At 39.6% G+C, this 72,089-nt stretch overlaps 2 protein-coding genes and 2 pseudogenes across 2 annotated transcripts; 1 reads left to right on the top strand and 3 right to left on the bottom strand.

The window, feature by feature from the left end:
• Nucleotides 1-171: 171 nt before the first annotated feature.
• On the bottom strand, nt 172-590 carry LOC109211416 (annotated as a pseudogene).
• Nucleotides 591-7,956: 7,366 nt separating this feature from the next.
• On the top strand, nt 7,957-9,819 carry LOC109211411. Its single transcript, XM_019374950.1, has 2 exons — nt 7,957-8,619; nt 8,854-9,819. Exons 1-2 carry the CDS (start codon nt 7,957-7,959, stop codon nt 9,817-9,819), a joined length of 1,629 nt encoding a protein of 542 aa, XP_019230495.1.
• A 5,835-nt stretch (nt 9,820-15,654) lies between these two features.
• Nucleotides 15,655-19,863, bottom strand: LOC109211412 (annotated as a pseudogene).
• Nucleotides 19,864-23,370: 3,507 nt separating this feature from the next.
• LOC109211413 lies at nt 23,371-36,844 on the bottom strand. The gene is made up of 10 exons (XM_019374951.1): nt 36,280-36,844; nt 35,514-36,207; nt 35,079-35,375; nt 34,087-34,396; nt 29,244-29,349; nt 28,536-28,797; nt 27,902-27,965; nt 26,987-27,538; nt 23,881-24,188; nt 23,371-23,455 (listed from the first exon to the last, which is right to left on the bottom strand). Exons 1-10 carry the CDS (start codon nt 36,842-36,844, stop codon nt 23,371-23,373), a joined length of 3,243 nt encoding a protein of 1,080 aa, XP_019230496.1.
• Between the last annotated feature and the right edge of the window lie 35,245 nt (nt 36,845-72,089).

Genomic DNA, 72,089 nt, shown 5'->3' on the forward strand with positions numbered 1-72,089 from the left:
TGCAATAGATGAAAACCCATGAATGAACCGACGGTAATAACCCGCCAAACCAGGAAAACTACGAATCTCTGTGGCTGAGGACGGTCTGGGCACCGCCTCTATCTTCTTTGGATCAACCTGAATACCCTCGCTGGACACCACGTGCCCCAAGAAAGCCGCTGAACTGAGCCAAAACTCACATTTGGAGAACTTTGCATAAAGCTTCTCCTCCCTTAATCTCTGCAACACCACTCTCAAATGCTCTGCGTGCTCCTCCTGACTACGCGGTTATACCAGAATATCATCAATGGAAACAATAACGAACGACTCGAGATAAGACCGGAACACGGTGTTCATCAAATGCATGAATGCTGATGGGGCACTTGTCAGCCCAAAAGACATCACAAGGAACTCATAATGACTATATCGGTTCCTGAAGGCTATCTTAAGAATATCTGAGTCCCTGATCTTCAGCTGGTAATACCCTGAATGGAGATCATCTTGGAGAACACCCTCGCTCCCTGAAGTTGGTCGAACAAATCATCAATGCGAGGCAGGGGATACTTGTTCTTAATTGTGACCTTGTTCAACTGCCTGTAATCAATGCACATCATCATGGTGCCATCCTTCTTCTTCACAAATAGAACAGGTGCACCCCACGGCGAAACACTAGGACGAATGAACCCCTTATCGAGGAGCTCCTAAAGCTGCTCCTTCAACTCCGCTAGTGCCTACGATACGGTAGAATAGAAATAGGCTGAGTGCCCGGCACCAGATCAATACCAAAATCGATATCCCTATCCGGTGGCATGCCCGATAGGTCTGCAGGAAACACATCGAGAAAATCCCTCACGATTGGAACATAATCAATGTTGGGAGTCTCTGCACTGACATCCCTCACAAATGTTAAGTATGAAAGACAACCTTTCCCAACCATACGCTGAGCCTTCAAGAATGAGAATACCCTGCTGGGAACATAATCAGACAAACCTCACCACTCAATCCGTGGCACACCCGGCATAGCTAACGTCAATGTCTTGGCATGACAGTCCAAAATAGCCCGACATGGAGATAACCAATCCATGCCCACTATCACATCGAAGTCTACCATACATAACAACAGAAGATCCACTTGAGTCTCCAGACCCCCAATAGACACAACGCACGACCGATATACATGGTCTACCACATTAGTATCGCCCACCGGAGTAGAGACATGAACAAAGAAACGAGAGACTCGCAGGGTGTATCCAGATAATGGGCAAAATAAGATGACACATAAGAGAAAGTAGAGCCAGGATCAAATAACACAGAGGCATCTCTGTGGAAGACTGGGACAATACCTATAATCACCGCATTTGAAGCAACCGCATCAGGTCTAGCTGGGAGTGTATAGAAACGGGCCTGACCACCACCAGATCGACCTTCCCCTCTTGGGCGACCCCTAGATGACTGTCCTCCACCCCTAGCTGGCTGGGTGGATGGTGAAGTAACTGGTGCCGAAGTCGATGGCTGACTCCTCTACTGAGATGAACCCCCAAGGAGACGAGGACACTGCCTCCACATATGTCCCAACTTTCCACACTCATAACAACTCCCTGGTGCCGGAGACGGGGACTGAAGGGGACCTTTAGCACTAGAATGACTAGCAGACGCACCTGGCATAGAAGAGTCCTGAACTAATGGAGCACGGGACGAACCCTGGGCTGGAAGGGCACTGAGTGAGGAATGACCCTGCTGAGAACTGTGAGAACCATGGCCCGATGATTCCCTACGATAACCTAGGTGAGCTGACTGAGCATGCCTGAATGGGCGGCCTCTGCCGTGCTGAAACTGACCTCTCGAAGGAGCACCCCCAAAACTACCAGATCCTCGAAGCCTCTTGGCCTCCCTCTCCTCTCACTCCTGGCGATGAACTGACTCAATCTTATGAGCGATATCAACAACCTCCTCAAACGTAGCACCTGAAACTCTCTCCCTGGTCATGAGAATCCGAAGCTGATACGTGAGGCCATTAATGAACCTCCTGATTCTCTCTCTATCCATAGCAACCAACCAAATAGCATGACGAACTAACTCGGAGAACCTCATCTCGTACTGTGTCACAATCATGTTTCCCTATCGCAACCGCTCGAACTGCCTACGCAGCTCCTCCCTGTGGGATTATGGCACATACTTCTCCAAAAAGAGAGCGAAGAACTGCTGCCAGGTAAGGGGCGTCGCACCAACAGGCCTACGCCTCTCATATGCCTCCCACCAAGTGAAGGCAGCTCCAGTAAACTGAAAAGTCGTGAATGCGACCCCTCTGGTCTCCAGAATACACGCGGTGCGAAGAATCCTCTGACATCTGTCCAAGAAACCCTAGGCATCCTCGCCCTCTGCACCACTGAAAGTCAGAGGCTGGAGTCTGCCAAACCTCTCCAATTTGCACTTCTCGTCCTCTGGCATAATCGGAGCTACATAACCCTGAGCAGCTGCCATCGACTGAACTAGCAGTGCCTTCGGTGTCTGCAATCCCTGGAAAACCTGCTCGGATGTGCGGGCGGCGGCAGTCTGAGTGCCTCCCCCGGCCTGAGAAGTGGCTGCGGCAGTAAAAACTACGACCGCCTGAGCAAGACTCGTGCACATGGTCAAGATCTGGGCCAAGGTCTCCTGAAGACCTAGAATCACAATGGGCACAGCTGGTGCCTGAGCTGGTGCTGCTGGAGCGTCCACACTGGGACCTGATCCTTAACTGGGGCGGCTGGTGGATATGCAGGTGCTGCCCTAGCTGCTATGCGGGCCACACCTCTGCCCATACCACGGCCTCGACCGCATCCTTGGCCTGTAGTGGCCCCAGCTAGTGGTACTGGTGGTCATCCATCCTGGCCGGTCGCTCGATTCCTCACTATTTGTGAGAGAATAGAATAACAGAAGTTTAGTACTCGGATCAACAGATTCGCACGACAAGAATTTCAAGAATATGATGTTTTCCTAAAGGTTTTGCAGCCTCCCGAGGATATATACGGACGTCTCCTTACCGATCCGCGAGACTCTACTAAACCTGCTCATGACTCGTGAGACCTATGTAACCTAGTCTCTGATACCAACTTGTCTCGACCCCAAACCAGAACCGATCGTGATGACGCCTCTCGTGAACCAAGGCCAGCCGATACAAACCCCAAATCAATTAACAGTTATAATAATTCATAATCAAGTCATTAATAAATGATAAATCCCAAAATAGAGTGAAACAAAGCAAATGCGGAAGCAACACAGCCCGACATCGGGGAGTCACCAGTCATGAGCATCTAACATCCGTCTAAGAGTATGAAAAGACTACACAGTCTAATACAAAGCTAGAACAAGTGAAAAAAAGTAGGAAGGAGAAGCACTGGGCTGCGGACACCGAGCAGCTACCTAGTCAACTTTGAACAAGCCTGCTGGAAAGCAAATCAGCCCTCACTAGCGTGACCCGAGACTCCTGAATCTGCACACAGGGTGCAGGAAATAATGTGAGTACGACCACTCAGTAAGTAATAAAAGTAAAGGCAGCTGAGTAGTAAGAAAACACGTATAACACAGCATAATTCTACCACAAAACAGTATATATTCAGAACAATGCAATATAGTAGTAAAACTCTTAAAACACATCTCAGTTTAGTAAAGCCATTTTAAAAAACTTTTCAGCAGTTTCAAATGAGTGAATGAAAACATGGATAAAAGATAGAAACACAAATCAGCCCCTCGGGCAAGATACCAACAGAACCAACCCCTCGGGCTATCTCACAATCACTCATATCAGCCCCTCGGGCAATAACATGGTACAACATCAGCCCCTCGGGTTATATCACATCACAAACTGGGTACTCGCGCTTATTGGGGGTGTACAGACTCTGGGAGGGGGCCCATACGGCCCAAGCGCAATAACAAGCCATCTCGTGGCATAACCAAACAGGCTCTCTGCCTCATATCGAGCCACCTTGTGGCGTAACAACTCAGGCCCTCGGCCTCATAATCATGAATCAGTATAATACTGCTGCGGTGCGCAGCCCGATCCTATAGTATCCTCACAACATAGGCCCTCAGCCTTACTCAGTCAGAATCTCACAAGCCACACGGGCAACAGTAAAATATGATGCTCAGCCCAAAATATCATTTAAAATATAAAAAATGAGTAAAGATGGCTGAGTTGTGAAAACACTAGAATATAGCATGACTGAGTACAAATACGAAGTCAAAACAGTGAGGAATAGTAGTAAAATTCCCTAAGGGTCCAAACAGTTGGCACGAGGCCCAATATGGCATTCATCCAAAAACATTATGATATCAAACAGTTTTCAATCAATACGCAGTTAAACAGTCATACGGGACGAACTAAGTCAGAATGCCCAACGGTGAAAGAACCCACGCTCGTCATCTAGCGTGTGCGTCACCTCAAACTAGCACAACGATGTGATATACGGGGTTTCATACCCTCAGGACAGCATTTACAATCATTACTTACCTCTATCCGGTCCAAAATCTAGCCCGCGATGCCTTTGCCTCTCGAATCGGCCTTAACACGCGTCGAATCTATCCAAAATCAGAATCATGACGTCAAAATATGCTAAGGGAACGAAGCCCATGTGACAATAATCAAATTACAACATGAATCCCGAAATTAACCAGACCCGACCCCCAGGCTGAAGTCTTGGAATCTGACAATATTAACATTAATGGAATCCTTATCTTCCCACGAGTTCATGCATATCAAATTTACCAAAATCCAACCACAAATGACCCCTCTAATCCCAAATTCTAGGTCTCCAATTTCAAGCCCTAGTTTCTTCAATATTTACCCACAAATTTCCATAAATCTCAAGCCTAATCAATGAAATAACACCATAGGAACGAGTTTTATGTTCAAAAATCTTACCTCAATGAAGTTCCCTCTTCAAAATCCCCCAAAAAGCTCCAAAAAATGATTTAAAATGGTGAAGAAAGGCTGAAAGTCGCGAAGGAGGGTTTATTTACTTTCTAGCCCAGGAATACCGCACCTACGGCCTCAAACACGCACCTGCGTGACCGTACCTGCGGTCCATGGGTCGCACCTGCGGAATTCACTTATCCGCCCAAAACCGCATCTACGGTCAAATACCCGCACCTGCGCCATCACAGATGCACTCAGGTCTCCGCATCTGCGGCTCCTGCCTTTCACGTCCTTGGCCACATCTGCGGTCCTTTCTACGCATCTGTGTCATTGCACCTGCGTCCCTAATCCGCAGGTGCGGAAACAACAAGAGGAGAAAAGTTCTGCAACTTCTCCACAACTCCAAACTCTCCATCAACCATCTGAATCCATCCCGAGGCCCTCGGGACCTCAACCAAACATGCCAACATATCCCATAACCTCATTTGAACTTTTTCAACCCTTGGAATGCTCAAGACAACATCAAAACACTAAAATTGCATCGGATTCAAGCCTAAAATTCCAAAAACTTCCAAATTCCGCTTTCGATCAAAAAGTCTATCAAACCTCGTCTGAATGACCTGAAATTTTGCGCACACATCCCAAATGACACAACGGACCTACTGCAACTCCCGGAATTTCATTTCGACCCCAATATAAAAATCTCACCTATCAACCGGAAAAACGCCAAAAATCCATTTTTGCCAATTCAAGCCTAAAGCTACTCCGGACCTCCAAACACATCCGATCACAATCCGAAGTCCCAAATCACCTCCTGAAGCTATCCGAATCATCAGAATTTACATCCAAGCCCTTTTTCACATAAGTCAACATCCGGTTGACTTTTCCAACTTAAGCTTACTCAAAAGAGACTAAGTGTCTCAAACCTTACTAAGACCTCTCCAAATTCGAGCCAACCAACCCGATAGCACATAATACAGCTAAACAAGACAATAAGAAGCAGAAATGGGGAAACAGAGTGGTAACATATGAAATGACCGGCCGAGTCGTTATAGTAATAGCAGAAATCTACAAATACAATGGCTTGATTGATTTGCGATGATTGCGTCGGTAAAATCTCTAAAGAAATATACGCGATCCTGAAAATCCCGCGTCTAAATAAAGAAAACTACAACTGTAAGGATTCTATTTTAAACAAATGTATATATTTTGTAGGTAAAAGTTTTTAAGGTCGGGTAAATTACTAAACATGGACATTTTTTGGTAATAATGTTTGAAAAAGTGTATAGGAACGAAAAAATCCCAAAAAAAAATTGACAAGTGAGCGGGCCGAAGCCCAAAAGATAAGTTTGAGACACAATATATATAAGGGATCTTTACACAAATAGTCGGCCGTATTAATTGTTTACTTTTTCTAGTCATGTACATAGATTATTGATTGTACATAATTGTATACGTATAATATATAAATTATGCATATACTATATATTCACCGGCTATTTTTTAGTTTAAGTGGTAGGTAGACGGCTAATTGGGTTAATACTTCTATATACAATGGTTTGAAGAATTGGGAACGCACTTAAAGTGCTCGTGCCGTAGGGCCATATACCAGATGCAATTAACTCTTTTAGAACTATCCTACAGGGAGCAAAGAAGTGGAAAAGATTGACCAATACTTTGCCAAGCCATATCCTACATTGGCAAAGGACGAAGGACACTTGAAAATCGAAACAAGCTGAAGTTTCTTTTATTGCAAGAATAGTGAAAGGATTTAATTAGAAGACACAAGGTGATACTTTGTATCATACGTTGATAAAATGGGTCTTTGGTAGTGTTCGACCAAAAAGTGTTAAACCTTTTATTGAAGTAATGAAATAAGAAGATTTGAGGCAAATCCTAGCCAAAGATAATATTGAGAGTTAAGATAGTTAAGTGAGGGCATTTTAGTCAATACACACACACACGTGAGAGGCATGTGTAGGTTGGTTATTTTGTTAAATGCTGTTCAAGTCTTGTAATAGAGATTAATAGAAAATGAAATGAAAGTCGTCTTCTTCTTCTTCTTCTTCTCTGAATTCTCTAGATTCTAGGGTTTAATCTTGCATGCAATTCCAATTCTATCATGGTATCAGAGCAGGTTATTGCAATCAAGTTGAAATTTTGCAAGATCTGAACATCGAGCACTGATTAGAAGCTTCGATTTCATCAGTCATGGCGGAAATAGGAAATCTCCCAATTGATCACAATCATCCTCTGTTTTTAGCAGCTACAGATACACCTGGAGTTGCTTTGCACGATATCAAGCTCACTGGACCATAAAATTATGGTTTGTGGAGTAGATCGATGCGGATGGCACTTTTGGTGAAGAACAAACTAGGTTTCATAGAAGGAACTTGCTTGAAAAGCTCTTACGAAGGAGAATTGGCGAATCAATGGGAAAGATGTAACGTGGTTGTTCTTTCATGGATAGGACGTACAGTATCTGCAGAATTGCAGCCGAGCATCGTTTATGCTTCAAATGCAAAAACAATATGGAAGGAGTTCAAGGAGAGGTTTGATAAATCTAATCTCACTCATTTTTACCTTTTATGGATACAAATTGGATCATTAAAGCAAGGTACTGATTCTGTAACATCTTATTATACGAAAATGAAAGACCTCTGGGATGAAATTGACTTGTTAGTTCCAGGGCCTGGTTGTGATTGTGAAGAACTAGGCCTTTCATTGAACAATTTAAGAATTTGCGTTTGTTACAGTTCCTAGTTGGGCTTAATGAAATTTATAGTCAGGTGAGAAGTCAGATATTGCTTAAGACGCCAGTATTAACTGTAAACCACGCCTATGCTTTGGTCATTCAAGAGGAAAGCCAGTGTGAACTAAGTGTGCTTGAGATAAATAGGGAACCTTTAACTATGATGGCAAGATAGAATCAAGGGTATAAGGGTAAGAAGATTGGGATTGTTTGTGAACACTGTGGGTATAAAGGACACCTCAAGGAAAACTGCTACAAAATTATAGGATATCCTCCTGACTTCAAGAGCAAGAAGAAATAACAAGGACAAGGAAATAGAACTTATGCTAACATGATGGCAGCAGAAACTACAAACTCATCTCAAGGCCAACAGATGGGACAACTATTCACTGAGGGTCAATACAAACAGATATTGGAGCTTTTAAACAAAACACCTGCAGGTGATTGTTATACACTAATGGCAGGTATAACCACATTGTTGTCTGATGCATCTTTATGTGAATGGGTAGTAGACACAGGAGCATCTCACCATATCACATGTCATAAAGAAATTTTATCTAACATAGAGAACATTGAGCAACACGGGAATCATAAAGTGCAGGTTCCAACGGGTAGCAAATGTATAATAACACACAAAGGAAATACTCCAATTCTACAGGGATATGAACTAAAGGATGTGTTATATGTTCCAGATTTTAAGTTCAACCTACTGTCAGTTTCCAAACTGACCAAGGAGCTGCTGTGTTGTGCTCTATTCTTCCCTGATTTTTGTGTATTTCAGGGCCTTTACAATGGGAAGGTGATGGGAATTGGTAGAGAGAACTGTGGACTTTATATTCTAAAATGGAGAGACAAGCCAATAGCAGCATTGGTCACCAAGGACACTGATGAGTGCAGTCTTTCGCATATGAGATTGAGACATCTATCAATAATGTCAATGAAGCATATTTCTGCCTTGAAAAATAAAGTAGTGCATAGTTTACAGCATAAATGTGAAGTATGTCCTTTAGCTAAGCAAAGTAGATTGAAATTTCCTCTCAGTAGCAGTAAGACTGAGTGTATTTTTCAGCTTATTCATCTTGATGTTTGGGGTCCTCACAAACCTACATATGATAGGAAACATTATTTTCTTACAATTATGAATGACTTTAGTATATATACCTAGGTGTGCTTGTTGCAGTCTAAATGTAAAGTTGTAACAGTCTTGAAAGACTTTTTTACAATGGTAAAGACTCAGTTTGATATGAATGTGAAAGTGTTAAGATCTAATAATGGAAGAGAATTTTTTAATTCTAGCTGTAGTGCACTATTAGCTTCCTTAGGCATTGTGCATCAAAGCAGTTGTCCATACACACCCCAACAGAATGGGGTGGTGGAAAGAAAGCACAAACATATACTTGAAATGGCTAGAGCATTGCAGTTTCAGAGTTCTGTTCCTAGTAGATTTTGGGGAGATCGCATCAAGACAGTTGTTTACCTCATCAACAGGTGGCCTACATCCATACTGCAAGGAAAATCTCCTTATGAAGTTTTGTATAATAAAATACCTATTATTGATCACTTAAAGGTGTTTGGATGCTTATGTTTCTCTAGCAACCTACCAAAAGGAGACAAGTTTGCAAAGAGAGCAAGAAAATCAGTACTCATAGGTTACTCAAAAGTTCAAAAGGGATATAGGTTGTTTGACTTAGAAACTAAAACTATCTTTGTAAGTAGGGATGTTAGCTTTAGAGAACATATTTTCCCTTTTAAGGAAAATGTAATCATTCCACAAGATCCATTTCCCACACAAGCTTCTATACCACCATATCCTGATTCCTCATTGCCTATATCCACAGACCCTCACATTCCACCTACATACAATATTCCAGCCACAAAGAACACCAATACACCTACTACAGAAGTCCTACACCTTGATCACACAGATCCAAACACAGAAACAACAGAGGTTGAGCATGATGAGCAAGATACCTACACTGACTTAGTTCGAAACACTGAGTCAGAGATGAATGTTACTCCTGACAATAGCACACCTGTGATTAGAAGTGATCAAGAGCCTAGGAAGACTACTAGGACATCTAAACCTCTAGTTTGGTTGAAAGACTACCAAACTACTCAGAAGTTCTCTGGGCAATGCTTATATCCATTGACTCACACCCTTACTTATGCTAATCTCACAGCAGGTTATCAAGCATAGTTGCAGGTTTTTTCAGCTGAAGTTGAACCTACTACTTTTCAGCAGGATTCCACTGATAGTAGATGGGTTACAGCTATGCAACAGGAGATCCAAGCTCTTGAAGATAATCATACTTGTGAGATAGTGGACTTACCGGCAAGGAAGCAAGCTATTGGTTCCAAGTGGGTGTACAAGATCAAATACAAGGCTAATGGAGAGGTAGAAAGATACAAGGCAAGGCTGGTTGCTAAGGACTATTATCAAAAGGAAGGGCTGGACTACCATGACACATTCTCACCTGTAGCAAAGATGGTTACAGTCAGGACCATTATCAGCATAGTAGCTGCCAACGGTTGGCCTTTATCTCAAATGGATGTTAGTAATGCTTTCTTACAAGGGGATCTCTATGAAGAAGTTTATATGCAGTTTCCTCAAGGATTTCATAAACAGGGGGAGTTGAAAGTGTGCAGGCTTATGAAATTCCTCTATGATCTTAAACAAGCATCTAGTCAGTGGAACATAAAGCTCACTGCTGCACTTGTTCAGAGTGGTTACAAACAAAAGTCCTTTTGATCATTCCTTATTCACAAAGCAGCAAGGAGGAGAGATAGTCATTATACTGGTGTATGTAGATGATTTGATGATTACTGGGAGCTCTTCCAACTTAGTCAATGATGTCAAGAAACTTCTACACTGTAAGTTCAAAGTTAAGGACTTAGGCAAGCTGGGATACTTTCTGGGAATTGAAGTATCAAGGTCAAAGAAAGGAATATTGCTCAATCAAAGGAAGTATGCTTTGGAACTAATTTCAGAAGTAGGCTTAAGTGATGCAAAACCAGTTGCAACTCCTATAGAGTTGAATCAAAAATTAACAACTGTGGAGTATGATACATGTGTTGGGAAGACAGGAGATTTGGAGCTGAAAGATAATTCAGCTTATCAAAGATTGATAGGAAGGTTGCTATACTTGACAATCACCAGACCTGATATAAGTTTTGCAGTGCAGACTTTGAGCCAGTTCATGCAAAGGCCCAAATAGCCACATATGGAGGCAGCATTGAGAATAGCGAGATATGTCAAAGGGGCACCAGGCATGGGATTGCTGATGGAAGCATGACCTATTGATCATCTAGTTGCTTACTGTGATTCAGACTGGCCATCATGCCTTAATACAAGAAAATCTGTGACAGGATATGTTGTTAAATTAGGTAACTCTTTGATATCATGGAAATCAAAGAAGCAACCTACAGTAAGCAGGAGTTCAGCAGAAGCTGAATACAGAAGTATGGCTGCTGCAACTTCTGAGATCACATGGTTAACAGGATTGCTGGAGGACTTGGAGTTATAGTGTCTAGACCTGTTACATTGTTCCGTGACAATAAGGCTGCAATACAAATAGCTGGGAATCCAATATTCCATGAGCGGACAAAGCACATAGAGATTGATTGCCACTTTGTCAGAGAGAAAATCAAGATAGGGCTTGTTACTCCATGTCATGTTTCTTCCTCCTTACAACTAGCAGATCTTCTAACAAAAGGACTCACTGCAGCACATCATTTCTGCCTAGTGTCCAGGCTTGGCGTGTTAGATATATTCCACCCTCCAGCTTGAGGGGGAGTATTGAGAGTTAAGATAGTTAAGTGAGGACATTTTAGTCAATACACACACACGTGAGAGGCATGCGTAGGTCGGTTATTTTGTTAAATACTGTTCAAGTCTTGTAATAGAGATTAACAGAAAATGAAATAAAAGTCTTCTTCCTTCTTCATCTTCTTCTTCTCTAAATTCTCTAGATTCTAGGGTTTAATCTTGCATGCAATTCTATCAGATAATTTATCTTAGATAGGGATAAGAGTAAGTAGGCATAAGTGAACATAAATTTTGATCACAACAATGATTAGATCTCGTTGAATCAAAGAAGGATGATGATTTCGATGATATTAAAATTTAACGGAGAATACATAGATAAAACGGGTCACTGTTCTTGAACAAGGTTGACCCCCCATACATTTGACACAATGCAATCTAGTGATGGATAATGAGGATCTGAGCTTCCTTTCTTCTGTCTCCTTGAACAAGAACTGAGATGAATTACCTCTCCTTCTCTCTCAAGATATGTCTACTTGTGTATCTGAGGTTTTTTGCCCGCCCCCTTTAGCTACTCTCTCTCATGCTATTTATACAAAAACACTTTCTTTTTCCAACGGTCCTTAACCGGAATACTTAAGTTCTAGGAATATTCATAGGATATTCCTCTAGAAATGTCTAAGGGTTGAGCTAGCCGTTCAGGCTAAATGGAGTGTCCGACCTCGACCGCAGGCGAGTCACTTGTTAGTATATCGCTTCTCCTACGTGACCTCGGCTCGGTTAGCTCTTGATCATCCTCCCTTAAATGAGATCTTCAGTTCAGATTTCGATCTATACAGGTAGATTTTGAAACAAGACTACTACATTCTCATTTAGTAGCCAACGAGGAATAATGTGGTACAGTGACGTGATGAAGAATTAAGATATTTACGTGCTGAGATCTTGAATTGTTGAACACACGTAGATACTAGAAGGACGCGTTTGCGCTATAGATCGAGGTAAGTTAAGATTTACTCTCCTAATAGGGGATTTCGTTAATCCATGTGGTCCATGCAGCAGCGAAGTCAGGAATTTACTCAAGGGTGTTTAAATTTGAAAAAAGTGAAAAAAATTCTCCGAAAATGAATGTTCAATATATGTTATATACCTCTATATATAGTGTAATTTTCCAACGAAGGGTGGTCAGTTGACCATCCTTTATAACATGTAGCTTCGCCCATGGCTCCATGTATCCGATGAAATTCCTAAGTTATGTCTTCTTGCATTCTGGTAACCCAGTTTACTCCATTCTCATTCAACATGAATTTATATGTGACAGAATTACATACTTATGTGTATTATCACTTGTTATGTGTCTTTCTTTGTGATATTTACATTCAGTTTCGTCATTCATTCATGCATTAATGTGATCACATTTAGGAGGGAGAGCTAGCCGACCTCCCCTCGCGTGAGTGCCATGATGCCAGTGTTAACTACCCCACGCTTGTAGGGGCTATTGTTTGTTGGGGAGATAGGTCGACACTGTGTTTCCAGATTTCACGTACACAGGGCCACTATGTGTAACTATTTTTCAAAACATGTTATTTTTTAAAAGATAATTCACTTTCCGCTTAAGTTATTTTCAAGTCCCGTTTCAGTTTAGTTCATACTTTTAGTTTTCAGCTCACTTACCAGTTTACAGATTTTTTAACGATTTACATGATATCCGGCAAAACCATTTCATGTTATATTCTTATTTTGTTTTCTAGAAGGTCTCGCTCCGCCTTTTTAGAAGGTAGCCTATAAGACTTACTGGGTATCCTTTGGTGGAACTTAACCCGTTTGGGCTTGGCACGTCGTGTGGCAAGTCTTGATATTGCTAGTGACGAGACACGTGGTTAGAGACAGACTATGTAGATTTAGTTGGGGACCCCTGATGATTTTTCCCAGCAATGGTCGAATTACTTCAGCTTATTTCCTTGTCATATCATGTATTCTTGGGAAATGCCCCATAGTTTATGTTTTAGATTGAAATCTTTAGAGGCTCATGACTTAGTCCAGTGGGTTATAGTTCATGGTTCATGTACATTAATAAGAATCAGCTAACTCAGTTTACAAATTATCATTTTAATTAGCTTATTTTAATTATTTTAGTTTCATTGTACTTAATAGTATTTATGATATTTACATCTAACACAGACTTGTTAAGGGTTGGCTCGACGGTCAGCTAGGAATGAGTGGTAATCACGTCCACCCCAGTTTAAGGGCGTGACATAACAAGAGAAGTAAATACTTAATTAATGTTTTCGTAAAAAGAGTGACGGAACGAAAGGAGTAACTTTTAGTTTGAAACCAAAGAGCTGATTTCAACAGCTACACCACGATATTCTACTAGAACATGATAAATAGCTCAAGCACGAAACCTCCTACGTGATCACGTATTTTCATGAAACCACTCATCGTTAGTACGGAGGATGTAAAGAATTATGAGATAGAAGAATCAAATAATACTTGGCATTTAGACATGCATAACTTGAAATTCTCAATTTATTGCTTGTAATTTGAGGATGTGTTACTTCTCTGGTTCTAGTTGAATGTATTTTTGAATGATCTCGTAGACTTTGGCATGTGCATTCTTGAAGATAAAACTATTACTTTTACCTAATATATTTAATAAGAGCTTATAACATGAATTAATCAATGACAGGCTGAAATGTAAAGTAATAGAACGAGTGCGTATTAAAATATTTATCTGCACTTCGTGTTTATATTTAATTCTATTAATTTATTATGGTTAAGTCATAGAGTAATATGAGAATATGTATTAATTAATTACTCCCTCCATTTTAAATTATCTGTCATTTTTCTCTTTTACACGACCCTTAAGAAACATTAATTAGAAGGAATTTTTGACAAATTTACCCTTATTTATATTTTAAAATATAATCGATCTTTATTGAATATTTAGTTTATTTATGTGGCATCTCCATCTTCAAAAATAATTACTATTAAGGGTAAAATGAAAAAAAAAATTTGTCTTGAATTTCTAAAATGACAAATACTTTAAGACAATTATTTTTCGGAACCACAACAGATAATTTGAGACGGAAGAGGTATAATTTACTAATATTCATATTTATGAAGACAAGTATCATATATTTATTGTATTGGTATAAATACCTATAAGTTTTTGAGACTGTTTCAACATTCAATTTCATTTTAGATGTGAGTGCACCTACGATTTAATGATAGGCTAGAATTACGTATTTTAGTCGATTATTACATTCCAATTCACTGCACTTCAGTTGAGTTTGCGCTTTAATCGCTAGTGTTTGCACTAATTGTGTGTTTTATGCCTTGTAGGAGTGATTCCGAGCTATGTAGATGTTATGAATGAATTCAAGTGATTTGGAGCTTTGAAGTCTGAGTAAAAGCCCAAGGATTTAAGCCGGGATCGTGTACGGGGATCAATGGATGATAGTTAAGAACGAAAGAAGAATCGTGTAGGCATATTGCGTACTTACTACAAAAAAAACTGCATTTAACGACGACCCAAATCCGTCGCTAAAGGGCCTTTTTTCGTCGCTAAAGAGGGTTAGCGATGGATTAGCGACGGATTAGCATTTGTTGCTGATTTGCTCGTTGCTAAGCTCTTTGCGACGGAAAAATGGAATCCGTCGTAATATTAGTAACGTTCTAGCGACGAACACTATCCGTTGCTACATTTTACGACAGAATTTCCGTCGCTATATTAGAAAATTGTGTCGCTAAATTCACAATGCATTTCGTCGTTTGGCATACTTTTGTGACAGAAAGTCGGTCGCTAATCCGTCGTTAATATTTTGAGACTCATTTCAGCTTTTCATTTGGCGACCAAAATCGTCTGTTGCAATCTGTCGCAACGTTATTTTATATATTTATTTTTGTTACGAAAAATATCCGTCGCAATCTGTCGCAATATTTTTCCCTTTTAGATCTTTTTTATCGAATATTTTAAATTTTCTCTGCTCATGCACATTGTCTATAAATGATTAGATATCCTTAATAATAACTAAAATTCATAGAAATTAACATACTTCAAGGTCCAAAATGATATCAAAATGCATATAGCTAATACAATTAAGTTCGAATTATCCCTAATACCAATAATAAAGTTCAAACCAAAAAGGTGCGAATTATCCCTAACACCAACAATAAAGTTTAAAACAAAAAGCTTCCAAACCAAAAAGTTGCGACTTATCCCTAACACCAACAATAAAGTTCAAAACAAAAAGCTTCCAAATACGAGGCTTAGGGGTTAAGGTCATCATCTGAAACCAATGGATGAACCCCATGAACAGTAGCAGTAGGAGGAACATGAACAGTTGGTACCACATCTGATGGGTGGTCAGTAGAAGTCAGTGAGGGTGACGAAATCATTTCACGCACCTGCTCAGTCAATACTGGAAGCATATGATCAGTTAGCACAGGAACTATGTGCTCTGTTAGTGCAGGAATCAAACGCATCACTAACTCATCCAGGTTCAATGCTGATTGAGCACTCGAAGGTGGTATTGACGATGAAACATCTGATCCAGAAGAGCCACGAAGATTCGGTCCGTAGTAGCATTTTGCTTGAGATCCAAGACCATATACTCTTCTCTTCTTTTCCCCTCCCGCGGCTTCGTAATATGCTTTCCATTGATCAATATCAGATTGAGTTTGTGTTTGTTCCTGTAATATTTCCGGATACCTTTCCTGTAAAAGAAGTGTAATAAGTAGTGAAATTAAAACAGTGAAGAATGTTGAGCATTTAATTAACCAACAGAGAGGATACTTTTCATACTCTTTTTACATTGTAGTAAATAAGATTATAAAATATTGGACTTATATGCATGATTCGAGCTTTCTCATCAAGAAAAGATTTTTCATCATGTCCATGTGTATGGACGTACAAATGTAACTCACTTGGTGTTGGGTTTCGACCCTTTTCAACAGCCTATACAAAAATAAATATATTTAAAAGGATGAAAATATTACTATAGTAGAACCAGAAGTTTTGTCACGCGTCTAAGTTAGCATATGCACATTATGAAGGGCTGTGACAATCAACAGAAGAATGTGTCTACTTTGCTCAGGGCTTTTGGAGAATGCCAAGCACTTCGAGAACTAGCCAACTTGGTAGGGCTGAGTTTATCTACAACCTCCTTTAATTGTAATAGATGCTAGTGGACTAGTGCAGAGTCTAATTTAATTGTAAATTGTGGTGCAAACACTGATCCAGAATTTAGATAGCTAGGCCCCATTCAATAACAGTTGGCATTTAGATAGCTAGGCCCGAGCCTTCTTTACCTACCCATTCATTATTTATGTGCTTCTTACTAATCAAACTGCTCCATTCTTAAAACAACTTATCAAAAACCCAGAAAGGGATGCTTCATATCTACATTCTTTAATTCTTTCTATTTTAGTAGAAATACTTAGCTAGCCACTAAATTTGGTATGCTCCTAAATAAGGAGTATATGTGAACTGGGAATTTGCAGGTATATTATTAGGGGGTTTGAGTGTCAATTCTTTCATTACTGTTCCAATGGGGGAATTGGCTTTGCTTCATATGCTTATAAATACTTCACATGGACTGCCACTTCCCTGGTCCTAGGCTTGATCCTTATCAATGGTCAATTCTCTGGTCCTAGGCTTGATCTTGTCACTAATAACAATGTTATCCTAAACTTGATTAATAAGTTGGAGGTCTGAGATACCAATTGAGGTCCTAGGTTTTTATGATTAATAACATCTAAGAAAGCCAGAATGGGGTCCATGTTTTTACCTCTATATATCAGTATGACCAACTTAGCCAAAAACCGACAAATTAAGACTTAAAAAAAAGCACTTCAACAACAGTTCAAAGCCAGAAAATAGAAGCTCACAAAAGCAGAAAGGTACCAAGCAAAGAAAAGGAGAAAAGAATACAGATGAACACACGCACACACATATGCGCGAAATTAAGTGACAATATGACCTTCAAATATTGCTGTGACAAATTTTACACAAAACCAAGGACAGCATACAAAATTGATTTAAGAAGATTAGATTAAAAGGACATGAATAATCTAATTAAAATGTTTACAGATAATTCGTGATTTATTTAAAGTATCTCAACTTTGAGAGGACGATAAAAAACCTTATGCTTGTCACTTATTAAGTAGTACTCCAAGTAATATAACAAGAAAAGGCAGGCAGTTTTTTGTATTTGAACAAGAGCTCCTCATTAAAAGGAAATGAAGTATATACCATCATATACTCAGCCATCTCAGTTTAGACACTATTTAACTTGTAAAAAAATGTTGGTTCTGATACAGAGATGACATGTCCAGTAGCAGCTCTACAGTACTCACAACAGTAATAAAGCTCATTGACAAGTACAAAAATCTTTTTTCTCCCGGCAGCTGCTTATGGTTTGCCTATAGTTGCTACAAAAAATGGAGGGCCAGTGGATATGAAATGATGAAATGATGTTATACTTCAGCTATAGGTTTTCCAGCCTGTAAAGCTGGATAACAAGCAAACTTCAATGTAAATGGATGCATATAAGCTATAAAAGTATTAGATTTCAATACTTTATCATCAGCAAATGTCAAGAAGAAGACCAAGAGCTTAGGTCAAACGAAAACTAACTTCGATTATTTTCTTCCATATAGGTTTAAACACAAAACCTTGACTTAGCATTTTGAAAAAAACATATTGGTCGGGAAAAATTAAACAGCAGCCACAAGCAAGCTCCTCTCAACACAAAAGGCCTCAGGCCCAATAAGCTTCACAGATTCAAGAACTTGACAAAGTAAAAGCACAAACATCTCAAATAACTAGATTTATTGACAAGTTATCATTGATGTTAGACAATCAGTTAGAGAAAATGAGATGAATAATCAGGGCATTAGAATATGCTTTAAATTCAAAGTATCCTTAATGAGTGAACACTGTTAGGCTACATGGCACAGGATCATTTCATCACACATAGAATCTCAAAGTTTAAAGAGGTTTCAAAGGCTCAAAGTCAACTCAGAATCATGCCATGAAACTTATATAATCTTCTTAGAAGTCATAGTTTCAATCAAATATGGTCATGGAGGGTCACATAATGGATTAGAACTTTCAGGAAACCAAAATAACCTCAGGACAGTCATTTAATCACAAACAAATACTAGTTCATAATCAACACATCATTGTATACTGAACTACTCAGACTAAGCATTTTAGACTAAGAATTATCATCACACATGTCATGATACTCAGAGAAGATAACGGGCTATCAAGCAGAGCCAAGATAATCATACTTTGACTCTTAAACAGAACTCTATAGACATAGTAAGGTAGAGCTAGCAAGCAGCCTAGATTCCATAGTGTTTAACTAGCAGACAAAGCAATGTGTATATTCCTACACTCTCATATTGCTGGTTTTACTGTGAAGGGAACATTTTTCACTAGCAACTATCAAAGGGAACATTTTTCACTGGCAAAACTTTGGTACATTTTGATTCCTTTTGGACGATATGAAAGCTAAGGTTACTATAAGCAATTCTTAACACCAACAAGAAGAAATTTTACGTTCAGAGTTGCAATAAAGCTAAGGTTGCGATATACTTACAAGTCTCTTGCGATACTCCCCAATGGAGATAGAGCCGCCTGTGTGAGTCCCGGTGGAGACTCCAACCCTACCGCCACGACGATTATTTGCATTTATTTCTGACTTTTTAACACACTTGGAATCTTTCCAAAGTTGATCCCAACTTTCCCACACTTCTTCTGGAACACCTCTTGGCCTAATTTTTTTAGTTTTCATTTTGGAAATGAAATATTTGTACCTTATTGATGCCTTATTCTCCCATTGGCTCCTCACTGCACTATCAATGGACGAGTCCCAATAGAATTTCTTCTGAAATAATTTTATAAAGTAATAACATTAATATCTTATTTATAACAGTTAATATACTTCCTAAATTCATTATATAATGAGAAGTTATACCTTGAATTCTCCCCAATAAAAGTTTTTTTATCTCGTCAGAGACACTTTTCCAATTGATTCCATTGGGATCAAGTTCATGCTTGAAAGATTTAAATATTTTCGTCGAGCATAATCCACTAGGTTCTAACCTGAAAAAATTTGAAGACAATAGTTGAAGGGGTATCATAAATCAAAATTTCTATATAAAAATAATAGTAAAAACATGGACTAACCCTGTAGGAGCAAGAGTAACAAGTGTCTGCTGCCCGCGACTACTGGTGCACTCACCTTCGCCAATTGTGTTGCATATGCCCTCACCTATTGGGTTACTCTGATCGGGTGTATTAGGAGATGATTCAGAATGGATAGTTGGCGTACTACCATGACCTGATGTTTGAACGGGTGTCGTACTGCTAGGAGCTAAAGTTTGTACTTGATTTATGTGATTCTGCCCAACTAAAGAACTCGTACCACCTTGTTGAGGACTAATTATGGAAATGGGAAAAGAAGGCATATTTGCACGAATAGCAGAATTACCTCGACCCTTAACTGAGGACTTGCCTCCTGATCGCTGCCAACTCCACGCTACTATAAAGTAGGAAGAGAGGGTCGCAATAGCTTTTACCCGATATGAGGGTCGGGATCGAATTCCTCAGAGAGCTAGAAATTGGAGCTGGGTATCTATCTAGACTAGAATCGCGTGCATGCTCTTAATTGATCTTCTTATCATTTTTGGGTTTTTCAATTATAAACTACTATTATCAAACTACTAACTGAAACTAGATTATGCTACGAAATAATTGCTAAAGTTGTATCTAATGGGAAGAAGGGAACTAGGGTCATGGAATCACCTAGGTGGCTAATTGACGGGTAGATGTTACTAAGGTTCGATTGACATAATTGGGGCTTATGCTATAACCGTTGCATAATTTTACCCATTCTCACACCTCTCGGTAGAGAGAATGATTTTGCCCAATTGACTCTCTCGAGACCAAATGGGTAGGCAAATTAGATCAAACAACTAGGGTTCAAGTAGGGTGATTACTCTCTCGAGGTTTAACCCGTTAATTGGGACTATCATTTCTCATGAGTCCATCCCAATTCCTTCTTAGGTCAATTTTGGGGACTTAGACTCTCTTTCTCAAAAAGAGTCAAATCCTCAAAGCACAAATCAGTGTTTGCAACCACCAATTTATAGATTAAAACATAAAATCAACCCAAATAGCAAACACCCATAGTCAATCTAACCCTAGATGGCAACACCATCAATTACCCACTCTAGGGTTGAGCCACAATTCTAGCTAATGGGTTTAGCTACTCATGCTTGAAGGAGAAAATGAAGAAACAGATGAAGAACAAGATATATTAATTAAATACTAAATCAAAATACAAGAATCTATCGTTAATTTGAAGCTAAGAAGCCAAAAATGGCTACAAAAGTTGTTCTCACGAGCGCAGCTCAGTTCTGATATAGCTGATTACCTAAAAAATGGTAAAATGTCCTATTTATACCAAGCTGTAAAAACTGGACAAAAATACCCCTGCGGGGTCAGTGCGGGCCGCACAAAATGGACCGCAGCCGCACAAGGCTCTTGGATTTCAAAACTTGGCTCTCTGAAGTTGGGCTCCGCGGACCGCGCAGAATGGACCGCGGCCGCGGAGGCAGCTACCGCGGTCCGCACAAAGATGACCGCGGACCGCAAAGGCTTGGAATCTGGCAAGTTCAACTCTCTGAATCTCTACTCCGCGGACCGCACAAAATGGTCGTGCGGCCGCGGAGCCTTCAGCGCGGACCGCACAATATGTACAGCGGCCGCATTGCCTGAAGCTTGTAAATGCCAACTCTCTGAATCTACCTAGTGCGGACCACATATAGTCGAATGCGGCCGCACTAGGCCTTTTTATCTTCAGTTTGCCTTGTCTTTGATACTTGAGCAGGTTTCACTCCCTTTTGAGCTAATCCTTGACATTTCGTCACTTTATCGATCAAACCTGCAATCAAGCACACTTATGAGCCTTTTGGGACTATTTTGTAACAATTTATAACCAATGCGTAAGCAAGAAGGAGTATAAAACATGGCAAAATCCCTAGTTATCAACTCCCCCAAACTTAAACTTTTGCTTGTCCTCAAGCAAACAAAACAAGACCCACCCCTTAAGGGAAAATCCAAGTATTTTCAGCTGTCCTAAAGTATCCTCAACAAGCATCAATTGGGACTAACAATTGCCCTCAATACGAATGAATCATTAATAACTTTTAACCTTTGAAAAACCATGGATCAAGTGTGGCACAAGATCATCAAGAGTTGACTCAATACATCAAAGAACTCTCTCAATTACTTTGGTCATTGTGGAACCCAAACTCACACATCCTTAACTATCCCTAGGCAATCCTCACCTTTTTAGAGTATTGACACATAAATAGAAGTTAATAGGAATTCACTCATCTCTCTCAAGAAAAGGTCGCAAGTCCGGCTCTAAGTATCATATGCTTGCCCCTTATGTAAGTATCCACTAATGTAAGCTACATTCAACTCAAGATCCTATAGGGCTTTTGTGGAGTCATTGTGAAGGCTTTTGGGTAAGGGTAGGACATGTTTTTGTTCAAGTGGGTTCAATCTTCCCTTAAGCACTTCTTTAGATTCATTTGGCACAATTCACTTGACTCTTTGAGTCATTTCACCTCTTCCAAGGGGTTAGAGAGACACATTGTCACTCTTTCTTATGCATTTCAATTCTTTTCTCCTTTTTCAATTTTTCCGCACCTTTATTTCTTTTACTTTTCTTGAATCCCTTCTTAATCTTTCTCACTTTGAGCATTCTTTTTGTCTTTTTGCTTTTCTTTCTTTTTTATTGCCTTTCCTTTTCTTCATTTTTGTGCCTCATACCACTTTGTTGTCATCCTCGTCTCTCCCCCAAACTTATGTTTTTGCCATGTGCTTAAGGAAAGATCGGGTGCCAAGAGAGGGTATCTTTTAGAATGGGTATAGGCTTGTAACGTGGTTTTTGAAAGAAAAAGGTCTAAGGCTCAAAAGGGTTAACTAGGGATCATATCATTGGTAGGCTGTGGAATTTGTTCAACTATCATTTGGATCAAGGATGGCCTATAATCACTTCTCAAGTCAACTTTCACTTAAGATTTCGCCTCAACAAACATTTAGGGCAAGTTCTAGACCAATGGCTCGGAACTTGGACTCGCAATTCGATTTCTCACCACACAAGCTAAGGGATTGCTAAAGACATCGAGTCAGGGGCCCACAACGACCTTAGATATGATTTGAGCACACAATGGTCCCGAAAAACCACTCGATGATTATTGGCCAACGCAAGAGTCTTAAGGCCACGACTTTCACCATCCTAAACACAACATTTTGTCTTTGACCATGGGATCAAAGGCAAATGTGCTAGGCCCAAGTGAAGATTTGCTTGAGGTACCCTTAACTACAAACTACCAAAAACAAAAAAAACAAAAACTGACTCAAACCCTTAAGAAGGTTGTCACGCCATCTATCATTGAGAAGATCCACCCGGTTCACACAAAACTCCACCTTTGGAAAGAACCGTGGCATTAAGAAAACCAAAGGCTTATTAAAAACGTCCAAAATAAAACACAAGGCTACGAGCCTATATAAGAAGCTAAAAACGAATTTTTTTTTTGCGAAAATAGAAAATAGAATGAATATGTACAATAGAAGAATGAATATACAACGGGGAATGAATATATACAATGATATAACTTTATATATAAACCAAAAGAAAGATAAAAAAGTACGATAAAAGTTACTAAGTGCAAGATTATATACAGACCAAGTGAAAATCAAAGAAAGCATAAAGTAAATCAGTATATATATATATATATATATATATATANCATTGTCCCCAATGCCAACTAAAACAAAAATAAGCACCAAAAAGTAGTGAAAGGATATGAGGACTCCCTAAGCCTCGTCCGTTTGCATAGGAACATGAGTGGTCCTCGGTATGCTCGGGAACCTCAGACTGGTTCCCGGTCTCCTGCTGCTCAACTGCTGGGACCTGGGACTGGACCTGGACTGGCTGTGGATCTGGTGCATCCTGTGGCTGACTGGAGGAAGCCTCCGCTGGGTCTGCCAACAGGATAATGGCATCATCTGCTCTCGGGATAGTCCTCTTCCTCTTAAGAGGCCTCTATGACTGCTCCGGAACTGTGGCTGCTGCTGGGACTGCTGCTGAAGCTGGGTCCTCAAATAATAAATCTAAAGGCAGCTGGTTAGCCTTCAGGCTCTTTACATCCGCCCTGAGCTCCTTCACGGACTCCCTGGAAGCCCGTGTCTTGCGCAGCTTCTTGTGCTCCTTGGCAAGCTCTTTGAGATCCTTGCCATGTGACGCCACTGCCTTCACCAACTCGGCCTGGGTGCTAAGGATCTTCTCCTGGTTATCAAGCAACTTCTTCAAAGCATCCTCTATAGACTGTGGGACCTGAACTGGTGGAGGAGCCGACTGAGCTGCAATGGTGGAGGTCAAAGTGGACAACTTGGATGAAGCAATATACATCCAGTTGTTCAGGCTCTGAAGTGTCTGGTGTAGTCTGTGGGCAGTGATAGGATGGGCCCGGGAAGATGGAATCTCCGGGCCGGCTGAGGTAGAAGGACCAGGAGGCAAATCTGCAGTAGTGGAAGGTCTGGGAGGCATCACAACAGCTGTGGAGGCCTCTACCTCAACTGGCTCTTCAGACTGGCCAGTTGGGGCAGAAGTAGGGGGCTTGTAGTGCTTGTCCTTGGGGTTGTCTGGCCCCCTCAAACTGTACCAGGAGAATGGAGTAACCGGCTTGGCCTTGACATCATACGGCTTCTTTTCCACCTCCAAATCCCGGAAATACTTAGAGAGAGTGTTGGGGAAAGGGTAGTTTCGGTTAGCTTCCGCACCCATAAGAGAGATGATGCGGGACATCACATTCCCCACATTGATGGGGTATCCCGCCATGATAGATGCAACCAACACAGCCCGATGGATAGGAAGAGTCTGGTCATGTGTGGTAAGGTCCAACCTGCTGCAAACGAAGGTTTCCCAACCCTTAGCTTCAAAGTTCAGAGGCCCCCTCAGAATTTTTACCCCCGCAGTTAACCACTCCGGAACGGTACCTGGGATTGCCAAGTACTGGGCTAACCATGGACGGACCCCCTCACCCATCTCTAACTTTGCCAAGTATAGAGTCTCGTCCTCTTCGTTGAAGCCCAAATATTCATTCAGAGACTGACCGTCGAACAACACCTTTTTGTTTCTTACCTTGGTCACTTTGGAACCCTTGACAATGTGGGCCACATTACAATAGAATTCCCTGACCATATGTTCATTCGCATCAATACACCTCTCCATAAAAACTTCCCAGCCCACTCTAGTTCTAAACTCCCTTTGCACGTTCGGGTTGTGGGGAAGTAGATGTTTGTCAATAAAGCTCCTCTCCGGTATCAAATGCCTCACCGGCCACCACTCCCTAAACTTATGATAGGCAACTTGGCTTACAAATCTATCCTCCCACTCCTCAGGTTTTCTAGTTCGAGCAACGCCTCCGACTTGAGGCTCACCACCTTCAGCACCTATACCTCCTCCTCATTTCCGCCTGCACTCTCCCCAGATAAAGAAGCTGTGGGGGAGGTGGAGTAGTCTCCACTACCTGCTTCCGATCCCTCAGATGAATCAGAAACTACATTTACTGGCCTCCGAATAGTGGGTGATGCTGGAGGGGTATCAGTCAGTTGAAAGTGGGTGGTGATGTGAGTTGGACTGAGTCTGAGGAGATGTCCTGGGATGGCACATACTCACTCCCGGAAGAATGGGAAGCAGCTTTATCTGCAGCTTTTATCAACTTCCGGGTCTTTTTGATGTTTTCCCGAGCTTGGGGAGTGAGTTTTACCACTCTTTTTCCTTTGCCCCCTCGGGAGGAACCACCTCTCCCGGGGTGTTTTGTTCCTTTGCCTCCTTGTTGTCTAACCATTATCTGCAAACACACACATCTAGCTTTGTTAGTATCAGTAGAGGTAGTGAAATAGATGCAGCATGAATTGCAGAACAGAAGCTCAGCAGTTGCAGAAACAGTTGCCGGAACAGGCCAGTGCGGACCGCACAAAATGGTAGTGCGGCCGCACTGAAGCCACCGCGGACCGCACAGAAATGGCCGCGGTCCGCACATGTTTAAAGGCCCCAAACTTAGCTCTCTGAACCTCACCACCGTGGCCCGCACAAAATGGTATCGTGGCCGTGGTGGGTCAGCGCGGACCGCACAAAGTGCAATGCGGCCGCGCTGGCACAGGACATTTCTTAGAACTTAAGCACCGCGGACCGCACAAAAGTGACTGCGGTCCGCGAGGGGTACTGATTAAGGGCACTCAGTTAGGGTTTAAGTTTTTGTTGCAATTTTGTTCAAATCATCACCTACTTTGTCCCTACTCAATTTCCCACTCATTATGCACATCAATCACACAAAGACCAGTATTTAAAACTAACCTAAGCTAATCAAATAGAGAAAAATGAGAAAAAAGAAGAAGCTATGGGCTACTGGTCATGAAAATAAAATGAAGTTATAAAATTAAACAAAGAAAAATGGATGAAATGTTACCAGATGTGAAAATGGAATGCAAGCGTTCAATCTAAGCAAAGAGTTACGTGCAAAAGAGAAGATGAATAGTAACATTTTAGGGCTCCGAGTGATTAGGGTTCGAAAAGGGTAAAAGGAGGCCCTTGAGGTCTATTTATAGAAAAAAGGTGTGGGACCCAGTCTTACCCACCAGCGCGGCCGCACAAAATGGACCGCGGACCGCGCTGGGTTTGTTCAACAGAAGTCTGAGGAGGCAACCTCTACGGTCCGCACAAAAGTGACCGCGGTCGCGGAGGTCCACCGCGGTCTTCACAAAATGGAATGCGGCCGCGGTGGCAAACTTCAGAGTCATTATTTCTTGCTCACACCAGTGCGGACCGCACAAAATGGCTGTGCGGCCGCACTGGAATACTTCAGAGACTTGCCATTTCTGCACTTATGCCCTGCACTGCATCAACTCAATCCCTGCAATGTCTCACAACCAATTAGCTCAAAAATCAATCCTAACTACCAAGAAAATCAAAGAAAACAAAAAAGAAAAACACATGGGTTGCCTCCCAAGAAGCGCCTGATTTAACGTCGCGGCACGACGCGGGTTACCATCACATCATTTGAAATGAACCACAGCCACCACGTGGCTATCATCAAACTTCCCAAGATAATGCTTGACACGGTGCCCATTCACCCTAATGACTTCACCAATTTTTTTTTTCAAATCTAGAGCACCAAATGGGTTACACATACAACTTCAAATGGCCCACTCCACTTTGATTTCAGCTTCCCGAGAAACAACTTTAGACGGGAGTTGAACAAGAGGACCAAATCACCAACTTTGAACTCCTTTCCACGAGCATATTTGTCATGAAGGTACTTCATCTTGTCCTTATACAAGGACGAACTAGAGTATGCATGGAACCGGAATTCATCAAGTTCATTGAGTTGTTCAACACGAAGATTGGCCGCAACATCCCACTCAAGATTAAGCTTCCTCAAGGCCCACTAGCCTTATGCTCCAATTCCACTGGTAGGTGACATGCTTTCCCAAACACCAACCGGTCCTATTAGCATTGACAGTTTTGGACAGGATGCTCTTGATTTCTCTATTTGATACTTCAACTTGACCACTTGATTGCGGATGGTAAGGTGTAGAGACTTTATGGTTGACACCATACTTGGAGAGCGAGGTATCAAAAGCTCTATTACAAAAGTGCGATCCACCATCACTAATGATTGCCCGGGGTGTACCAAACCTTATAACGATACTCTTTTTAAGAAATGCCACCACACTCCTAGCTTCATTATTAGGCAAGTCCACGGCCTCAACCCATTTTGACACATAGTCCACTGCTACAAGAATGTAAGTGTTCCCGCACGAGCTAACAAAAGGGCCCATAAAATCGATACCCCATACATCAAAGATATCAACCTCAAGAATTATGTTAAGAGGCATCTCGTCTTTCTTGGAAATCCCGCCCGCTCGTTGGCATTGATCACATCTCTTTACCAAATCACTGGTATCTTTGAACAAGGTTGGCCAATAGAAACCACAACTCAAAACCTTCGAAGCCGTCCTCACCCCTCCATGATGGCCACCATAGGGGGAGGAATGACAAGCCTCCAAAATACTCAATTGCTCACCCTCCGGGACACACCTTCGAATTACCCCATCCGTGCAAATCTTGAACAAGTACGGATCATCCCAGTAGAAATCCAAACTATCCCGTTTGAGCTTCTTCCTTTGGTTAGAAGAGAGCTCACACGGGACAATCCCAGTCACAATGAAATTGGCAATGTTCGCGAACCATGGCATGTCACACATTGACACAGAAAGTAGTTGCTCATCGGGGAATGTATCATTGATCTCTAATCCATCACACGGCCTTCCTTCTTCTCCCAAGCGGGACAAATGATCCGCAACTTGGTTCTCACTAACTTTGCGGTCCACTATTTCTAAATCAAACTCTTGAAGAAGTAATACCCATCTCATCAATCTTGCCTTGGAATCTTTTTTGGTCATCAAATACCTAAGGGCGGCATGGTCGGTGTGCACAATAACCTTGGCCCCCATAAGATATGGCCTAAATTTCTCCATGGCAAACACTATAGCCAATAATTCCTTCTCCGTCACCGTGTAGTTCCGTTGAGCTTCATTCATAGTCTTGCTTGCATAGTACACGGGATGGAACCTTTTGTTCACTCGTTGACCCAACACCGCTCCAACCGCAACGTCACTTGCATCGCACATTAGTTCAAAGGGCAAACTCCAATTGGGAGCGGTAATGATCGGGGTGGTGGTCAACTTGTGCTTTAGAAGTTCAAAGGCCTCCATGCATTTATCATCAAAAACAAACTTAGCATCTTTCTCTAGCAACTTGCAAAGGGGACTCACAACCTTCGAGAAATCTTTGATAAACCACCAGTAGAACCCGGCATGCCCAAGGAAACTCCTCACCCCTTTAACAAAAGTGGGGGGAGGAAGCCTTGAAATCACCTCGATCTTAGCCTTGTCTACCTCAATCCCATTCTTAGAAATCTTGTGACCCAACACTATACCTTCTTCAACCATAAAATGGCATTTTTCCCAATTGAGAACGAGATTAGTTTCTTCACATCGGGTCAAGACTCTATCTAAATTTACCAAGCACTCTTCAAAGGAATCACCAATCACACTAAAATCATCCATAAAGACCTCCAATATGTCTTCCACCATGTCGGTGAAAATAGCCATCATGCAACGTTGGAAGGTCGCCGGAGCATTGCACAACCCGAATGGCATCCGGGAGAAAGCAAATGTACCATATGGGCATGTAAAAGTGGTCTTCTCTTGGTCCTCCGGGGCAATTAAAATTTGATTATATCCCGAATACCCATCCAAAAAACAATAGAAAGCTCGCCCCGCAAGGCGATCAAGCATTGATCGAGGAATGGCAAGGGAAAATGATCCTTGCGGGTCACTTTATTTAGCTTTCGGTAGTCCATGCAAACTCTCCACCCGGTAATGGTTCGAGTGGGAGTAAGCTCATTGTTGTCATTTGTCACCACCGTCATCCCACCTTTCTTCGGTACACGTTGCACCGGGGAAGTCCATGAGCTATCAGAGATTGGATACACCACGCCCGCATCAAGCCACTTGATCACTTCTTTCTTCACCACCTCTTGTATTGCTTCATTTAGCCTCCTTTGATGTTCTAAGGAAGGTCTTGCATCATCCTCCAAGATAATTTTATGCATGCAAAATGCAGGGCTTATTCCCCGGATGTCCGCCAGAGTCCATCCAATTGCTCTTTTTCGCCTTTGAAGCACCTCCAAAGTGGCCTCAACCTGCAAGTTAGTAAGGCAAGAAGAAAGAATAACTGGAAAAGTTGAATTAGAGCCCAAAAATTCATACCTGAGGTGTGAAGGAAGTGGCTTCAACTCCAACACTGGTGGCTCCTCAATTGATGGTTTTGTTGGTCGAGTTTTCCGATTTTCAAGATCCAAAGACAATTTTCTCGGCTCATAAGAATAAGAGCCCATCCCATGTAGAGCATTGACACACTCCACTCTGCTTGCATCATCGTTGACATCAAGATTTAAGAGCACGGCCTCAAGAGGATCCTCCATGTTGATCATAGAACATGTGTCATCCACTATCACAGCTGCGACAATGTCCACAAAAGAGCACACCTCGGTGCTATTAGGTTGCTTCATGGATTTGCAAACATGGAAGACCACCTGTTCATCTCCCACTCGGAAAGTTAGCTCACCCGCTTCAACATCAACCAATGTCTTCCCCATTGCTAGGAAAGGTCTCCCTAGAATAATTGGAACCTCGCAGTCCACTTCACAATCCAAAATCACAAAGTCCGCCGGCAAAATGAATTTGTCCACCCGGACAAGCACATCATCAACTATACCCAAAGGACGCTTCATTGATCTATCTGCCATCTGTAATCTCATGGAAGTTGGCCTTGGAGGCCTAATACCTAGAGTCTTGAAAACTGAGAAGGGCATTAAATTGATGCTTACCCCAAGATCACATAAAGCCCTGGCAAAGTCTGCACTACCAATGGTGCAAGGGATAGTGAAAGCACCAGGATCCTCTAATTTCGGGGCCATTGAATGCACTATCGCACTGACTTGGTGAGTCATCTTTATTGTTTCACAATCCATGGAACGCTTCTTTGTAACCAAATCTTTCATGAATTTTGCATACCCAGGCATTTGTTCCAAAGCCTCCACCAAGGGCACGTTGATGGATAAGCTCTTCATCATGTCAATGAACTTTTTAAATTGGTTGTCACTTTTCTGCTTGGCTAGCCTTTGAGGATAGGGGGGAGGTGGTCTAGGCAAAGGTGCCTTGGCACCATCGATTCCGGCATGTCAATTATGTGCTCCCTAGATGGGTTCACGGCCTCTTGAGTTTCCACCTCGGCTTCATCAATGTCAATCCTCACATCATTGTTCACCTCATTCTCAACCACATCTTCAACTACCAAAGGAACATCATTTTCTTGCAACTCAACATCATCATCCACAACTTGCTTGTCTTTCGAAGCATGCACATCACCGCCTCTTCCACTTCGTGTTGTAACCGCCATCACATGATTGTTCCCACCCTTAGGGTTCACTACGATTGAGAGATTTGGCCTAATTGCACCTCTAAATTCCAAATGGAGGTATTATGGGAAGCCGATTGAGCATCGGAATCTTGGTTCTTTTTCATCATTTGTTCGAACATCATTTATATTCTTCCCATATCATTACCCGAAGAACTCGATCCTTGAGAAGGGAACGGGGGTGGATTGTTCAGTTGTTGGTACATCGGGGGCCTTTGAAAGCCTTGTCCCCGATTGCCTTGGTTTCCATTGTTGTTCCACCCACCTTGACCATTGTTGTTCCAATTGTTGTTATTACCATTCCAATGCCCTTGGTTACCTTGATTGTTGTTCCCCCAATTACCGCCTTGGTTGTTGTTGTTCCAATTACCACCACCTTGTTGTTGATTGCCCCAATTACCTTGAGGTCGCCATTGTTGGTTTGAAGAGTTGCCTCTATTGCCTTGATAGTTGTTAACATATTGTACCTCTTCATTTTGTTCATCATAGCCATCATTTTGAAACCCATCACACTCATCATCAAATTGCTCGGAATTTCCTTGATTTTGTTGCCTCCTTTGCCTTCTCTTGTTGGTAAGCAAATTAACACTATCCACAGCATTCACTTGGCGAGGGTTTTGGACTTGTTGCAACTGTGCCTTAGACAATTGATTCATAGTATTTGTCAACTCCGCTATAGCTTGTCCATAGCCATGTAACTCCTTGTGCAAATGGATTACCGTAGGGTCGCCTTGAGGAACATTGGCCCTACTTTGCCAAGCCGAAGAAGTGTCGGCCATCTCATCAAGAATATTGCAAGCTTCGTCATAAGACAACTTCATAAAATTACCCCCGGCCAATTGATTGACTATGCATTGATTTGTAGTATTGATGCCCCGATAGAAGGTTTGGTGAATCATCGCCTCGGTCATATTGTTGTTTGGGCATTCTTTCACCATTGTTCTAAACCGCTCCCAAATCTCATGCAAAGGTTCCGTGGGTTCTTGTTTGAAAGCCAATATCTCATCTCGAAGTGCCGTCATATGCCCGGGTGAGAAGAATTTAGCAACAAATTTATCCGCCAACTCATCCCAAGTGGTGATGGAATGATTGGGGAGTCTCTCTAACCAATCCAATGCCTTTCCCCGAAGTGAGAACGGGAAAAGTCTCAATCTAAGAGCATCTTCGGACACATTCGTTTGCTTGCTACCCCAACATGTATCCACAAACCCTTTCAAGTGTTTGTAGGCATTTTGATCCGCATCGCCCGTGAAATACCCACGCTGCTCAAGTAAGGTCAACATCACGTTTGTTATTTGAAAATTGCCCGCCCAGATTCTGGGTGGGACAATAGCACTTGCATATCCTTGGTTCGGTAGCACCCGAGGAACCGCTCTTGGAGGTGGCGGAGGAGGGTCTGGGACATTGTCATTAGCATTGGCTTGACGGCCTCTTCGTGGTCCGGGAGGTACAAGAGGCACCTCATCATCTCAAATATCCTCAACCTCCTCCCCCGCAAGCACATTTCCATGAGGGTCGTTTGCATTTAAAGCCATTTTGGTACCTGTAGTAATAACACACACAAATTAGTAACTAAGAAGGAAAGAAGAACAACACACAAAACTAACTAAATAGATAGCCAAAACCGTTAGCTCCCCGGCAACTGCGCCAAAAAGTTAATCGCTGCCAACTCTACGCTACTATAAAGTAAGAAGAGAGGGTCGCAATAGCTTTTACCCGATATGAGGGTCGGGATCGAATTCCTCAGAGAGCTAGAAATTGGAGCTGGGCATCTATCTAGACTAGAATCGCGTGTATGCTCTTAATTGATCGTCTTATCATTTTTGGGTTTTTCAATTATAAACTACTATTATCAAACTACTAATTGAAACTAGAATATGCTACAAAATAATTGCTAAGGTTGTATCTAATTGGAAGAAGGGCACTAGGGTCATGGCATCACCTAGGTGGCTAATTGACGAGTAGATGTTACTAAGGTTCGATTGACATAATTGGGGCTTATGCTATAACCATTGCACAATTTTACCCACTCTCACACCTCTCGGTAGAGAGAATGATTTTGCCCAATTAACTCTCTCGAGACCAAATGGGTAGGCGAATTAGATCAAGCAACTAGGGTTCAAGTAGGGTGATTACTCTCTCGAGGTTTAACCCGTTAATTGGGACTATCATTTCTCATGAGTACATCCCAATTCCTTGTTGGGTCAATTTTGGGGACTTAGACTCTCTTTCTCAAGAAGAGTCAAATCCTCAAAGCACAAATCAGTGTTTGCAACCACCAATTTATAGATTAAAACATAAAATCAACCCAAATAGCAAACACCCATAGTCAATCTAACCCTAGATGCCAACACCCATCAATTACCCACACTAGGGTTGAGCCACAACCGTAGCTAATGGGTTTAGCTACTCATGCTTGAAGGAGAAAAGGAAGAAATAGATGAAGAACAAGACATATTAATTAAATACTAAATCAAAATACAAGAATCTATCGTTCATTTGAAGCTAAGAAGCCAAAAATGGCTACAAAAGTTGTTCCCACGAGCGCAGCTCAGTTATGATATTAGTTGATTACCTAAAAAATGGTAAAATATTCTATTTATACTAAGCTGTAAAAGCTGGATAAAAATACGCCTGCGGGGGCCGCACAAAATGGACCGCGGCCGCACAAGGCTCTTGGATTTCAAAACTTGGCTCTCTGAAGTTGGGCTCCGCGGACCGCGCAGAATGGACCACGGCCGCGGAGGCAGCTATCGCGGTCCGCACAAAGATGACCGCAGACCGCAAAGGCTTGGAATCTGGCAAGTTCAACTCTCTGAATCTCTACTCCGCGGACCGCACAAAATGGTCGTGCGACCGCGGAGCCTTCAGCGCGAACCGCACAATATGTACAACGGCCGCATTGCCTGAAGCTTGTAAAGGCCAACTCTCTGAATCTACCTAGTGCGGACCGCACAAAGTCGAATGCGGCCGCACTAGGCCTTTTTATCTTCAGTTTGCCTTGTCTTTGATACTTGAGCAGGTTTCACTCCCTTTTAAGCCGATCCTTAACATTTCGTCACTTTATCGATCAAACCTGCAATCAAGCACACTTATGAGCCTTTTAGGACTATTTTGTAACAATTTATAACCAAAGCATAAGCAAGAAGGAGTATAAAATATGGAAAAATCCCTAGTTATCACCTCCACGAGCTATGCTATCTCTGCCTCTCCCTCTAGTCATATCTACAAAAAAAATTACATGTAAGCAAATTAGAGTCATAAATTGGTATAAGTTAAGAATTAAGTCCCTGCAAATAGAAAACATTGGTATAAGTCAAGAATTAGGCCAAAATTACTGCTAGATTTTTCAATTTTATAGTAAGTGATAAATTTAGGAAAATGAGTGAGAAGTTAGACATCAAAGAAAAGCAATAAATATAGATATATTCTTGCGGATAGCATTCAACTTAGATTACAACAAACAAAACACATAGCATTCAGCTTAGATTACAACAAACGAAACACAGTAAGATACATCAACATATTTTTAATTAACACACTAGTCACTATCTATTTCTTCTACGAGATCTTCCTCATCATCCTCTGTATCTTCTGTTTCATACTCTTCTTCTTCTTCTTCGATTTCATGATGATCTAGCAATAATTCATCATCAACATGCTCATCCATTTCAATTAAATCCCCATTTGGATCATGTAAGAGTATATTTTCATCAACGACAATGTTCATATCTACCACATGATCTTCAACTTCTTCAACTTGGAAGGGGAGATTCGTATTTGAAATTGCCATCACTTCCTCATCGGGTAATTCAACAACATGCCGAGGTTTAACTTTCAATACAGCTAACCAATCCTCCTTGTCCTTTCTCTTGCTAGGATAAGGAACATAACACACTTGAGTTGCTTGCATCGCAAGAATAAAAGGTTCATATTTTTTTACATCGACGACGATGGTTAACATCCACCAATTTGTATTGATTATGCTTTTTAACACCAACATTCATCGTTGGGTCAAACCATTCACACTTGAATAATACAGTATTCTTTAAAGGTTCTTCACGATATTCTACTTGTATATCTCTTGTATCCGACCATAGTAGTCACCAATATTTGGATCCGATATACAAACTTCACTGTTCATTGTTGATCTTGCGCTACCATGACTTTCTGTGTAAAATTTATATCGAAAAACAAAATACACTGAATGACATATCGTGCTTGTCAATGGTCCATGAGCAAGGCTATACAAGAATGCATTCTCAATATGGTTGCTTCAAACCTATTTAAAAAATTGTGAGACTTAGTTAAATTTAACAAGTCAATTTATGTACATTATTGTATAAAAGTAAATTATTGTTGGAGGCTTACATATTGCTTGAACCATATAGAGAAATATGTTTCGAGATTCTAATCTATTTGATCCTGAGATAGATTCGGATATTCTTCTTGTAAACATTCCACGTACATACTTCATTGCAACAAAATAAGTTAAAATTAGTGCTTCTGATATATGAATATTTGTAAGATTAAGCAAGTATAACATTCAAATGTTACCTTACAAATGACACAACCTCTTTACAATTTAGTAGAATGTAAGTTTGGGCAGCCTTGATTTCTTTCGAGGATAAACTCCTCTTTTTTGCTTCTCCCGATAGTCGACCTGGATGTGTAAATATTGATAAATTTCCTTTATGATCTTCCACAACACCACCATCATCATTCTGGTCCACATTATGATTACGTGTAATGACATGAGGTTCAAAATAATGAGAAAATAATTGTGTTGACTTTGTCATCAAGTATGCTTCACAAATAGATCCCTCAACACTAGCTTTATTCCCAATCATTTTTTTCAAAGTTCCAAAGTACCTAAATAGATAAATGAATGGACCGTTAAATTAAAATGTCATGTGTAGCATACTTGTCACTATTATGACATAGAAGTTTTAAATTTACCTCTCAAAAGGATACATCCATCGATATTGTACAGGTCCAGCAATTCTTGATTCATATGGCAGGTGCACGGGCAAATGTTCCATTGAGTTAAAGAACCCCGGTAGAAATATACGTTCCAACTTACACAAGATCTGTGGGATGTCTATTGCTAATCTCTCCATGTCAGCCACTCGTAGAGTGGTTGAAGTAAGATCTTTAAAAAATAAGCTCAATTCTGTAAGTGTCTGCCACACATTACTAGGAAGTAGTTCACGAAAGGCAATAGGCATTAATCGTTGAATAAACACGTGGCAATCATGACTTTTCATGCCAAATAACCTAGACTTGTTCGTCTCTAGACATCGACCCAAATTTGAAACATACCCATCTGGAAACTTCAAACTTTTCACCCAATCGAATAAGATATCTTTTGCTTCATTGTCTATTGTATATGCAACTTTGGGATATTTTCCACTAGCATCCTTTGCCAACTGAGGTCTATCACAATAGGTTAGCATATCCAGACGTGCTTTCGGATTGTCTTTGGTTTTGTCTTTAACATTAAGAACTGTGTTAAATACATTATCAAAGACATTCTTTTCAATATGCATGATGTCAAGATTATGCCGAATCATGTTAGAACTCCAATAAGGCAAATCCCAAAAGATGCTTCGCTTTTTCCATCCACAAGATTTACATATTCTTGAATTAACTACTTGTGCATCTTCCTCTGTTACTTTCCTTAGCCCTAACTCACTAATTTGGTTCAAAATTTCCTCTCACGTTGTAAGTGCTGGTGGTAGCCTTTTGACAGTCTGACCTTTAAGAAAGTTTTTACGATCTTTCCTAAATGGATGATGTTGGTCAAGGAATATTCTATGACTATCAAACCAAGTTGTTTTCCCACCATGACGTAATCTAAAAGATTGTGCTTCCTCCATACAATAAGGACATGCTAACTTGCCAGCAGTACTCCATCCTGATAACATAGAATATGCTGGAAAGTCATTAATTGTCCACATCAAAGCCGCCCTTAATTGAAAGTTTTGCTTTTTTGAGATGTCAAATGCTTCCACACCTTCCTCCCATAACAAGGTCAATTGTTTTATTAGAGGTTGTAGAAAAACATCAATTTTTTGTTTAGGATCGGTTGGCCCCGGAACAATGACAGTTAAGAACATGTACGCCTCTTTCATACACATCCAAGGAGGTAAGTTGTATGGAGTGACAATCACTGGCCACAAAGAGTATTTTCTTCCTGACTGACCAAATGGTTGGAAACCATTATTACATAACCCCAGCTTCACATTCCTTGGTTCAGCAGCAAAAAATGAATGAGTTTCATTGAAGTGCTTCCAAGCCTCAGAGTATGATGGATGACGCATTACCCCCTCCTCTTGTTATGCTCATGATGTCATCTCATGTAACCTGCTGTAGCATGAGATGCATATAATCTTCGCAATCTAGGAATCAAAGGAAAATAATACATCCTTTTATAAGGGACTAATTTCCTCTTACGAGAACCAACGCGACGTTTAAACCTCTCGTAGCCACAAAACTTGAAAGATGTGAGGTCTTCATCGTCACCCCAATACAACATACATCCTGAATTACAACAATCAATATTTTCAGCCGGCAAATCCAAGCTATGCACTAGCTTCTTGGTTTAATACTAACTTTCAAGCATTATGTTATCTTCAGGTAAAGCCTCTTTCATCAATTGCATTATTTGGTCATATCCCATCTGTGATTAAGTGTTCTCCATTTTAATGTTTAACATCCTAGAAACTACTGCGAGTTGAGAGAGGGAAGAACCAGGATACAATTCTGTATCAGCGGCCTTTAGCAAATCATAAAACCTTTGAGACTCAGGATTAGGCTCCTCCTCCATTGAAGGATTAGCCTCGTCCTCCATTGAAGGCTCAAAATGATGAGACGACTCAAATTCAATATTACTATAAGATTGCCAACTAGAACCCTGGCCAAAGTTGGGTCCAGCTGCATCTAAAATCATTTGTCGGTATGGATTGTCATATCCTAATGCAGGTTGAACACCACCATGCAGATCACTGCTAGAAGACGTCATACCAGTCATATCTTTTTCCCCTTGATACTTCCAAACAGAATAGTTTTCAACAAATCAAAACATAAAAAGGTGCAATCTAACTGTTTCAACATCCATGTATATAATGTTGCAACATTTTTTACATGGACATCGAACATTCTCACCACTCATGCGATTTCGCTGAGAACGTGCAAATAGGAGAAAGCTATCCACTCCAGTTACAAAATTAGAATTAATACCCCCTCGGTCATCCAACCTCTCGTACATCCAAGCACACTCTAAATTATCCATATTCCTATTTAATATAGAAATAAAACAGGATAATCAAACTTCTTTTTTCTACGAGTAAGATAATAAGAAAAGAAATGTTAAATTAGGATACTTTTAGTACTCACAGTAGTGCTCCAAAAAATTACAAATCTTTAACACCCCAAAAATGTTAATTCAACACTTTTCAGCAAATAGAGAGTACCCAAATACAGAAACATGGTCATGCTAATTGTAAAACAGATATGTTACCAAAGCAGCTGAAGAAATGCAGGAATATAAAGTTCACCAAAAAAAAAACCAACTGAATTACAGTACCTCGAAACATTTGGAATTTCAAGAAAACTCTTGTCAGCCAGTTGGGGTAAAGAAGAATGGTGAGTTGGGAGGTGAAAATAATAGTTCCCAGAAACCATATGAGAACACAAGTGTAGCATCCACATATTTTATTGGAATTGAAGAATACAAAGATGGAAGAGTGAGGAGCTAAACAAAGATTGAAGAATACCGAGGTCTTGCTTTAGCAATTAGCACATATGGAAGCTTAGAACAAAAAAAGTATGTTGTTCAATGACAAAGAGTCACCAACTTAGATGATGACGGGAGAAACTAACTACAGAAACTTGAATTTATGAGAAAATTAATCAAATCTTGCATGGATATGTGGACGGCTAAACCTTGTATATAGACTATAGCAAAACAATTTTTTACAAAACTCCAGGTTATCTTTCAGATACACCACTTCAATATTTTCACCAGATTTGAGTCCAAAAGAATGTTAGAAGAAAGACTGAGATTCAAATTAAAGCCAAACCTTAGATTCACGTTGGCTACTGATTTTTGCTCTTGTTCTTGCCCTCAAGGTGTGTCTTCTACTGAATTTGCTCCCAGCCGCCTAATTTTGCTCCCATCGCATTTCTACTCTGTTAGAAGAAAGACTGATGTTTTACTAATTTGTGCCCTAGGGTAAATAATTAAGTGGTATTTAGCGATGGATTTAGCTACGGCTCAATTTTCGTCGCTAAAAATAACATTATTTTTCATTAAAGAGTACATTATCGACGGATATTTTTGTAGCAACGAGTTTTAAAAAATTTTGATAAAGAAATTAAGGCTAGCGACGGATATTTGGTTGCTGATTCTGTCGCTGTAGTTAAATGAATTTTGTCGCTCAGTGTTTGTCGCTAAATCCGTAGGTGAATTGAGGGCGCCAATATTTAGCGCCAACAATTAGCGACAAATTTTCGATTTCATCGCTATTCCGTCGCTATATTATATACTAACTATTTTTTGGCTTTTTTTGCGACGAAACAATTATTCCGTAGCCAATTCGTCGCTAATCAGCGACGGAACTAAACTTGTCGCTAAAATCCGTCGTTAAATGTTGTTTTTTTTGTAGTGACTGTCTAGTAAAATGCACATAATTTTTCGTTTAGAACACCATTTGAGCTCCACAATATATGGTTTGAAAGCTAATTCAAGGGCTACAACTTTCATGTTTTACGTTTTTCCAAATTCCAAACAGAACAGGGTAAAAAAATGCGCGACAAGTGCACGGCCGCGCACTGACCGCCGTTGTGAGTAGAAACTGGGTAAAATCCGCGGCCAAATCCACGGCCGCGGACGTTCTGTCCGGGAAAACTATCTTTGTTCGCGTAGGAGAAGATATAATTTTTTGGGCCCAACCCTACTTGGTATATATACATAGAAAAACGTTATTATTGGAACTTTTGACATAACTTAGACCTAAGGAGACTAAGGAGACCGGGGATTTGACCTAAGGAGGCAAGAACACACTAGGAGCAAAGCGGAGAATACTTCTACGAGCTTTTCACTTCCTTCTTCCTATTTCCATTATTGGTTATGAATTCTAGTATTGTATTTTTGCATACTATTATGAATAGCTAATTTGTTATCTAGAGTTTTGATAGAACCTTTTGTAGGATGAATTCTTGTTATATTTTTATATAATTAAGCCGTTGGATTTCTCTACTTGTTCAACTACGTGTTTGTTGTTGTTGATTGAATGGCCATCAATTGATTGTGCATATTTGGTGTTTAATGCTCGAGAGAGAGTACATATTTAGGTAGTTGTTGAATAATATCACTCCTAACGTATGTGAGAGATCAATACGGAGGGTTTAAAGGCGGAATTAGAGATAACGAAATCTTGGTGCGATCATAGTGAGCGGAGAATTAGTGCTAGCTAGTGTAGTTCGAGAGACTACATCAGGTAAATTGTGGTAGTTGCTCGAGCGAGAGCTACGACACTCAGAGTACTCACGATCGGTAGAGAATACTTAGGTGAAATTATAGAAGACATAGCGGTAATGATTCCGACAATTGGGGAAATCATAACTCTAGACCTCCTAATCTTTTCTCCAACTCTTAGCATCCCTAGTTTTTAATTTACTTCTTTAATTTGTTAGTTAATTAGTTAGACATAAAAATTTTAATATTATAACTTAGGAATTGTCGAGCTTGTCTTCCGAGTTAATTTGAACAGTTATAGTGAAACATTAATTCTCTATGGGATTCGACTCCGGACTTTTAGACCGGATTATATTTGCAGCAACCGCTTATCCTTTTTAGGGCTAGAGTTGGGCGTGATAAAATTTTGGCGCCATTGTCGAGGAACTAACGGTGTAGCTGTAGGTGTACATATTGCTAGGTTTACAGTTTGAACTTTTATTTTTATTATTTGTATTTGATTTTTTTATTTTGTGTTACCTGTTGATTTATGAGAGTTTCAATGTTGGTAATTCTACTATTGATCTTCCTAATGCTTATTTTGGAGGAAACCATCCATGGCAAAATTATCGAAATATGCCCGAGAGCGAGTTATATGCACCAACTCAATCTTATGTATGGAATGTGATATGTGTGGTGGTCAAGATGGTTACTTTTATGGTTGTGCTTATATTTCTTATCTTCCCCCAACCCCTTACTTTGATGGTTCTTCTTTTTCTTGTGAAGTTAATAGGAACAAAGAACCCGGGGATGATGACCTGAAAGAGATCAAGGATATGCTAAGGTGCCTTATGGAACAAGATAATGAGAAACAACTGCACATACAAAGGCAAGGTGCTACTATTCGCAACATGGAGGCACAAGTGAGTCAACTTGTTGAAGGATTTAATGCTCAACAAGCCAATATTTTAAATAGTAGCCAAGAAGAATGTGAATTAGATACCGAAATTGAGGTTATAATGGAGGAGGACAGAGTAGAACACCAACAATCTAACCAACTAGAAATTGAGGATGTCGATGTTAAAGAAGTAATACTAGATTCAACCAGGGACGTTGAGGATATACATTTAGTTGACTATAGTGTTATTGGTGTTGAGGAGGTCGAAAATCTTGAAGTTCATGTATTGGAGCGCGTTGGACCTCGTTCCAAACACTTCTCTACATTATGTTCGGACTGTAAAAAGGGAATGGATCCTTATGAGCATAAAAAGGAGTCCAAGTAAGAGATAGATAAGCCTTATATTTTGAAATTCTCAAGGCCGTCTAGGCAAGGTTACACTCCTCGGTCGAGAGCCAAAAAGTGCATAAGACTTTATCTAATTTTTGGCTCGCAAGAATTTGTACCACCCCAAGAGCATAATCATAAGCTTGAAGCAAAACCTGGGGCTCAATTCATAAGCTCAGGTGAAGGCAGAAAGTGATTCACGTCGTGCCGCGACGTTAAATCAAGCGCTTATTGGGAGGCAACCCAGCTTTACTACTTTCTTTATTTTTTTTATTTTTTTTAATACTTTTTTTGTAGTGTCAATTTTTGATTTTCTAGGAGCATGGAAAGCAAAGCTATTGGAAGGAGGCAAAAACAAACCAGATGGTTGGAACTAAGTGTGAGGTACCCGCACGAAGGACCAAGCCTGGGAGAAGTCTTAGTACCCCATGAGCTGCTAGTGCTTCGGCCTTTGGCCTACTAGCGAGTTCTCTTACCCTCTTATAGTTATGATGTGCATTGGAGACAATGCAAAATTTTAAGTGTGGGGTGAGGAGATTGTCTGGGTGACTTTCCATGCTACTTTAATTGTGTTAGTTTAATTGAATAATATATATATATATATATATATATATATATATATATATAGTGAAGACCGAAAAAAATTACCTATTCAATTAAGCGGTGAACAGAACTACCATTAGAGGTGAGATTTAAAGTCTCTCTACGTGTTATGAAACAACCAAAGTAAGTCATAAGAAAATAAAAGGGGTCAATTTAGGCAGTGCTACTTAATTTCTTACCTATGTTCTTTGTTGATAAATCAGCTTTAGATCATTCATTTTGATATTAGAGCCAGATGAGTATAAAAAGCTCTAAGGTAATTTAATTTAAACCTGTAAAGTCTGTTGTGGGATGTATTAGTTAACAACAATTAAAGATCGGTTGAGTGAGAAGTAAACATTCCTTCAGTTTAAACAAATGGGTTTTAAATGTAGACAGTGCCTTTTACTCTTCACTTTTTTTTTCTTCTTTATTAATAAATCATCTTTTTAATCTTTCCTTCAATCTGGAAAAAATGTATTAGTTAACGAACCCATTTTAGCGGATTCATCCAGGTTCTTAGCATCCTCAGCTAACGTTGTTCCTGAAACTGCATCGTCGCCGGCCGTCGGGGATCGCAGATATTTGGTCACACAGGAGTAATCGATCCCGAAGTTAGGGTTTTGGGAGGAATAGCGGGACGGGGAAGAAGAGGAGAAGTTGGAGAAGATGTAGAAGAGAAGAGAGATAGCGAAAAATGTGAGGAGGAAAAGTAGCACCGGAGATATGGGTTTGAAGGTACCGGAGGACTGGATTAGTTTGGGCTATTAATTGCATAGTTTATTTTGTGGCTAGCTATTGTCATTAGTTTTTCTCGGATGGCTACAAAAGAAGTTTGCTCAAAACGGTCACTCTTGACGTTAAAAGTCAAAAATTCTTGAGCCGAGGGTCTCCTGGAAACAACCTCTCTGCCCCTCGGGGTAGGGGTAAGGTTTGCGTATATATTACCCTCCCTAAACCCCACTTGTGGGATTATACTAGGTTGTTGTTGTTGTTGTTGTTGTTGTTGTTGCATTCTAGACATATAAAAATGGCCCCTAATTATGATTTGGAAATTGAAAATGCAGTAAAGAGTAAAATGAAAAAGGTAATTATAGCAACGTCTTCAAAGGAGTAGTCCAATAATTTAAGAGAAACAACTTGAACTGAACCTGAGGGGTAGCTCAACTGGTAAATGCCGGAGGACAAATCGAAAAAACTACCTTCTATAGCCCCTCAAAATTTTAGTAGCCCATATTTTTTTCCACTTACGTGAAATGGCCTTTCGGCCCAAACATATTACATTTAATAGCCCGAAATGGCTATTTTGTATATTTTGTATAGTGACAGTCTATTTTGTATATTTATTGTATAGTGACAATCTATTTTGTATAGTGATAGTATATTTTGTATTTTTGTATAGTGACACTTATTTAGTATATATTTTGTACAGTAACAATCTATTTTGTATATATTTGTATATTGACAGTCTATTTTGTATATTTGTTGTATAGTGATAGTATAATTTGTATATTTTTTTGTATAGTGACAGTATAATTTGTATATATTTTTGTATAGTAACAGTCTTTATAGTATATTTTTTTAATAATGACAGTCTATTTTTGTATATATTTTGTATAGTGAGAGTCTATTGTATGTAAATTATATAGTGATAGTCTATTTTGTATAATTCCCTTACACTTCCATGCATTTTGGGGACCAATTAAATCTATGAAGAGATAAGGTACGGGGCATTTTTCTCAATATTTCATTCGGGGTGAAGCTTTTGGGAGTAATTTCAAGGGAGATTTTCAGAGAGATTCANAATATATATATATATATATATATATATATATATATATATAATGATTGTCTTTTCCCGACGATGAATCTATTAGACAATTTTCTTGAGGGATTTAAGCCTAAAGAAAAAGACAAAATGATTTTCTTTTGTTAGGTAGTGTAGCAATTACCCATTGGTTTTTCTTTGTGTAGCAATTCTTTTCCAAGGGTTTTGTTTGAACCGGGCGTAGTTAGTTTCTTTTTTTACTTTTTTTTAGGAATAGGAGCCATTGTGCTGTGTTTTGAATTGAAGCAATATCTCTTGACTTTGTTATGCCTTGAGAATAATGAGTACTTTGGTTGTGACGCTTAGGCTCAGTTTTTGACTCTTTTATAAGTACCTTAAATTGTATGATCTTAACTTTGCATAACTGCTTTGACTAGAGTGTCTTGATGAATCCAATCCTGAGTGAGTTATGTGCCATGTTTGTGTGAGGTTTGGGTGTTATTTTGTGTATTGCATTTGATGCCTAGAACTTGCCCCGTGTATTTGCAAAGCGAAATAGTAGTTTGTTCAGTCTTGGAAGTGATATAGGAGTTTCTTTGTTGAGCCATATATATATTTTACCCCGCCTATTTGTTATGTATCGTAGTTAACCCATTTGAGCATGTAATCCCATTTCTTTGGCAACCACATTACAAGTCTTAGCCATTTGTTTGAATTAACCATCTATTTGAACCGTTTCACTTCTCATGAGCACTTGAATTGTTATGAACTTTGTAAAAGTTAAAGTGTGGGGTGATTGATTTGGCTTTTGAGTGGAACTAATGAAAGAAGGAGAAAAGTGCACTGTTTTGAAAAAAGTAAGAGCCACTTGAATTCAAAAAGAAAGAAAAGGAAAAATTAGAGCTATTGCTATTAAAAAAAAATTCCTTGATAAGTGGTGACTCTTGATGTAATTTTGCTTAAAGAAGTATGGGGTAATATACATTGAAGTGAAGGTGGAGTTATGGTTCCACATAAGTGTGGGGTTTTAAATGTTAAAGTATATGTATTAAAGTGCTTAGGGAGGTGTGGTCACTCTTATATATAAATATATCCTACCCGTCCCGCAGCCTACATTTCAACCAAATAAAGTCCAACTTGATCCTAGACTGAATGAGCTCGATTAGTAGAGTAGTACACCACGGGCAAGCCTATGGTGCATATTTTGTGGCATATGAATGTTATTTATGAGAGTGAGTGGATTCTTTCTATCTTGAGTTCCTAAGTGTTCTTAAATTTTATTATGTGGAACTACTCTCTTTTATTGTGTGAGGGCACCTGATTTATGAAGGAAAGGTAATGTCAGTGGTCTCTATGTTAGAGTAAGTGGGTGAGTTGTGAATAATCCGTGGTACTTGTGAGTCAAATCTTGAGGTGAAGATGTTATACTTTTGTGCTTAGTCTATTTTAAATATTCTTGGAGTGATGAGTTAGGAGAATTGTTTAAAAAGGTCGTGTCTACAAAAGTGTAGTTTGATTGCTCGAGGACGAGCAATAGTTTTAGTGTGGGATGTTGATGATAGGCTATAATTATGTATTTTAGTCGATTATTACATTCCAAATCACTGCACTTCAGTTGAGTTTGCGCTTTAATCGTTAGTGTTTTGCGCTAATTGTGTGTTTTATGCCTTGTAGGAGTGATTCCGAGCTATGTAGATATTATGGAATGAATTCAAGTGATTAGGAGCTTTGAAGTCTCAGTAAAAGCCCAAGGAATTAAGCCGAGATTGTGTTCGGGAATCAACGGATGATAGTTAAGAACGAACGAAGAATCGAGTAGGCATATTGCACACTGTCTAGTAAAATGCACATAACTTTTCACTCAGAACTCCATTTGAGCTCCACAATATATGGTTGGAAAGATAATTCAAGGGCTACAACTTTCATGTTTTACTTTTTTCCAAATTCCAAACAGAACAGGGTGAAAAATGCGCTATAAGTGCGCGGCAGTGCAATGGCCGCCAATGTGAGGCAGAAACTGGGTAAAATCCTCGGCCAAATACGCGGCCGCGGACGTTCTGTCCGGAAAAATTATCCTTTTTCGCGTAAGAGAAGATATAATTGTTTGGGCACGGCCCTACTTGGTATATATACATAGAAAAATGTTATTTTTGGGACTTTTGACATAATTTAGACCTATGGAGGCTAAGGAGACCGGGGATACGACCTAAGGAGGCAAGAACACACTAGGAGCAAATCGGAGGATTCTTCTACGAGTTTTTCACTTCCTTCTTCCTATTTCTATTATTGGTTATGAATTCTAGTATTGTATTTTCGCATACTATTATGAATAGCTAATTTATTAACTAGAGTTCTGATAGAACTTTTTGTAGGATGAATTCTTGTTATATTTTTATATAATTAAGTCGTAAGATTTTTCTACTTGTTCAACTACATGTTTGTTGTTGTTAATTGAATGGCCATCAATTGACTGTGCCTATTTAGTGTGTACTTCTTGAGAGAGAGTACATATTTAGGTAGTTGTTGAATAACATCACTCCTAACGTATATGACAGATCAATACGGAGGGTTTAAAGACGGGATTAGAGATAACGAAACCTTGGTGCGATCATAGTGAGCGGTTGTCACGACCCCCAGTTCGCCCTCCGTGAACTGTCGTGATGGCACCTAGTCCCTATGACTAGGTAAGCCTGAAAAATGCGGAAATAAACAATTTGCGGAAGAAATAATTAAAACTAAAAAAAATAACCGAATGAAACAGTATTTAAGATCCCGCTCGGCATATACAATATCAAGTTCTTAAAACCAACACATAAATCCAAGACCCGGAAACCCATGAATCACAAGCTAACAAATACTACATAGCTCTAACTCCAGAATGTCTAACAAGAACGGAGATACAGAAAGGCTAATACGAAACAACAAGAATAGAAAGAGACTCCTCGGTCTGCGAACACGACAGATATACCTCGAAGTCGCTATAGCAGTCGCCTCGCCTCAGGGGTGGTAAGAATGAGTCGAAGTACCTGGATCTGCACATGAAAAACATGTGCAGGAAGGGCATGAGTACACCACAACGGTACTCGGTAAGTGCCAAGCGTAACCTCGGTTGGGTAGTGACGAGGAAGGTCAGGGCCCTACTGAGGTTAAATAAGATATAAGGTTTAACAGTGTGAAATAAGCAGTGTAAATAAGTAACACAGGTTTTGAAGAACGACAACAACTATTACAGAGGCAAATAAAACACAGAAAGAGAATACAGCTCAGCTCCAAGATAACAACCGGGAATCTCCCAGGATACCGTCCTGTAGTCCCCAAATATAAATATCAACAGCCGGGGATCTCCCAGGATACCGTCCTGTAGTCCCCAAATATAAATATCATATCCAGTGGATCTCCCGGGTGCAGTCCCGTAGTCCAACTCGTAAATGCGCGGGGATCTACCGGAATACCACATCCGTAGTCCCGATATAAATACTCAGTACTGGGGAATCTACCGGGTGCAATCCCGTAGTTCCAATGTAAAAGTGCAGGGGGATCTCCCGGAATGCAATTCCATAGTCCCAAAGTAAATATACAGGGGAGCTCCCGGGATACCGTCCCGTAGTCCCAAAGTAAACATACAGGGGGGCTCCCGGGATACCGTCCCGTAGTCCGTAAGTAAACATACACAGCAGCAACAAGAACTCAATTCAATCAGTTTCATACCAAGGTAAAAGCAGATAATCCTAACCTAGCATGCTTCACGTAATACAAATAAGGCAGTTAAGGCAAATAAAACAGTTTAATCGAGTAGACATGCTTTTCTAGGCTAGCAGCAGGCTTAATTTCCAATAGTGTAAGCAAGAATAGGAAGAACACAATTCAAGGCTATTTTTAATGAAAAAACCGTATTTCCAACAATTAGCACAAGTACGTGCTCGTCACCTCACGTACAAGGCATTTCAATTACTACAATATCAATCCTAAGGGGAAAGTCCCCCACACAAGGTTAGACAAGCCACTTACCTCGAACCGGCTCAAAATCAACCTGAAGCCACGTTCTTGCCACGAGTATCCAACTCCAAATGGCCTAAATCTATTCAATTCAATTTCATAACGTAAATAACACTTCAAGTAACAGATTCTACAATTAAATTCTAAGCTAAAACATGAAATTAGGTAAAATGACCAAAACGCCCCTCAGGCCCACGTCTCGGAATCGGGTAAAGTTTATATTTTCAGAATCCTCATACCCTCACGAGTCTAACCGTACCAAAATTATCCAATTCCGATAACATTTGGTCCTTCAAATCATCATTTTATATTTTTGAAAGATTTTACAAATTTTCTTCCCAAATTTCATCCCAAATCACGAATTAAATGATGAATTCAATGATAGATTCATGTACTCTAGCCAAATCTGAGTTAGAATCACTTACCCCGATGAATTTCTTGAAAAACCTTCGAAAAATCGCCAAAATCCGAGCTCTCTAGGTTAAAATATGAAATAAAACCCAAAACCTCGTATTTATAGAGTACCCCCTGGATTTCCACCACTGTGGACCGCACAAAAACGACTGCGGACCGCACAAAACCAGTGCTGGCCGCACAAAAACGACTGCTGTCCGCACAGGTTTTGAGTGCAGTGACAGGCTTTAGTATTTCGGCCATAACATTCTCTAAAGATGTCCAAATTGCAATATCTTTACCTTTCTGAAAACTACACACGAAGGGCTACAACTTTCGTTTTTAAATCATCCCAAAATTCCTTGTAGATCAAAAGATATGAGCTTCTGAAGTAGGACCAGTGAAATTTTCTTCACCGCGGACCGCACTGCATTTTGTACGGCCGCACAGCCCCCACCGCGGACGCACTGGTGGGTTCCGAGGCCTGCAACTCTTCTGGACCTGCAACAGCTATGATTTTCGGCGTAAAAACATCCCGGAACCTTCCCGAAACTCACCCGAGTCCCCGGGACTTCAAACCAATTGCACCAACACATCCCATGACATCGTTCAAACTTGTTCAAAACTTCGGAACGCTCACAACAACATCAAATCACCAATTTAACATTGGATTCAAGCCTAAGAACTCCAAGAACTCTTAACTTATGCTTTCGATCAAAAAGTCTATCCAATCTCGTCCGAATGACCTGAAATTTTGCAAGCACGTCACATTCAACACTACGGAGCTACTCTAACTTTCGGAATTCCATTCCGACACTCGGATCAAAATCTCACTATCGAACCGGAAACTTCAAAATTTGACCTTTCGGCATTTCAAGCCTAAATTAGCTACGGACCTCCAAAACACAATCCGACCACGCCCCTAAACCCGAAATCACCCAACGGAGCTAACGGAACCATCAGATTTCCATTCCGAGGCCGTCTTCACACTGTTCCAACTACGGCCAACTTTCCAACACTTAAGCTCTCATTTAGGGACTAAGTGTCCCAAAACTCTCCGAAACTCAATACCGAACATCCCGGCAAATCAAAATAGCAGAAATAAACTTGGGGGAAAGCAATTAATAGGGGATCGTGGCGTTAATTCTTAAGACGACCGGCGGGTCGTCACATCCTCCTACACTTAAACATTCGTTCGTCCTCGAACGAGCATAGAGACATACCTGAAGTGAAGCTGCTCATGGCCCCAAACTGCTGAGCGACGCGCTAGAGCTCAAAACGACCGGTCGGGTCGTTACATCCTCTCCCACTTAAACATACGTTCGTCCTCGAATGTGCTAAGAACTGTGTTGGGGTTGTCCAAAATCATTGTTTAACACCTCGAGCACCTACCCGTGCTACCACAACTCAGCTCGGTACCCTAGCTCGATCAATCTGAAGATATCCTTTTTCACTTAAGCAAATAAGCCTTAGAGCCCAATTCCTACATCCAGAATTCTCTGTTAGGCCTGTTCCAACATACGTTCACCGTATCAATAACTACCCGCGACACCAAAAACATGACTGGATACCTTAGCTGAATTCACACCTTGCACCACTTTACTCATAGGACCACAATAACATTCTCTGATCAAATTAGTCAAAATTCCACGAATCTGATGCTCCCATTGCACCTCATGACCTACATAGGTCTTGCTCTAACTCTTACAATACTGCCAAGACGGAAGAGGTGTGTAGAAATTCATACCCAACTGCCGAATTAACAAATCATTGGGTCTATACTCCTGATAAGAACCATCACCTCATTCTGAACCAAATAATGGTCTTAGCTCCTCAATATACTTCATATAATCAAATTGCACTGATCTCAAATCCAATGATCTCGTCTCACCCAGTACGAACCGCTCAGGCAATAAGCCACCCCGAACATGATCAAAAGTCTCATATGATGCCACAATGTGCCAATAGGCTATGAACTCGAACGTGACAAAAGGAAAGCGAACTCTAGAAGGAACTACTCAACTCACGCACTAATATGAACTTTCCTTAGAAAATAGGAAGCAAGGCATACAAAAATAGCATATAGAAAACTGTACTCAACATCACACTGTTGCGGCGTGCAACCCGATCCAAATAATATACCCATGGTGGCGTGCCACCCGATACACACATAGAATTCACGTAAGGAGATATACATCGAGCTAAACTGCTCATTATAACGAAATTCCGAATATCGGTCACAAGCACGCTAAGTGCATAATACCATCCCTGGGGAGACATATAGTGCCATAGGCTACAAAACTCAAACACAACTGAGGTGCCATATACGGTCTGAATCTCGAGAGCCATCCTGCTCATATAATATCATCTCTAAGCGGAACCTCAACACATAAGAAATTCATCAAGCCGTCTCACAACTCATACGGCGCAATATATCATTTCATGAAATAGCTGACGACGAAATAGTACCTCGACTATTTGTCCAAAGGAGCGCATTGCTGAAATGAACACATCTGGCCTGATATAGAGCCCATATTCACATTTAGATCCATCCACAGACCTCAAGCTGATTCTGATCACACTGAACTAGGCTAATAACCTTTCGAAGGTCCATAATAACCCCCTTTTTCTCATAACACACGAGAACTATCATCATAACCGGGGCAATCCTCCACGGTCCACAACCCAATAAGTCGAGTGCCCTCCAAGCATAAATTCTCAAATTAATGATATCATCACCGTCTTCATACTTGGTTTAAATCTTCAATCAATCAAGTGACTACATGCCACACTTATACAATCTTCCTGTGGGTCACGCTCCCACGACCTTCCGTAACAGACAACAAATATGCGTATCCATACCACCAACCACTCTAACGCTGAGAAGCATTCAAGAATCCATAACCAGGATGCAAGGCCTTTTTCACAAAACACCGATCTCAGGTGACGCTGAAGATGATACCCACTTACTTTAAACATCGAAACTCCTTTATTGCTCATCCGAGCTCGCGACATCCTTGTCAACACCGAACTGCAACCTTAATCCTCACTTCAAATTCCATACCACACACTGCACCAACATGCCAATATACGATAGAACACGATTTTCATCATAGCTCCCTAACCACAAATAGATTAACACTTCATCATATAAAACTTTTCACTTAACTCACTTCAGGAGAACCATAGCAACACACAGGTGAATTTTCATAGCCGTAGAATATGCAAATCTCTAAGTAGTGGTCTAAGCCGCCATAGCCCTTCCGGGATCCGCCTACACATGACAGGCCATAATAGTGGAATACTTCTGAATAACATCAATTACGGCGGTCGACAAACCTCACACGTGCCGTCACAAATTTCTTGCATAACTTGATCACGTTGAAAGAAATGATCACTACCACCAATATACCAATTCAACTATGGCTAACCAATTTATCTTCTTCCAAATTAATTCTTGATTGCCTTAGAAATAATAATAACTCCATTCAACACATAACACACTCCGGCCGCACTCATCCCGAGTGACCTTGAATCACGAGACCATGCTGTCTCGAATCCCACGAACCATTTCATACTTCCCAAATGCTACACTGCGAGTCAAAACATCATAGAATATTTTGTGCCTCTTCTCATAAGTTGCTACAAAGCTTGATTCTTAACCGTAGGCTCGAAATCATTAGGCACCACGCTTTGCCCCTTTGAATCCACTAGGACCGTTGTTGAGAGCCACCCGCTCTGACTTGGACCCGAATATAATCAACTCCATGAATATTCTAGCACATGAATACCCTCTCGACGAAGCACCCGATAGAATCACTTCCCTTGAAACACGCCTCTATACAAGGCATAAATCCTGAATCCGAGCTTATTCTCTAGCTGCATAAGTCCATTCACCCCTCGTGGACATCAATTAAATGTGCGGCAACATCCTTCCAATTCTATGTTACGTTATATCCTTCTTCATTTCAAGTAGCTCCTTTCCGTTATATCAAATCTCCTGTTGCATAATAGCCCATACTTCAAATTAGATATGTAGACCCCAATCATTAATCACTAAAATTCCCAAGTCGTTCCAAACTCTCCTTAAGGTGCGTAGTCATCCTAGCACAAAGCCCATATGCAAATCCACCACTCTCCCACTTTGGCGGAACTCACACCTCTAATCGACCACTCGACCTTTGCTTTTTATACCTGGCCTTCTAGAAATTTTAACCACCACCTGACACTCCCCACATGTCTTTCCTCATCCTTTGCTGCTCAGTTGTTGCCTTAATAAAATCTATCTTCGTAGCACTTGAACCCACAAATCACTACTAACTTTAAACCTTTCCGAAGATCATCTTTCTCGAGCCGTCGACATTAGAAACACCGATTCAATCCTGAACCACCGCACCACGCGATATCAAACAGTCGTTTCCCCAATATTATTCCACAATATCCTACCCCAAGGGTGAATTGCTGAAGACCATAACACCGGCGAACTTAACACATACAATCAAGGACGACAACACTACATCGCAGATAAAAATTCCACCACGCTCGAAATTACCAAGTCTGGTTACTCCATCACCCTAAATCTGGACACTCATAGGCCGATTGCTTTTCCTCCGCCGAAAGTGAAATATCATATCTCTGAATCGTGCACTGAGTAGATTTCCTTTCAACTCATTCACCGCCCCAACACAAAGGCAAGTCTCCTACCATCAAGTCAATACTGTGCGACAACCAATCGCGAGCATCATAGCAACCTGTGCATAGCCTCCCAGCTCTTAGAAGAACAACTATCGAGCTGAAATGATAGAAAAATCCTTCCGCAAGGCGACGACAATAACTCACCCAACTATACCGGGAGAAACATCCCGCACCACATCTGTAGTACCATTACAATTCTTCAATTCTCAATTTATAACAAGCGGTTCGCGTCGCGTAAGATTGAGCAGAAAGAAAACAAGGGCATAAGCCTCAAGGAATCAAGTCGCACGATGAGAAAATCAAGAAGTGGAAATTTTCCTAACAGTTACATAGCCTCTCGTAGATAAGTAAAGACGTCTCCGTACCGATCAGCGAGACTCTAATAAATCGGCTTGTCATGACTCCTATGAACCTAGAGCTCTGATACCAACTTGTCACGACCCCCAGTTCGCCCTCCGTGAACTGTCGTGACGGTACCTAGTCCCTATAACTAGGTAAACTTGACAAATGCGGAAAAAAAACAATTTGCGGAAGAAATAATTAAACCTAAAAAGAATAACCGAATGAAACAGTATTTAAGATGTCGTTCGGCATATACAATATCAAGTTCTCAAAACCAACACATAAATCCAAGACCCGGAAACCCATGAATCACAAACTAAGAAATACTACATAGCTCTAACTCCAGAATGTCTAACAAGAACGGAGATACAGAAGGGCTAATACTAAACAGCAAGAATAGAAAGAGACTTCTCGGTCTGCGGACGCGACACATATACCTCAAATTCGCTATAGCAGTCTCCTCGCCTCAGGGGTGGTAAGACTGAGTCGAAGTACCTAGATCTGCACATGAAAAACAAGCGCAGGAAGGGCATGAGTACACCACAGCAGTACTCAGTAAGTGCCAAGCCTAACCTCGATTGGGCAGTGACGAGGAAGGTCAGGGCCCTACTGAGGTTAAATAAGATATAAGGTTTAACAGTGTGAAATAAGCAGTGTAAATAAGTAACACAGGTTTTGAAGAACGACAACAACTATTACAGAGGCAAATAAAACACAGAAAGAGAATACAGCTCAGCTCTAAGATAACAACCGAAAATCTCCCAGGATACCGTCCTAGGTCCCCAAATATAAATATCAACAGCCGGGGATCTCCCAGGATACCGTCCTGTAGTCCCCAAATATAAATATCATATCCAGTGGATCTCCCGGGTGCAGTACCGTAGTCCAACTCGTAAATGCGCGGGGATCTACCGGAATACCACATCCGTAGTCCCGATATAAATACTCAGTACTGAGGAATCTATTGGGTGCAATCCCGTAGTTCCAATGTAAAAGTGCAGGGGGATCTCCCGGAATGCAATTCCATAGTCCCAAAGTAAACATACAGGGGAGCTCCCGGGATACCGTCCCGTAGTCCCAAAGTAAACATACAGGAGAGCTCCCGGGATACCGTCCCTTTGTCCCAAAGTAAACATACACAGCAGCAACAATAACTCAATTCAATCAATTTCTTACCAAGGTAAAAGCAGATAATCCTAACCTAGCATGCTTCACGTAATACAAATAAGGCAGTTAAGGCAAATAAAGTAGTTTAATCGAGTAGATATGCTTTTCTAGGCTAGCAGCATGCTTAATTTCCAATAGTGTAAGCAAGAAAAGTAAGAACACAATTCAAGGCTATTTTTAATGAAAAAACCGGATTTCCAACAATTAGCACAAGTACGCGCTCATCACCTCACGTATAAGGCATTTCAATTACCACAATATCAATCCTAAGGGGAAAGTCCCCCACACAAGGTTAGACAAGCCACTTACCTCGAACCGGCTCAAAATCAACATGAAACCACGTTCTTGCCACGAGTATCCAACTCCAAATGGCCCAAATCTATTCAATTCAATTTCATAATGTAAATAACACTTCAAGTAACTGATTCTACAATTAAATTCTAAGCTAAAACACGAAATTAGGTAAAATGACCAAAACGCCCCTCGAGCCCACGTCTCAGAATTGGGTAAAGTTTACATTTTCCGAATCCTCATAGCCTCACGAGTCTAACCGTACCAAAATTATCCAATTCCGATACCATTTGGTCCTTCAAATCATCATTTTACATTTTTGAAAGATTTCACAAATTTTCTTCCAAATTCCATCCCAAATCACCAATTATATGATGAATTCAATGATAGATTCATATACTCTTCTGAGTTAGAATCACTTACCCCGATGAATTTCTTGAAAAACCATCGAAAAATCGCCAAAATCCGAGCTCTCTAGGTCAAAATATGAAATAAAATCCAAAACCTCGTATTTATAGAGCACCCCCCGGATTTCCACCACTGCGGACCGCACAAAAACGACTGCGGACTGCACAAAAATGATTGCGGACCGCACAAAACCAGTGTTGGCCGCACAAAAACGACTGCTGTCCGCACAGGTTTTGACTGCAGTGACAGGCTTTAGTATTTTAGCCATAACTTTCTCTACAAAAGTCCAAATTGCTATTTCTTTACCTTTCTGGAAACTAGACACGAAGAGCAACAACGTTTCTTTTTGAATCATCCCAAAAGTCCTTGTAGATCAAAAGATAAGAGCTTCCGAAGTAGGACCAGTGAAATTTTCTTCACCGCGGACTGCACTGCATTTTGTGCGGCCGCACAGCCCCCACCGCGGACGCACTCGATTTTGTGCGGACCGCACTGGTGGGTTCCGGGGCCTGCAACTCTTCTGGACCTGCAACAGCTATGATGTTCGGCCTAAAAACATCCCGGAACATACCCGGAACTCACCCGAGTCCCCGGGACTTCTAACCAATTGCACCAACACATCCCACGACATCGTTCAAACTTGTTCAAAACTTCGGAACGCTCACAACAACATCAAATCACCAATTTAACATTGGATTCAAGCCTAAGAACTCCAAGACCTCTTAACTTATGCTTTCGATCAAAAAGTCTATCCAATCTCGTCCGAATGACCTGGAATTTTGCAAGCACGTCTCATTCAACACTACAGAGCTACTCCAACTTTCGAAATTCCATTAACCCTCGGATCAAAATCTCACTATTGAACCGGAAACTTCAAAATTCGACTTTTCGGCATTTCAAGCCTAAATTAGCTACGGACCTCCAAAACACAATCCGACCACGCCCCTAAACCCGAAATCACCCAACGGAGCTAACGGAACCATCGGATTTCCATTCCGAGGCCGTCTTCACACTGTTCCGACTACGGTCAACTTTCCAACACTTAAGACTCTCATTTTGGGACTAAGTGTCCCAAAACTCTCCGAAACTCAATACCGAATATCCCGGCAAATCAAAATAGCAAAATAAACTTGGGGGAAAGCAGTTAATAGGGGATCGGGGCGTTAATTCTTAAGACGATCGGTCGGGTCGTCACATCCTCCTACACTTAAACATTCGTTCGTCCTCGAACGAGCATAGAGACATACCTGAAGTGAAGCTGCTCATGGCCCCAAACTGCTGAGCGACGCGCTAGAGCTCAAAACGCCCGGTCGAGTCGTTATAGCGGTGAACTTGTGCTAGCTAGTGTAGTTTGAGAGAATACATCTATTAAATTGTGGTAGTTGCTCGAGAGAGAGCTAAGACACTCAGAGTACTCACGATCGGTAGAGAATACTTAGGCGAAATTATAGAAGACGTAGCGGGAAGGATTCCGACAATTGGGGAAATCATAACTCTAGACCTCCTAATCTTTTCTCCAACCCTTAGAATCCCTAGTTTTTAATTTACTTCTTTAATTTGTTATTTAATTAATTAGACATAAAAATCATAATATTATAACTTAGGAATTGTCGAGCTTGTCTTTCGAGTGATATTGAACAGTTATAGTGAAACCTTAGTTCTCTATGGGATTTGACTCCGAACTTTTAGACCGGATTGTATTTACAGCGATCGCTTATCCTTTTTAGGACTAGAGTTGGGCGTGATCACGATCTGGGATGCTATTTAATTCTCCCGCCACATAATCTGTAAATTTTTTTTGTTGTCAGTACTTTTACTGGGGATTTTGTTAATGGTATGTAACACCCCGTACATTCGGACTAGGTGTGGATATGTTAAATGGGTATTAATCTAATATTTTAGACATATGACGTCCTATCGGGATGAGTATGGTTGATAATAGTTGTCTAAGAATCAAGATGGAGAATGAGGTGCATAAGATTCGATAAAATGTACGAAGTTTAAAAAAGTTCAGTTTTGCAGAAGGTTTAGTGAAACACTTGTAAGGTATTTGGGAAAACACAAAAGACAAAAGTTGTTTGACTTTGAAATATCTTTCCAATGATATATTATGGAGCCTGAACGGATCTCTGTGATAAAAGTTATGCACATTTTACAGAACAGTGCATAATATACGCGGCCGCGCACCTGTGGCAGTGTTACTGCCATTGTTGCGCGGTTGGGTGTACGGTAAAGCCTACTGGTGCACGGGGGCACACATGGGGGGTCATTTTAAAGCCCTACTTTGTCCCCCACGGCCCCAAAATACAAAAACTTTCTCTAGGAAGGGGAGCTCTCAAAAACCTAAGTCCTTAAAGGTCCCTCCACCATCCAAGGTAAGTTCTAATGGTGATTCTAAGTTAATTTCAATTTTCCAATATCTTATTAACATGGGTAAACCCTCCATATCATTATATATTCGATTGGAACATCATTGTTGCAAGAAGGAACCATAGAACTCGAATTCAAGGGGATTGAACTTCAAAAAGGTAATGTCTTCACCCTCTAATTGATTATACCATTGGATTAATGATTATTGACTTTAGTTCATGAGATATGAGTTGACGGATTTGATAGAAAAGCACGAACGGTTATAGGTTTGGGGTGTTGATTGTTGATTATTGGTTAAAGGTGTTGTTTACCTTATGGGTGATAAAGAATGATGTTGATTATAATCATTTGAGACTTCAAAATTTATCTAGGAGCAAGATAATGGGTTATTAGGTGTAGAGACACCATTAATAAGGACTATGAAGCTTTATGTCACCAAGTGTTTGAGAAAACGCTTAAGTGACCAAAACATAAAAATTATTGCTAATATGGAAACCCTTTGACTTGTATTGATTTAGATTAAAGTTGAAAGGGTTGGCGAATGTTGTATCACGCTCAAGAGAAGGAAGTTAAGGTATGTGAGGCTAACTCTCTATGTTTGGAAATTTTAATGATTCTCCCTATACTACGTTTCTTTTACGACGTTACCAATTGCCTAAGAAATATAGTTAAGCCTAGTTCCTTGAATAGTTGCAGAACTTCTATTCTCTAGCATGATTGAGAATCATACTGAAATACATGATGCTGAAATACTGAACCATACTGAGTTACATGATACTTAAATGCTTAGACTGAGACATGTATTCATGAACTGATTATGAAAATTGAAACTTCAACTATTTATGACATGCTGAGTAATCTAGACTGAGACTCATGGGCATCAAACCCAAGTCTATATTGATTATGCACTGATTTCACAACGTTCAGGATGAAAGTCATGAACGAGTTACGAAGCTAGAGAATAGAAGTTCTGCAACTATTCAAGGAACTAGGCTTAACTGATAGCATCAAGGACAATGATGGAGCTTTGGAAGCTCCAAGAAGGCCATTTACAAGATCTCAAGCTAAAGAATTGCAGACTAAGATTGCTGGACTTCAATGGCAAATAAAGAAGCTTTTAATTGTAGAGGAAGAGCTCAAGCCTAAAGGAGCTGAATTATCCAAGTTTTACAATTATTTGGTGGCCCAAATTGAAGTCCAAGAGGAGGAAGATTGGGTCCCAACATCAGCCCTTGAAGTCCACCAAAAGAGCATCCAGAAGAGCTCAAAATGAGCTTAAAAGAGGTCCAAAAGGGGGTGTTTCAAAAGGAGCCCAATTGGAGTCCAAACCAATGGCCCAAACTAGTAATTTTAAGGCCCAAATCTGCCCCTAAAGGATTTGGCCGCCCACTCTCTTATTTTTATTAGCTTTTATTTGGTTTTCTAGTAGTTAGCTTAGCCTCCAAGTTAGGGCTGCCTTGGCAGCCACCCTACCTAGTTTTTAGGATTTTTTTTCTCCTATAAATAGGAGTTCTTTTCATTCATTGTGGGAATTCATTATTAATTAATAATATTATACTTTAAGAGTTCTTTTGAACCTTTGTTACTTATGCTTTGAGATTTATCTTTCAACCTTTACTAGTTCATAGTTCAAGGTAGTAAAATAACTTCTTTATTGTGATATCATTGATTCCTTTGTGGTATTCTTAGAAGGCGATTAATACTAGTTATTAATTATTGTCTCAAGTTACTCGTAAAGCGGTCAAGATCCGAATCTATTATTTTTGATTTGTTCTTAAGTAAAGGCGTTTGATTTCTTCAATAAATCAAAACGTTGTTGCTTGGATCTTGTCAAGGCTTTAGAACTTGCATTCTTGGAAGTTCTTGGAATTCTTTCCCTGAATTTGCCCATATCCTTTATTTTCTGCACTTTAATTCTTGTTGTTCAATTCCTTATTGTTATTGCTTCCGCATTTACTTCTTAATTCCTTACTCTAGTTTGGATTTCCGACCTTGTTGTTATCAAAATGCCACCTGATAAATTGAAACACAGTGACTAGGGGGAAAAAGAGGGAGGATTGGGGCTATACAAATCTAAATGGAAAAATAACTCTTTTAATGCGGCCCTGGCATAGAGGTATGCAAAGGAAAAAGACTCACTCTGGGTTAAAGTCCTCAAAAGTAAGTTTAATAACAACAAATTCTATAATAAATGGAAACTTCCTTGAAAAAAAGGGTCCCACATTTGGAAGAACATTTGCAGTAGTGGGAAAATTTGTGAAAAAGGCATTCAATGGGAAGTGGGTAATGGGGAATCTATTAATTTCTGGCAAGATGCCTGGATAAATCACTCAGGCCCTCTAAGGTCCCTCATCCAGGGGCCCCTAACTCCCAATGATCAAAACCTACTCCTAAATAACATCCTCGAGGGCGACTCATTCAATCTTAACAACCTTTCCTTCGAGCTCCCCGGAAATATTTGCAAAAAAATCTTTAGTACCTATGTAAACAAACTGAGCCAGCAATAGACCAATTCACATGGGTGGAGGGATTCAACGGAGATTTCTCCACAAAAGAAGCCTATCAAATCATTGCGAATTATTCAAAAGTAGAAGGAAATCTAGCAGACTACTCTTGGATATGGAAACTAGATACGCTCAACATCAAAAATGCTTTTTAATAGGAAAATTATTGCTTCTAGCCTTTGTAATATATGTAAGACTGAAGAAGAGGACATGGAGCATATGTTCTTTAACTGTCTTTATTCAAAACCAATATGGGATCAACTGGGAAGCTCTTACAAATAACCAAACCAACCCCACAGTGACTTCACTATGCATAACTGGGTTAAACTACAATGCCAATCAAAATCCATATTCAACAGTCTTATAAACAAGGCAGACATCCTGCCTTTCACCCTTTGGCACATTTGGATACACAGAAACAACTATATCTTCAACAACAAAAAGAAAATCCACTCTTGTTAGAGCATATAGTCAATAGCACAATTGAATTTAAACTGTTAACGGCCTCAAATAAGAAGCCATGCAAGGAAAATTATCTACATAAAATATAAGCCACCAGACGCGGGCATCTTCAAATTAAACATTGATGGCTCGAGCATAGGCAACCAGGAAAAGGGGGCATTGGGGCGTTTTTCGAAACAGCGACAGTAACTGGGTCCTGGGATTCAACATGTCCATTCCCCATGCAACTAATATATACATGGAAAGCTTAGACCTTATGCATGGTTTAAAAATAGCCCTGCAACATAACATCATGCCATTAGAAATTGAACAGACTGCAACATTTTAATTAACATGCTTACTAACAACAATTATTTTTACCGAAACTTGATCAATGATTGCAGATGGATGCTCGCTAGAGCGGGGGAGCCTACGGTGACTCACATCTTCGGGGAAGCAAATGGAGTTGCTGATCTTTTGGCCAAGAATGGGAGCAACTCAAACGTTTTTGGAAATCTTTTGTTGTACTTCACCCTGCCCCCTTTTGTTGTTTCTACTTTTGAACTGGACAAGCTAAGAACTTTGTGTCTTAGACTAGTCCCATCTTGTAATGACTCTTAAAATAGGATGGAATAAATGTCTTCATTACCAAAAAAAAAAAAAAAAAAACCATTTCTTGTTATTTGTTGTAACCTGAAAATATTATTACATAACTGGAAATGAGTCATCGTCTACAAAGATCGGGTGGAATTCAACCATATAATATTGGGATATTACTAGTAGGCCATGGAAACATATTTAATAATTTGATCCCCTCTTTTTAATTTCCTATCTGACTCATCTACCCACTTTAGACATACTTATTAGTATTGCTTTTTGTCACTAATGAATAGTTCGCTCTTTACTATTCCAGTGCCAGCAACTAATTATATTATAAAGTCATCTATTGGGGAGATAGCTTATAGTATACTAATGCACGTCATATTTATTCTTTTTCTTCTCACATTCTTTTACTTTTAAGGGACAAAATCATGCTAAGCAAAATAAATTTCATTTAAGAAAATTTATTATTAATTGAATGGTCTATTTTCCTTTTATGAAAAAAGCTACTACCTTTGATGAGATAAAGTTAATTATTTTTGGATTTAACGTCGGTATTATTTCCGATAGGACAACCAATGACCAAACAAAGTGATAGTGTCACAAGTTTCTCGCAATTATTTTGTAGATTGTGAAATAAATAGATATCACATTGGTCATTATTTCTTTAAAGAAAAAAGTATAACTCTCTTTTTCAAATTTAATATTTTTTATTTATTTATAGTAATTTTATACTACTACTTATTATGGGATCATACGAAGTCATTTGACCTTTTATTTTTTTTCTTAATAGAGATAGTGATAATGATCAAGTAAACGTGGCCCTTTCAACGATTTTGGAGTAGGACTGGGCTAAAACGAAGCCCATTTATCTTATTTTGGGCTTGATATCTCGATAGTCCACGTCAACAAAATGAGGAAAATTAGGGAGAAATTTAAAAAAGGGAAACTTACACAAATGTCCCATATAAGTTTCAACTTACCAACCTCTAGCCACTAGTCATAAACTTATCAAAACTAGCCAACCACATATAAAAATTGAAAAACTAAATAAATAAGATTCTTTATCTCAAAGAATCACATGCAAAAATCTCTTTCCATATTTTTAAGCGTGATTAGAAACATTAGATGCAAGACGGAAAGGAAATTTCATGGATGAGGTAGCAAATAAGGTGATGAAATACAAAAAAAAATACAATATTCCAAAAATCTAAGTAAAAAAGGAACTTTTTTCAATGGGTATAGTTGAAATTCATTGAAAACATATAGATAAGTCAATATACAAAATTTGAGGAAGATTGGAGGTGATTTGGACTGATTTTGTATCAAAATTCCTAATTAAATCGAGTTCAAAAAAGTTCTTCTGCGACACATGTATCAAACGTATCACGCATGTATCTCACACACAGATATACATGAATATACATGTGATACAAATATGATACATATGTGATACACAAATGATACACATATCATTTTTTTTTTCATGTTCGATTTTTACTTCGAATTTTCAATTCAAACAACCTCAAAACTTCACCAAATCATCCCAAAATTGAGATTCGAACTCTTTAAGATGTACCCAATCTATTCTAATAACACCCACTAAAAAAGCAAAAACTTGACCTAATTTTGCTACAAATAGCTAATTGGCTAATATTAGTAATATTTTATGAATTGGCCAATTTTTATAATGAGCTACTTAAAAATGGACATTGCTGGTAATTCCCATTCAAAAATAGCCAGATTTTCAAGTGGTCGTTCAAAAATAGCACAGTTTCAAAAGTAATCGAAATTTAGCCACTTTTCATGTAAAGATAAATCTGAGCGAAAACACTGTTCAAAACCCGGAAAATACGCCAGTATATTATGCTGGAGTTCCAGCATAAGTATACTTGAACTCCAGCATATTATACTGGAGTTCCAGGATAAGTATGCTGGAACTCCAGCATAATATGATGGAGTTCCAGCATAAGTACACTAGAACTTCAGCATAATATACTGGAGTTCCAGCAAAGTATACCGGTTCAGTATAATATGCTGGAAGTTCATACACAAGTGCTCGAATCTCCAGTATATTATGCTGGAACTTTCCATGTGTTGGAGTTCCAGCATAATATGCTTGAAGTTCATACACAAGTGCACCGAACTCCAGTATATTATGCTGGACCGGTCACTGTTGTAGCAAAATAGTGGCTATTTTTCATTGACTTGGTAAATGCTGGCTATTTTTGAATGACCAATCCAAAAATTGGCTAGACCGTGCTATTTTAACAAAAATAGCCAGCATTTACGGGGTCAAGACGATTGATGATTGTCGGGGTCAAGACGATTGATGATTGAATATTCTCTTAATCTACGAAGATAAATAATCAAAGTTTAATTAGATACATGTAATTTTTATTTTTACGCTTTTTTTGTATCTTGAGATACAAAAATATAATGAAGTGTATCTTATTTAACACTTCTTTATAGACGATGTTTCATTGTATGTAGCTTTCACCCATATTGGTTGAGTGTGACGTATGAAATCTAGGCTCAACTTTAAACCTTATAGTTCTTATTGAATTTTTATAAAGGCCTAACTTTAATTCATTTTTTGCACCTACATACGTTATCTTAATCCATGGAAGAACCAATCAGTTTTTCCGGAATAGAAAAGAAAGGTAGATGTTTGGCTCGCTGTTCTTATTTTCTTGAGTGCTTTTGTGGTCTCATGATTCCTTATTTTATCAAATATTAGAAGAAAAAAGTCCATGTCAAATCCTTATACTCTAGACTGTAATTATGACCCTCTTCAGCGTCATACAATGAGTTATCTTAACTTTGTCAGTTAATGGAAGACTTTCTATTTGAATTGTAGAAGAAAAGTTTGACATGTTGAGTGTCATCCGTACTGTAAGTACGCTTATTCTGTCATTTATCATTCTTGTTCTTTGCTTCCTTTAAGAGCCAATAACAATTTCTTTTTTGAAATTGATGGAGACTACAAAAAAGTTGACTACCTTTTCTTGAATACTTGATGAAATTATAAGATTACTTTCAAGGGTTGATTTTAGATACCAAAATGTGCCCTAGTTAACAATGTTATAAATTTGGTACTACAAGCTAGTATCTGTCAACCATTAGGAACACGGCAAAATCCTTAAAGCTCATTTGATTCCAAATATTTCTTGTCTTGGTTCCTAGGTACATAAATACGTAGCATAAAGTGTTGCATGATCGAGCTGAAAGGTGTATACTGCAATTTAGTTCTTCAGTATTTTACCTCATCTTTTTTTACTGGTGTCTAGATTAAACGACAATGAATTCTTCCTTGGGACATGGGTTAATAGGTTCATGATTATGCAATGTTGAAATGCCATGGTGTGTTAAGAAGATGGGTCCTATCTTCATAGCAGTATTCAGACATCTAGGGCCTCCTTTATACCAAGGCTAATAGTAAATTTTGCTAAGAAGCATTTTTTTTTTTTTTTTAATTCTAAATTGCTATAACGTACAATATGTCCTAAGTGTCAGTTTTGAAAATACTGTTCATAAATTAAAAAACCACAAAACGTAGAAACACACTTGAAATGACCAATTATTTAATCCCTTTTTTTAACAAATATAAATCGCATCTCGTTCAATTAGAACTTGATTTGAATATGTATCTTCAGAGAAATGGGTATAGTTCCAAATTTCACTACTATATAATTAGACTATTAGTATTAAGTCACAAATGATTTGGTCTTTAATATTGGCTACAATGAATAAACCCTGTACTAAGTATAAAGACAATAATTATTAATCACATAATAGCAAAAACTACAAGCTAGCAAGAATCACACACCATGCAACTATTAGTCAACATCTGCAAATTAAAGTCATATATGTTGTCTGCTTTTATTCTTCCCAACTTCTGTAATCAGAGAACAACTATTCAACCAAGCAATGCATTTCGATGCATTTCGAATATCCTCTTTCTTTTAGCTCTATTCAATGATGTTGATGTTTACTCGGACAAAATATATTGATCCACCTCTGCTTAAATCTGACTATCAGTGGTAATCTGATGCAAGTAAAGATTGGTAATTAATGATATGATATGCAATAGATGCCATAAATATTAGAAATATTGTGATAAAACATAATCCTTGATAGTTCCAATATATTAACCTGGCTTAAATTTACGTAACTTCTTAAACCTAAAATTGTGGTGTTTGCAATGAAAAGTAAAATTCAAGTAACTATATAACTAAATTTAAGGCTCACCAGTTGAGCATATATTGAGTATATGGATATAACAAATAGGACCAGACTAGTTCGAACTTTTCTTTAAATGGATGTCAATTTAAATTTGACGAAAACAATCATAACTAAATTCAACCTAGTTTGTGAGTGTGATATTTACACCGGTAACAGTTTTCTATCCAATGGTTTTAATTATTATGGTCACACCTATAAATATTAAACTTTTATTTGTATAACAATTCTTTATTGATGACATCAATAAAGATAAATCAAATGCATATTGAAGAGCAATCATAGCAAATTATGGTCCCACCTACATGCTTAATCATCTTAATAAAATGCTCCCTATTTTCATGATACAGTAAATAGAACAAATGACTTGAGCTAATTTAATATCAGTTGGCATATCTTTGCTCCTTCAATGAGAGGTACCATGCTCACTGCAGAATATAACAGATTTCGAGATTGATGAAGAATGTTGCATTTCTAATTAACCCGAGGCCTCAGTAACTTAATCTGCATAACCCATGGCGAATTTTTTTTATCTTTCATAAATGTAATTGTTCTTTTAGTTTAGTAAAATATTGGTTAAAGGCAGTTCTTACTTGAAAATGGCATTTATGGGAGGGCTAAATAATTGTATGCTAATACTTCTTTCCTGAAAAAATAACTTCTCAAGTTCTGTACGTACTTTAAGCCACGGCGGAAATTGACACCACGGATGCAAAAAGAGGTTCTTGATAAGTAAGGATTAAGGAGTACGCCATATCTTAAATCCTGACTCATAAACTCGCATTGGATAAACCAATTCCATATTATTTGTTTCATGTGAAATCCAAAGAATAGTAGAGAAATGATTGAATAACACATGAGAGAATGCATTTTCACAAAAAAAAGAACAAAAAAAACTTGATTCGTTATGTAAATATGACCAACAGTGTTCGACCAATTTATCTACTATGGCGCCGAAGTACCAAAACTCTAAATTTTGAGAAATTATTTGGACTGTCATCTATGGCATCAACCACTTCTCCAGAACACTCCATAGAATGATAAACTTGTTTACTTCTCCATTTGTTTTACAAATCAGCCAACAAATCAGCGCAAAAGAGAATGAAAACTAACACATAAATAGATTAATAAATAAATGAATGAAGAAGAAAAAAGACACAAAAAATCCAATACCACGGATCCCATAGACAAAGTAAAACTAACTGGAAAATTACTGAAACGAAGCCAAAAACACAGCAAAATATGGAAGAAAACCTAATAGAAAAGAGAATTTAGAGAAGGAGAGCTTGGATGTAAAATCTATTGCCATGGTTAAAGACAGAAAATTAAACGGTGCAACTCTTCGTCTTTGGGAAGATGATCGTTAAGAGGTAAGTTTCTTCCAAAAGGCGTCTGTAGCCAAGGAGACCACAGAGGAATGTTTAAACACGCGTGTATTTGTAGGGTTTTGTTTTATTAAAAAACTGATTTAATGGGGCAAGGGAATTTCGTAATTTGACTTTTAACTTAAGAGCTTCATGCTTTTAATATATTTTAGATTTAGATTAGATTAGATGAGAAAGGAGACAATACATCCTTAGCGCCACAACATTATTCACCTCACATGACTTTTCTTCCTCTCCAAACTTAGAACACAAACTCCACTAGATCTCCACCTCTTCTCCACCAAAAGTCACTCTTAAGCCATCGTCCAATTATGTAAATTGTATAATCCAAAATTCAGATCTAGGTTCTTATACAATTAAATTTATAGAGAAAAAGGGGTTAATCTAAGTCAATATTAATATTCAAATAGCAGATCTAGTAATTTTTATGAAGAGTATTGAACGAGTGTTGTTAGGTAAGAGGGTTTTAGAGCAAAAATGGAGCAATAATGACTTAAGAATGTGAAAGAAGCAATACATGACAATAAATGACATTCAGTAATAAGTGGAACAAGGTTGAGATTTTCTACTGAGCTCTCTGACAATGATAGATGATGATAAGCAATTGAGTATTCTGATTCTTCTTGTATCGGGAGAGAAAGATCTCTCTAGAGGTAAACTTTGTATGTATTCAACAAAGAGAGAATCTCCACGGAGAATGTCAGTCATATTCTTTACAAAAATGTTCAATCTCCTTTTTTAGAACTGGATCTCTTCCTATTGATAAGGATACATGGGCCACAAAACCCTAGATAGTACAACAGAGAGGAATATTCGCTAGAATATTCTCTTTTGGAATACAAATCCTTAAACTAGCTGTTACTGTGTATTGAGGGCAAGTGCTTGTCCTCGTCCTCGTCTTGACTGACACGTCATAACGTTGACACATCAAAGCCTTCAAAGGCTTTATCTCTGTTGACCAGGTCAAACGTATGACACAAAGTTTTTTGCCCATTTAATTATTCCCTTCGCTTGTCGAACTTGATAAGTGGATAATAGCGGTCGTGATCGTTTTAAGAGGAAGGTGACGTGGACCTCTGTAAGTCATATATTTTGAACTTTGAATCTTCCCGGGTGACCTCTCCAGAGAAAGTTGACATGTATTGGATGTGACGTCATGACGTCATTCGTCATGATGACGCATATTCCCGATACATCGCGTCAAGTAATGCGCGCGGCCTTTGGATTGGTTCTGCCGTTTCGATTTTTATTGCAATCATTACGAGCCGTTTCACGTTCGACGTTTCTTCTCTATAAAGATGGGGTGATCACCATTATTCAAGCTTTACCTTCATTGATGCTGCTAAAATTGCCTTTGCTTCCCAGAGTTTATTTCTCGTGCTTATTGTTCTCTACCTTTCCCTCCCATTTTCTCAACTCTTTTTCTCCCTACATTCTTCTACATTCTTCAATCATGTCTGAATTACCTTTTGGTACTTGTGGTGGATAGGTTTATGGTGTGAATGAGGATATTTCGGCTACTTCATTAGTTGTTACAGCCTCCATTCGCAGAGGAGACGCCACCTCCACCACTGAAGCGGAGGCTCTTCCATCGGTGGAAGAAATTATTCCCCGCAACCCCGATGCAAAACCCGATTTGCAGCGGCAGCCGGAGGCGGTGGTTGGTTTTTTTCGATCTTTTTTGACGACTAAATGCTTGGCGGAGTTCAAGGCCAAGTATAGCCTCCCTGATCAAGTGGAGCTTATACCCGCCAATGATGATAAGTGTATGCTCACCATCCTAGCTATTGTGCTCTCTTCGCTTATCTTTCACCATTGATTACTCGTTCCCTCTTCCCCCTTTGGTGGAGGAATTTTGCCGCTTTTATTGGGTTTGTCCTGCTCAGCTCGCTCCCTTCGTCTACAAGGTGATCAAAATGTTGTTGAAATTTGTCGAACTGGCTGGCGTCGAGGTCATCATACGGCACTTAGTGCACCTATTTATGCCCAGCTTTTACCGGGGCACTATGTTGAACCTTCGGCATCGTGGAAGCAAGTCCTTAGTTGTCAAGATGGACGTCAAAGGTAGTCGACAATTTTGGCTCGTCTTTTTTTTGGTCAAGACCGAAGCAGTCATGGCTAGTGTCACAGACTTTCCTGAAGCTTGGAACCACACTCATAAGTATTCGTACTCACCTTTGCCCTTTCATATCGTCGTTTATGATCGAGTTCGTGATCTAATTCTTCTTATCTTACAACTGCCACTCGACTTCTTCAGTTGGTGATGCACCTTCCTGATTGGGTCGAGCAGGTCCTTCCCTGTACTGTAGGGGTTCGATATTGGCCGAGCTTCTGGCAGAATTTCAAACCGGCGCTCCCATTGAAAGGTAACGTCGTCCTTTAGATAGCGGTGTATTTGTACTCGTCCATTTTACCGTGCTCATCTTTTTTACATTCTTCTAGGTTCTGTCAAGGAGGCTGAAAAAAGGAATATAGCGTCGACGCCTTCCTTTAGGAGAAGGAGGATTGCTGCTTCCTCTTACCCCGCCTCCGTCTGGACAGCTGTTCCCGTCCATTCCTTGGCTCTGTCCCATATTGAGGACGAGGAGATTTCCCCGCATGGAGCGGACTTGAGGCCCCATAGGAGCTAGGTCATGGATGCAGGAGCAGGTGTGCCCGCGACAATAGATTTATTGGAGGATGAGATAGTGGTGCGAGAAACTACGACGATATTTATCGAGGAGGGTGATCATTCTCAACTATGCCTTATAAAAAGGACAAAGCGGTCGCTGCAAATATATTCCGGTTAATAAAACCGGAGTCGAATCCCACAGGAAATTAACCTATCAATCACAGCTAATGGACTTACACAAATTCACGTATCCAATCTTCGGAGATATTTAAATAATAGGTTGGGAGCTTATAACTAAATATTACGTAAATGAAAATGCAATAATTAAGAACTAACTACTAACGGTTTGTAGACAAGAATGGGAATGATCTAAGGTTCTGATTTCCCCAATTGTCGGAATCCTTTCTGCTACATTTGCTATAAATTTTCCTAAGTATTCTCTATCGATCATGAGCACTCTGAATGTCGTAACTCTGTCCCGAGTAATTACAACAATATACTAGACATATTCTCCTGAATTACGCGAGCTAGCTTTAAGTACAACTCACTTAGATCGCACCCAAGGTTTCGTTATCCCTAATCCCACCTTTAAACCCTTCGTATTGATCCCTCATATAAGTTACGAGTGATATTGTTTAACAACTACCTAAATATGCACTCTCTCCCGAGTAATGCACACTAAATAGGAACAGTTAATTGAGGGCCCTTCGATTAACAACAATAAGCATATAGCTGAACAAATAGAGAGAATACTATGGCAAATCTATAGTAACGTAACGAGAAAATTATCCTCAACAGGTTCCATCAAAACCCTAGATTATGATTTTAGCTACTCATACTCATAGTAACAATATCCAAAGTAATTTGCATAATTAAATTACAGATGAGGATAAAGAGATGTAGAAATCAATGATTCCAACTCCCAAGTAGTGTTCCACGAGCTATTCTAGCCTTCGGTTGCAAAAGTCCTTCAAAGTGGCATTTTGGGTCTATTTATATGTTTGGGACAAGCCCGAAGCATGTAGGTCAACTCCTAGTCAAGCTGAGAAATAATTAAAACCTTCAAAACTCGAACTGGACCTGGCCTTAGGCCTAGCATCGCCAGGCTAACGCTAGCCTCAGCCTGGCTTTAAGCTGGCGCCGCCAGGCTAACGCCTGGCTAGGCCTGGCTTTAAGCTGGCGTCGCTAGGCTAACTCCTGGTTGGGCCTGGCTTTAAGCTGGCCTTGCCAGGCTAAAGCCTGGTCGAGCTGGCTTTGGCCTGGCTTCTCCTTTTCACCGTTCTCGAGCGCACTTTCGACGTTTAAGCATCCCTTTAGCTCTACTTTCATTTCCAATGCACCTACACATAAAATCGACTCCATTACGCTCAAACAAAGTGTATAACATTAAAGCATATAAAACACAAGGCATATAATGTGCGAAACCATAAATTATAGCCACACATCAATACCTTACACTTAAACATTTGCTCGTCCTCGAGCAATCAAACTACACTTATGGACACAACCTATTAAGCAATTCCCTTAACTCATTATACCAAGAATCTTTAAAATAGTTTAAGCACAAAGGTGTGACATCCTCGCCTCAATAATCGACTCACAAATACCATGCTTTATTCATAATTCACTTACTTACTCTAACATGGAGGTCAACAACATTACCTTTCCTTTATGAATCATGTGCCCTTACCCAATCAAAGAGTTCAATTCCACACACCATGAATTTTAATAACATAGGAACTCAAGATAGGAAAAATTCACTCGCTCTCAGAAATAACATTCATATGCCCCAAATGACGTACCATAAGCTTGCCCTTAGTGTAATACTTCACTAATCAAGTTCATTCAGTCTAAGATCAAATAGGACTTTCATTGATTGTAATGTAAGCTGCGAGTCAGGTAGGATACATTTGGATATAAGTGACTACACCTCCCTTAAGCACTTTAATACAAACACTTTAGCCTTCAAACCCATACTTATGTCAAACAAAAATTCTACCTTAACTTCACTATATTTTACCCCCTACTTCTTTAAGCACCAATACATCAAAAGCCACCACCATCAGAAACTATTTTTATTTTTTTCATACACTACTATACATATATACATGCATACACACATACATACATACATACATACATATATATATATATATATATATATATATATATATATATATATATATATATATTTTCTTTCTTTCTTTCTTTCTTTACATTATAATTTCTAGAATTCTTATGTGTGTATTTTTAGGCTTTTAAATTAGATTATGTTAAATAATTTGATATGGGGGTTANTTATGTCAAACCAAGATTCCACCTTAACTTCACTATATTTCACCGCCTACTTCTTTAAGCACCAATACATCAAAGCCACCACCATCAGGAATTTTTTATATATATATATATATATATATATATATGTATATATTTCATACACTACTATATATCTATATATTTTTTTTCTTTCTTTCTTTTCTCTTTTTTTCTTCTTCTTTTTTTTCTATCCAAATGGCTTTTATTGACATATTTTTTTTAGTCCGGTGCACCATTCTCCTTATTTCATTGTTCCACTCAAAAGCCAACCCATCACCCCACACTTTAACTTTTCCATAATTCATCACAATTCAAGAGCTCATGAGAGTTGACAAGGTTCAAATATATGATCTATTCAAACAACGGGGTATGGCTTGTAATGTGGTTGCCAAAGAAACAGGATTACAGGCTCAAAGGGGTTGACTACGATATATAACATTTAGGTGGGTACTCTATATATATCTGGCTTAACAAAGAACTCCCTATATCACTTCTCATACTGAACAAGACTACTATTTCACTTTGCACACACACGGGGCAAGTTCTAGACATCAAATGCAATGCATAGAATACATGCAAATCTCACACAGACATGGCACATAACTCATCCAGGATTAGTTTTTATCACGGCACTCTAGTCAAAGTAGTTAAGCAAATTTAAGAATCCACGATTTAAGGTATTTATCCTAGAGTCAAAAATTGAGCCTAAGCG

This window comes from Nicotiana attenuata, unplaced genomic scaffold, assembly GCF_001879085.1.
Source record: "Nicotiana attenuata strain UT unplaced genomic scaffold, NIATTr2, whole genome shotgun sequence".
Classification (NCBI taxonomy): Eukaryota; Viridiplantae; Streptophyta; class Magnoliopsida; order Solanales; family Solanaceae; genus Nicotiana; species Nicotiana attenuata.

Excerpts from the sequence above, each read along its gene's own strand:
- LOC109211411 (XM_019374950.1), top strand. The coding sequence starts at position 7,957 with ATGGCAGCAGAAACTACAAACTCATCTCAAGGCCAACAGATGGGACAA. Across the intron at positions 8,620-8,853 it reads GTTTACAGCATAAATGTGAA|ACTCAGTTTGATATGAATGT; the intron begins GTATGTCCTTTA and ends ACAATGGTAAAG.
- LOC109211413 (XM_019374951.1), bottom strand. The coding sequence starts at position 36,844 with ATGCGTCATCCATCATACTCTGAGGCTTGGAAGCACTTCAATGAAACT. Across the intron at positions 27,966-28,535 it reads TTAGATAGAGTCTTGACCCG|CGACCATGCCGCCCTTAGGT; the intron begins ATGTGAAGAAAC and ends TATTGTGCACAC. Across the intron at positions 24,189-26,986 it reads TGTCCAAAACTGTCAATGCT|GTGGAAAAGAAGCCGTATGA; the intron begins AATAGGACCGGT and ends CGGGATTTGGAG.